This window comes from Piliocolobus tephrosceles, chromosome 5 (genome assembly GCF_002776525.5).
Source record: "Piliocolobus tephrosceles isolate RC106 chromosome 5, ASM277652v3, whole genome shotgun sequence".
Lineage (NCBI taxonomy): Eukaryota > Metazoa > Chordata > Mammalia > Primates > Cercopithecidae > Piliocolobus > Piliocolobus tephrosceles.
Window position 1 is genome coordinate 35,883,958 of NC_045438.1, and position 54,949 is coordinate 35,938,906.

Genomic DNA, 54,949 nt, shown 5'->3' on the forward strand with positions numbered 1-54,949 from the left:
TCTTTCTTTCTTTCTTTCTTTCTTTCTTTCTTTCTTTCTTTCTTTCTCCTTCCTCCCTTCCTTCCTTCTTTCCCTCTTTCTTTCTTTCTCTCTCTCTTTCTTCTTCCTTCCTTTCTTCCTTCCTTCCTTCCTTCCTTCCTTCCTTTTCTTTTCTTTTCCTTTCCTTCCTTCCTTTTTTTTTTAAGAGAAGTCTCACTCTTGTCCCCCAGATTTGAGTGCAATGGCTTTATCTTGGCTCACTGCAATCTCTGCCTCCCAGGTTCAAATGATTCTCCTGCCTCTGCCTCCCAAGTAGCTGAGATTAAGGTGCCTGCCACCCCACCCAGCTAATTTTTGTATTTTTTAGTAGAGATGGGGTTTCACCATGTTGACCAGGCTGGTCTTGAGCTCCTGATCTCAGATGATCCACCCGCTTCGGCCTCCAAAAGTGCTGGGATTACAGACATGAGCCACCGCGTCTGTAAAAGAAGGAAGGTCCCTTCCTTCGTTCTTCTTTCCCTTCCTTCCTTCCTTCCTTCCTTCCTTCCTTCCTTCCTTCCTTCCTTCCTTCCTTCCTTCCTTCTCTCTCTCTCATTTTGGAACTGGCTATTCTAATCCTTTATCATCTTCCTGTTGAGTTTTTGGTAAGTTATAACAATAAATTTTAATGAGAATTTTATAGATGCATAATGCTTTTCCAAATATAGTATTCCTGGGTGTCACTAAATACCAGAGGTGGGCAAACTACAGCTTGGAGGCCAAATCTGCCCTGTAAATGGCGTTTTATTGGAACACAGTCATATTCATTTGTTAACATGTGGTCTATGGCTACTTTTGCGCTACAATGGCTGAACTGAGTGGTTTTGACAAATATTATATGGCCTTGAGCCTAAAATATTTACTCTGTAACCTTTACACAGAAAAAGGTTGCTGATTCTTGCCCCAGATTCCCTGAAAGAATCTCCAGTGTTGTGGGGTGCACACACATATTTTGAAAAAAGCTTCCCAAGTTTCCAAAGTTTGAGAAGTATGTTTGGGAAAAAAGTATCCAAAGTTTGAGAAACATGATTTAGTTAGTAGTAGAATACAGAAAGACATAGTTTCTCATCAGATTCCTTTTCACCTCCACTGCATTTCTTCCCCTTTTCTTTCCACATCTGACCACCCCAAAACCAAAGTTTTAAGAGAAACATCTAGGGGGTTTCCAAGTTAGTATGGCTAGTAATAATCTGTCTTATTACTCAAGCACTGCAAAATCTCTTAGCTGTAGTAAAACTTTATAAACAGTAAAAATTTGGGGCAAAAGCAAAAAATGGACATTTCTTGCATGCTAAAAAAGAAAACACAATTCTTCTCTTTAGAAAATAATATTGATATGCACAGTTGTACATGTGTGTGCCTAGATGTGCATATATTAGCATAATGATGTGTGTGTATGTTTATGCATAACACACATGGAAACATATACATTGGAAGCACTACTTGGGATCAAACTAATGATTCAGAAAGTCCAGTATATTTTTTCTAGTACATGTCCCAAGCCACCCTCAGACCTGCCAAGACCAGCTCGGTTGGGGAGACCCTAACCCAGCGGTGCTAGAAGAATTAAAGACATACACACAGAAATATAGAGGTATGGTGTGGGAAATCAGGGGTCTCAGAGCCTTCAGAGCTGAGAGCCTCAAACAGAGATTTACCCATGTATTTATTAACAGCAAGGCAGTGATAAGCATTGTTTCTATAGGTTATAGATTAAAAGTATTCCTTATGGGAAACAAAGGGGTGGGCTAAAATAAAGGGATGGGTTTGGTTAGTTATCTGCAGCAGGAGCATGTCCTTAAGGCACAGATCGCTCATGCTATTGTTTGTGGATTAAGAATGCTTTTAAGTGGTTTTCCACCCTGGGTGGGTCAGGTGTTCCTTGCCCTCATTCCGGTAAACCCACAACCTTCCAGCATGGGCATCATGGCCATCATGAACATGTCACAGTGCTGCAGAGATATTGCTCATGGCCAGTTTTGGGACCAGTTTATAGCCAGATTTTGGGGGGCCTGTTCCCAACAAAACCTTTCATGAACAAGGAAATATCCAATTAAACATCTGAAGCTTTCATCTCAACATCAATCTCAAAGTTACAGGATGAGTTTGAATGATCCTACTTTCCCTTAGTACTCCATTTGACTCTGTTATTCGTGACTTTATTAGAGCCTCTTTAAAAGGTATTTATATTTTGTCCCTACTCTCATTCCACTCCAACAAAGTGCAATAGGATTCTGATCCTAAGGACAGAAAACACTCCAGGTGATGGCATGCAGTTATTATATAAGTCACTAAAGCAGCATTTATTTTCTGTGTGATTTTCTCTCATTGCAGGAAATGTTTCAATACCACCTGAATGACAGGCAAATGCTCATATAATTTTTTTTTCCTAAATGTAAACAGATTTAATATCCTAAATGAGGAGGAAATTCTGTATATGCTACACTGATAGCCTAGAATCTTCTTATGTGTGAACTAGAATTTCAAACAATTCTGTAACTTAAAAGGTAGAATTGAAGCATACCAAAAACAATGTAGGCATTGCATATGTTCCTTCAGCTTGGAGTTTAGAATTGGTATTTCCTTTCAGATGATGCATTTAGGGCCAAAGGTTCAAGGGACTATGTTTCATTTAATAGGTGTGTTATGTTAGAAACAGTACTCTGGATCATAGAATTAATAGAGTTTTCCAGAAATGGAATTATTATTATTATTCAGAAAAAGAAATTAGGTGCTTCATAAGATTTCTAGGCTCTTAGCAAAGGAATTGTGGAATTTAATGGGCTGACCAGAGCCCCTCTGTTCTGAATATCTTATGGTAAGTTCACTGTGTGGGAATTCTATGTTCATGCCCAGTTTGAGCCATGTGCAGAGCTGTATATGATCCTGCATTAAGATGTCCTTTAAACACAATGCACACACTGAGATGTTTTGACTTAATAAAAGTGAATATTAGTTAATGTGATGGTTAATTTTAGACATCAACCTGAAAGGGCTAAGGGATTCCCAGATAACTGGCACAACATTATTTCTAGGTGTGTCTGTGAGGGTGTTTCGGGAATAGATTAACATTTGAATCAGTGGACTGGGTAAAGAAGATCCACCCTCACCAGTGTGGGCAGGTGTCATTCAATTCGTTGAGGGCGAGGATAGAACAAAAAGGTGGAAGAAGGAGGGGTTTTCCTCTTTCTTGAGCTGGGACACCCATCTCTTCCTGCCCTTGGACATCGGAGCTTTTGGCTCTCAGACCTTCAGACTCTGGGTCCCAGACTAGCAGCCATTGACTGAGTTACACCATTGGCTTTTCTGGCTTTTAGAGTCACACATCATCAGCTTTCCTGGTTCTCCAGCTAGCAGATGGCATATTTTGGGACTTCTCAGTCTCCGTAACTATGTGAGCCAATTCCCATAATGAATCTCCTTTTATATATCTATATATCTATATGTTATTGGATTTGTTTCTCTGAAGAACTAGGACTAATACAGTTACCTTCTTTTTTGAGACGGAGTCTCGCTCTGTCACCCAGGCTGGAGTGCAGTGGTGCGATCTTACCTCACTGCAAGTTCCGCCTCCCGGGTTCACGCCATTCTCCTGCCTCAGCCTCCCAAGTAGCTGGGACTACAGGCACCCACCACCAAGCCGGGCTAATTTTTTGTATTTTTAGTAGAGACAGGGCTTCACCGTGTTAGCCAGGATGGTCTCGATCTCTTGACCTCGTAATCTGCCTACCACAGTCTCTCAAAGTGCTGGGATTACAGGCCTGAGTCACCGCGCCCGGCCCGCAGTTAACATTTTTAAAATCTTCAAGGTTTTAAGATTCATATTCCTTACCCTATTCAATACAGATTTAGTTTACCTGTTCATTTCATCCTTAGGTTTGAATAACTTTTACTTCATCACTGACAACACCTTTTTTTTTTTAAGAAAAAAAGGTGTCTGTCTTCACTCATGTAGATCATGTAGGTCAAAGGCTGGTAAACTATTGAAAGTATAGCAGCAAAAGAAAAAATAAATACATTAGTCTACACCAAAATTAAAAACTTCTGTGCATCAAAAAACACAATCAACAAAGCGAAAAGTCAGTCCACAGAATGGGAGAAAATGTTTGCAAATCCTATATAGAATAAATAGTTAATATTCCAAATATATAGAGAACTACAGCTCAAAAGCAAGAAAACTTGATTAAAAAATGGGCAAAGGACCTGTATAGACATTTCTCCAAAGAAGATAGATAAATGATCAATAAACACATGAAAATATACTCAACATCATTAATCTTTTAGAGGAATGCAAATCAAAACCATATAACACCTTATACCCATTAGGATGGCTACTATTAGAAAAAACCGCAAAGTAACAAGTATCGGTGAGAATGTGGGAAATTGGAGTGAAGCACTGTTGATGGGAATGTAAAATGGTGCAGCCTCTATGGAAAAAAGTATGGCAGTTCCTAAAAAAATTAAAAATACAATTACCATATGACTCAGCAATGCCGTTTCTGGGTATATACCCAAAAGAATTTAAAGCAGGGACTTGAAGAGAGATTTGTTCACCCATGTTCATAGCAGCATTATTTGTAATAGCCAAAAACTGGAAGCAACCCAAGTGTCCATCAACAGGTGAATAATTTGTAATGCATGTTAGTGATTTCTTTCTTTGCTCCTATAAGGCTATTGATCCATCCTGCACAATTCCTTGAGGAATTGTCTGTCTAATCTACTTATCTATTGCTGCATAGCAAATGATCCCTAAAGGTAGCAATTTAAGACAACAAAGATTTGCTTTCTCATATAATTTAGAGTTAGGAATTTGGAACAGATTAGTTGGGTGGTTCTGGTTCATGAAGTTGCATTCAAGCTGAGCTGGGGATACAGCCTTCTTAAGGCTTAACTGAGGTTGGAGGATATAAACAGAAACCCAAGCTCATTCAGGTGGTTGCTGGCAGGAAGCTTCAGTTCATCACATTATGGATTACTCCATAATGTTGCTCATGACATGGCAGCTGGTTTTCCTTAGAGAAGTGATCTGAGAGATAAAGATTGGAGATAGACAAGTATGTATATGTAGATATGCAGTAGTACCCGCTTATCTGAGTTTCACTTTCTGTAATTTCAGTTACCATTGCCAACTGCAGGCCAAAACTCTTAAATGCAAAATTTCAGAAATAAACCTTTCATAAGTCAGTTGCATGCCATTTTGAGTAGCGTAATGAAATCTTGCACTGTCCTGCTTCATCCTGCCTGGAACATGAATCATTCTTTTGTCCAGTGGATTCATGCTGTATGTGCTGCCTGGCCATGAGTCACTTAGTAGCTGGGTCAATTATCAGATGGCAAAAACATGGTATATATAGGGTTCTGTACTATCTGCAGGTTCAGGCATCTACTGAGGGTTTTCCACTGGGGAACAGATCCTCCGTGGATAAACAGGGATGGGGAATACTGTATATAGTGTCTTTTATAACTCAGTCTCAAAAGTGACATGCTCTCACTTCTGCTATAATGGTCAGGTCTGACATAATATTGCGGGGGGACTACACAGGGTGTGAATAGCAGGAGGCAGGGATTTTGGGGCAATCTTGGAATCTGGCTACCACACCTACTGATGCTTTATGACCCCTCAAGCTTCAGCCCTCCGTAGCCTACCCACAACAAGTTCCCCCCTGAGTCCTCCAGCTCCAGTAGCCCTCTTGTATTGAGTTCCTTCAAGACAGCTCATACCCAGCTACCAATTCGTCTCATGAGAAAATTGCTGTCTCTGCCATATTGATTGAGTGGTAGAAGCACAGACTTGTGCTCCTGCCTCAACTCTACCCTTGTGCTGCCATCATGAGCCGCTTTAGAAGAGTCTAGACAATGCCCTTTGTTTGTTTTCTTTAACTATTTTGCTATTATTTCCATACAAGCATCATTTGATACTTGATCAAATAGACATATAATATTACTCTTTTAAGAACATCACATCGGTGTTTTCTCTTGGCGTTTACTTGCCTTTGTTTAATACTATTGATTGACTGCCATTTGTTCAGTCTTTTCAGTTAAATAATTTTATGTGTGCAAGTGATGTGTCATGATCAGTAATTACTTCTTCATTTAATAAAGAATGTGAAGTTGCAGGGATTCTGTCTGAACTAATTAAGCTGTGCATTTGATGATAATATTTTTCTTGCTTATTTTCATTGGTTTCACCAGTAATTAAATTTTTATGAACGATTTTAAAGTCTAGTTTCTCTCATTGTTTTCAGATTTTGAGTTTAAGCTAACCATTTCTTTGAAGATGTTCTTATTATACATCTTTTTCTTTTTACCTCCCCCATCTCCTTCTTTTAAAATTTAAATTTTAAGCTCTGGGGTACATGTGCAAGATGTGCAGGTTTGTTTCATAGGTAAATGTGTGCCACGGTGGTTTGCTGTACCTATCAACCCATCCCCTAGGTATTAAGCCCAGCATGCATTAGCTATTTTTCCTAATGCTCTCCCTCCCTCCCACTACCCCATGTCCCCCAACAGGCCCCAGTGTGTGTCGTTCCCCTCCCTGTGTCCATGTGTTCTCATTGTTCAGCTCCCATCTCCCACCCCTTTGATACATGTTTGATCAAGTTCTATCATTAGGCAGATGAAAAAATTATATAAGATTTGTTTTATTTTATGAAATCCAGATTATTAATTCCTACCATATTCTTGACTTGTAGTTATTCTCAATGATTTAGTTTTAAAAAATACAATTGTGTTCAGACTGGAATCTATATTTATCTACAATTAAAATAAATGTTAAAGTGAAATACAAAAAGTATAATATCATTTTTAAAAAGTTATTTTTCACTAACATATTTGGGATCTCTTGTTAAAATAAAAGGTAAAATAAAACTATAATAAATTATATGTACAATTGATGAGATTTTAGAATCAAGATGATCTAAGCTGAAACAATGTTTTTTAATTTTAATTAAATCTTACTACATATATTAATGAAAATAACACAGTTTATAATTCTAGTGTTCCATCTTGCTTTAGTTGTCTAGATAAGTAATTGAGATACTACATATACACCTATTAGATACAGTTTTAAGAAAAACATAAATTGTTCAGTGTAGAAAAGTATTTTTTAGCTACTAATATGTGCAACTGCTGCACATCTCACACTAATTTGTGAAAGCCTCTAAAACATGTTTTGGAGCATGAACAGAAGCAAGTAAATGGATGCTTCTGGAACATGGTGCTTCATGATGCAAACATTTATTAGTTTAATGCTGTGAGGAAGGAACGATTTGGCAAATATATTTTTCTTTTCTCTTTCTAAGCACTTCTACCTTGCAAGTCCTCCTTGATGTCTTTCTGGCATACTCCATAGCAGAACCCATCACTCTACACCCTACTTTATTTCTAGCCATAGGGTAAGAGGTGTGAACCACAGTTATTCCTGGGGTATAACTGGTATTGGTCAAGAGAGCAGGTGTTTTGAGTTATGGGTTACACATGCCAACACATTGGATGTGGTGTACAATATATGTTCAATGTATTTTTACTGAGTCAAATCATCTATACTAATTAGTTCACCTTAACTGAGACTGGATCTAGTGCTGCTGAGGCCATGAGACTCAAAGCAGAAGGATATTGAAAGATTCTTTAATGTCCTAGGAGCTTTAATGTTTGAAGAAAATATGTTCTTAATGGTTGTAAATTGTTTAATGTTCAATTAAGAAATAATTTTAATTTATTAATCAATTGCCTTTTTTTTTTTGAGACGGAGTCTCGCTCTTGTCACCCAGGCTGGAGTGTAGTGGTGCAATCTCAGCTCACTGCAGCCTCCGCCTCCCAAGTTCAAGCAATTCTCCTGACTCAGTCTTCCGAGTAGCTGGGACTACAGGCATGCGCCACCACGCCTGGCTATTTTTTTGTATTTTTAGTAGAGACGGAGTTTCACCATATTGGCCAGGTTGGTCTCGAATTCCTGACCTCAGGTGATCCACCCACCTTGGCCTTCCATAACGCTGGAATTACAGGCATGAGCCACTGTGCCCGGCCAATCAATTGCCACTTTTAAAAAGGTGACATTTTCCAAAAGGATTACATGACACTTACACAAGTAATAAAAAAAAAAGTCTTATGAGTTTTACCAATTAGATTTTGCCAAATATTTAAACTTTTATTAAACATTTAATTAAAGGCCTTTTACATTTTAATTTAAATGAAGATTCATAAGTAGTTAAAATCCCATAAGAAACACAAATGTATAAAATATTGCAAAGTTTACAAAACCAGTTAAAGATGTCATACCAAAATGATTATGAACAGAAGAGACAAAATATTACTTTTTGTTCTTATCCTGCACCTTCCCAGGGTTTTATTTTTTACATTTTCTAGGGGTTTCAATAATCCTGCCAGCCATTGTTTTATTACTAGCTTATGATTTTTGTAACCCTACCAGACCCAAAGAAAAATGAAGGTTATTGCAGAATAGCTGATATTGCAGGTTCTTGGGTAGAAATCACAAGTTCTTAGGTGGCAACATCCAAGAAATTCAAACCCAAGTGTTGGTAGCAGACTCAGCCTGTTCTATAAAAATGCACTCATTTCATTATGGGACTCACAGGTCCTTGCCTTTTATGAAGATTCTCAGTTTTTGAGACATGTCTTTCTTCAAACGGGGCATCCTTTAAGTTTTTGAGAATAGCTGTACATTTTTGTATATAGATATAGATTGCTGATATTTTAAAAATACAAGTATTTATCAGTATTTTATTAAAATTAGTAGCTATAATTGGTAGAACTTTTCCTTTCCTAGAAAATAGGAGCTTGAGTTTGTCTGGGTAGTTTAACATTTGGTGAATATGCCCTTTTGGAAGCCTCCTGTTGCCTGTCTTTGTAACTGATCTTACTAAGAGAACCCACAGGTGCTGGGCCTCCCTCTCTCTGCCTGTTGTATAAAATCAGCAGAGCTGATCAGATCTTCCTGTTCTTGGCACGGTTCCTACTTTTCTGGGATTGTTTGGTTCACTCACATGTTTTTGTTCACCCTTTCCTGTTTACATAGACAGAAACAAATACAAATATACAGTTTGAAATATATATAGATGCTTAATTGAAGAACAAAATCTCCATAAATAGCACCCTTTCATATATTCATTTCTTCAATATTTTAATATTTGTATTTATATATTTTTTATAAATATTTTTATATTTTATATGTTATATATTTAAAAGTCATTAAAAATTAAAACCAATTATTTTCATTTTTATTATTACAACCAATTTTTTCTGCATGCTATGTTGACTTTTCTCTTTTGAGCTTTGTTTTGAACTCATTCTCAAATTGGCATAACTTGGCTGACAGGAAGTAAGCTGCCTTCTACTTCATCCTTTTAGCTCTGCTCCTAATTTTCTTATGACAAAAATAGTATCATAAGAAACATCTGGGTTTTTTCTTCCATACGGACTCATTGAAGAGTCCTGTATCTTTGAATTGGAGTTTAGTGTTAGAGACCTAAATTTGAGGGTTGGGATGCATCTGAGAATTGTGAAGGGTGAGAGCTATCACTGCTACTATGGATTGAACGAAAGGTAAAGATATTTTTAAGGTTATGGCTTCACATTAATCTTCCAAATTTATCCTAGTGCCATATCTCATTTTAATTATAGTCAATGGTTTTATGACTCACCAAGATATCCTTCAACAGGCCTTCCCTGACTCACACCTGTAATCTCAGCACTTTAGGAGGCCGAGGCGGGCGGATCACCTGAGGTCAGGAGTTTGAGACCAGCCTGGCCAACATGGTGAAACTCTGTCTCTACCAAAAATACAAAAATTAGCCAGGCATGTTGGTGGGCGCCTGTAATCCCAGCTACTCTGGAGGCTAGGCAGGAGAATTGCTTGAACCCAGGAGATGGAGGTTGCAGTGAGCTGAGATGTTGCCACTGCACTCCAGCCTGGGCAACAGAGCGAGACACCATCTCAAAAAAAAAAAAAAAATTAGCTAGGGACTACGTGCCTGTACTCCCAGCTACTTAGGAGGCTGAGGCAGGAGAATTGCTTGAACCTGGGAGGCGGAGGTTGTAGTGAGCTGAGATTGTGCCATTGCACTCCAGGTTGGGCGACAGAGCCCCCCAAAAAAATCTTTCAACAGTGACAAAGCAGAGCTTAGTGAAGAGAGAATGTGCTTTTAGGGGATTAGTGAGATCCTCCAGCTGGGTCATCCAGAGGAAAAGATTTATGTATGTATGTATGTGTGTTTGTATGTGATATGTTGTGTCATGTGGTATGTGGTATGTCAGTAATGTGTGAGTATGTGGTATGTGGTATGTGAGTGCATGGTGTAGTGCATTGTGTGTGGTGGGTATATGTGTATGGTGTGTATGTGGTGTGGTGTGTGGCATGTGTGGTGTATTGTGTGTGTGTGTTTGTGTGTGTGGTGTAGTGTATTGTGTGTGTGTGGGTGTATATGTATGGTGTGTGTAGTGTGGGGTATGATATATGTGTATGATGTATGTGTGTGTTATGTGTGTAGTGTGGTGTAAGTGCGTGGATATGGCACATATGTGGTGTGTGTGTGTAGTGTGTATGTAGTGTGTTTTCTGTGTGTGGTGTGTGGATGTGGTATGTGTGTGTAGTGCATTGTGTGTGGTGGGTGTATATGGATGGTATATGTGGTGTGTCTGTAGCGTGGTGTCTGTGTTTGTATGTGTGTAGTGCATTGTGTGTCGTGGGTGGATATGTATGGTGTGTGTAGTGGGGGTGTGGTGTATGCATATGGCACATATGGTGTATGTGTGTGGTGTGTGCATAGTGTGTTGATGTGTATACTCTATGTGTGTGGATGTAGTGTGTGTGTATGGTGTGCATGTAGTGTGATGTGTGTGGTATACATGTGTGGATGTGTGTGTGTCGTGTGAGTTAGTGTGTATGTAGTGTTGTGTGTGGATGTAGTGTGTGTGGTGTGTGTGAAGTGTGTATGTAGTGTGTTTTCTGTGTGTGGTGTGTGTGTAGTGTGATGTATATGTGGTGTATGGTATGTATGTGGTATGTGTTTGGGGGTTGTGTATGTGTTGTGTGTATGTTGCGTGTGCATGTGTTGGGATAAGAAGAGGGAGATTGGCTGAGACTTAAGCTAAGACGGGTATGGCATGCCCAAACATTCTTGAAATTTTTGATGTAAGGTTTTATTTTTTCCTATCTTTTCATATTGATTGAATTAGGGTAGTGGTTAGTATTGCTTTTGAGTGTGTTGGTTTTAGAAGCATTTTAGCTTGAGTCAAAAGGACAAATGGTATATAAACATCACTCTTTTTTGCCAGCTTTTTTTTTGAAGCAAAAACAAAATTCTAATTCCTTAAGAATGAGCAAAACATGCGCCCACATGGCCACTGCTTTACAAGTCAGGGAGAAAGTCTAGAGGGAGCTCTGGTGACACTAGTTTAAGTGACAATGAAGTTACTTACATACATTCAGAAATTTATACAAAGAGGGCTTTGTGCATGGAGGCAGATGGGCCAGGCACATCCTGGTAGTGCAATAAGCCCTTGGAAATCTGGGCACAGCTTGTCTTTCTACTTTCACATCCTCCTGTATGTAGGGGCTTTTGTCCTTATTCTTGTTGCCTCAGGGCTGAAAGATGCTTTCTGCACCTCACAAGATGCCTTCTGTCAACTCTACTATCAGGAACTAGGGGGAAGAGGTGAGGGTGAAAGTTGTGGCAGTACCTACTTAATAATATAAAGTCTTCTTGAAAGTTCTACCCAGCATAAATGGTGGAAATAGAGGAAAGTGGATGGATTTAAGAAATATTTAGAAGGGAAAATTAATAACACTTGGAAACAATTAGATATGAAGGATGAGAGGGAGGTGCTAAGGATGAGGTCAAGGTTTCTGGTATGGGCACCTGGATTGGTGATGGTGCCATTCACTTAGAAAATTGTGGGAGGCAGGCAAACAGGGTCTGGAGTGGACCTCAAGCAATCTCCAACAGATCTACAGCTGAGGGTCCTGACTATTAGAAGGAAAACTATCAAACAGGAATAACACCTATACCAAAACCCCATCAGTACGTCACCATCATCAAAGACCAAAGGCAGATAAAACCAGAAAGATGGGGAAGAAGCAGGGCAGAAAAGATGGAAATTCAAAAAATAAGAGTGCATCTCCCCCTGCAAAGGAGCGCAGCTCATCGCCAGCAACGGATCAAAGCTGGTCAGAGAATGACTTTGACAAGATGAGAGAAGAAGGCTTCAGTCCATCAAACTTCTCAGAGCTAAAGGAGGAATCACGTACCCCGCGCAAAGAAACTAAAAATCTTGAAAAAAGAGTGGAAGAATTGATAGCTAGAATAATTAATGCAGAGAAGGTCATAAATGAAATGACAGAGATGAAAACCATGACACGAGAAATACGTGACAAATCCACAAGCTTCAGTAACTGACTCGATCAACTGGAAGAAAGAGTATCAGCGATTGAGGATCAAATGAATGAAATGAAGCGAGAAGAGAAACCAAAAGAAAAAAGAAGAAAAAGAAATGAACAAAGCCTGCAAGAAGTATGGGATTGTGTAAAAAGACCAAATCTACATCTGATTGGGGTGCCTGAAAGTGAGGGGGAAAATGGAACCAAGTTGGAAAACACTCTTCAGGATATCATCCAGGAGAACTTCCCCAACCTAGTAGGGCAGGCCAACATTCAAATTCAGGAAATACAGAGAACACCACAAAGTACTCCTTGAGAAGAGCAACTCCAAGACACATAATTGCCAGATTCACCAAAGTTGAAATGAAGGAAAAAATCTTAAGGGCAGCCAGAGAGAAAGGTCGGGTTACCCACAAAGGGAAGCCCATCAGACTAACAGCAGACCTCTCGGCAGAAACTCTACAAGCCAGAAGAGAGTGGGGGCTAATATTCAACATTCTTAAAGAAAAGAATTTTAAACCCAGAATTTCATATCCAGCCAAACTAAGTTTCATAAGTGAAGGAGAAATAAAATCCTTTACAGATAAGCAAATGCTTAGAGATTTTGTCACCACCAGGCCTGCCTTACAAGAGACCCTGAAGGAAGCACTAAACATGGAAAGGAACAACCAGTACCAGCCATTGCAAAAACATGCCAAAATGTAAAGACCATCGAGGCTAGGAAGAAACTGCATCAACTAACGAGCAAAATAACCAGTTAATATCATAATGGCAGGATCAAGTTCACACATAACAATATTAACCTTAAATGTAAATGGACTAAATGCTCCAATTAAAAGACACAGACTGGCAAACTGGATAAAGAGTCAAGACCCATCAGTCTGCTGTCTTCAGGAGACCCATCTCACATGCAGAGACATACACAGGCTCAAAATAAAGGGATGGAGGAAGATCTACCAAGCAAATGGAGAACAAAAAAAAGCAGGGGTTGCAATACTAGTCTCTGATAAAATAGACTTTAAACCATCAAAGATGAAAAGAGACAAAGAAGGCCATTACATAATGGTAAAGGGATCAATTCAACAGGAAGGGCTAACTATCCTAAATATATATGCACCCAATACAGGAGCACCCAGATTCATAAAGCAAGTCCTTAGAGACTTACAAAGAGACTTAGACTCCCATACAATAATAATGGGAGACTTCAACACTCCACTGTCAACATTAGACAGATCAACGAGACAGAAAGTTAACAAGGATATCCAGGAATTGAACTCATCTCTGCACCAAGCGGACCTAATAGACATCTATAGAACTGTCCACCCCAAATCAACAGAATATACATTCTTCTCAGCACCACATCGCACTTATTCCAAAATTGACCACATAATTGGAAGTAAAGCACTCCTCAGCAAATGTAAAAGAACAGAAATTATAACAAACTGTCTCTCAGACCACAGTGCAATCAAACTAGAACTCAGGACTAAGAAACTCAATCAAAACCGCTCAACTACATGGAAACTGAACAAGCTGCTCCTGAATGACTACTGGGTACATAACGAAATGAAAGCAGAAATAAAGATGTTCTTTGAAACCAATGAGAACAAAGATAAAACATACCAGAATCTCTGGGACACATTTAAAGCAGTGTATAGAGGGAAATTTATAGCACTAAATGCCCACAAGAGAAAGCTGGAAAGATCTAAAATTGACACTCTAACATCACAATTAAAAGAACTGGAGAAGCAAGAGCAAATACATTCAAAAGCTAGCAGAAGGCAAGAAATAACTAAGATCAGAGCAGAACTGAAGGAGATAGAGACACAAAAAGCCCTCCAAAAAATCAATGAATCCAGGAATTGGTTTTTTGAAAAAATCAACAAAATTGACAGACCACTAGCAAGACTAATAAAGAAGAAAAGAGAGAAGAATCAAATAGATGCAATAAAAAATGATAAAGGGGATATCACCACCAACCCCACAGAAATACAAACTACCATCAGAGAATACTATAAACACCTCTACGCAAATAAACTAGAAAATCTAGAAGAAATGGATAATTTCCTGGACACTTACACTCTTCCAAGACTAAACCAGGAAGAAGTTGAATCCCTGAATAGACCAATAGCAGGCTCTGAAATTGAGGCAATAATTAATAGCCTACCAACCACAAAAAGTCCAGGACCAGATGGATTCACAGCTGAATTCTACCAGAGGTACAAGGAGGAGCTGGTACTATTCTTTCTGAAACTATTCCAATCAATAGAAAAAGAGGGAATCCTCCCTAACTCATTTTATGAGGCCAACATCATCCTGATACCAAAGCCTGGCAGAGACACAACAAAAAAAGAGAATTTTAGACCAATATCCCTGATGAACATCGATGCAAAAATCCTCAATAAAATACTGGCAAACCGGATTCAGCAGCACATCAAAAAGCTTATCCACCATGATCAAGTGGGCTTCATCCCTGGGATGCAAGGCTGGTTCAACATTCGCAAATCAATCAACATAATCCAGCATATAAACAGAACCAAAGACAAGAACCACATGATTATCTCAATAGATGCAGAAAAGGCTTTTGACAAAATTCAACAGCCCTTCATGCTAAAAACGCTCAATAAATTCGGTATTGATGGAACGTACCTCAAAATAATAAGAGCTCTTCATGACAAACCCACAGCCAATATCATACTGAATAGGCAAAAACTGGAAAAATTCCCTTTGAAAACTGGCACAAGACAGGGATGCCCTCTCTCACCACTCCTATTCAACATAGTGTTGGAAGTTCTGGCTAGGGCAATCAGGCAAGAGAAAGAAATCAAGGGTATTCAGTTAGGAAAAGAAGAAGTCAAATTGTCCCTGTTTGCAGATGACATGATTGTATATTTAGAAAACCCCATTGTCTCAGCCCAAAATCTCCTTAAGCTGATAAGCAACTTCAGCAAAGTCTCAGGATACAAAATTAATGTGCAAAAATCACAAGCATTCTTATACACCAGTAACAGACAAACAGAGAGCCAAATCATGAATGAACTCCCATTCAAAATAGCTTCAAAGAGAATGAAACACCTAGGAATCCAACTTACAAGGGATGTAAAGGACCTCTTCAAGGAGAACTACAAACCACTGCTCAGTGAAATAAAAGAGGACACAAACAAATGGAAGAACATACCATGCTCATGGATAGGAAGAATCAATATTGTGAAAATGGCCATACTGCCCAAGGTTATTTATAGATTCAATGCCATCCCCATCAAGCTACCAAAGAGTTTCTTCACAGAATTGGAAAAAACTGCTTTAAACTTCATATGGAACCAAAAAAGAGCCCGCATTGCCAAGACAATCCTAAGTCAAAAGGACAAAGCTGGAGGCATCACGCTACCTGACTTCAAACTATACTACAAGGCTACAGTAACCAAAACAGCAAGGTACTGGTACCAAAACAGAGATATAGACCAATGGAACAGAACAGAATCCTCAGAAATAATACCACACATCTACAGCCATCTGATCTTTGACAAACCTGAGAGAAACAAGAAATGGGGAAAGGATTCCCTATTTAATAAATGGTGCTGGGAAAATTGGCTAGCCATAAGTAGAAAGCTGAAACTGGATCCTTTCCTTACTCCTTATACGAAGATTAATTCAAGATGGATTAGAGACTTAAATGTTAGACCTAATACCATAAAAACCCTAGAAGAAAACCTAGGTAGTACCATTCAGGACATAGGCATGGGCAAGGACTTCATGTCTAAAACACCAAAAGCAACGGCAACAAAAGCCAAAATTGACAAATGGTATCTAATTAAACTAAAGAGCTTCTGCACAGCAAAAGAAACTACCATCAGAGTGAACAGGCAACCTACAGAATGGGAGAAAATTTTTGCAACCTACTCATGTGACAAAGGACTAATATCCAGAACCTACGAAGAACCCAAACAAATTTACAAGAAAAAAACAACCCCATCAAAAAGTGGGCAAAGGATATGAACAGACATTTCTCAAAAGAAGACATTCATACAGCCAACAGACACATGAACAAATGCTCATCATCACTGGCCATCAGAGAAATGCAAATCAAAACCACAATGAGATACCATCTCACACCAGGTAGAATGGCAATGATTAAGTCAGGAAACAACAAGTGCTGGAGAGGATGTGGAGAAATAGGAACACTTTTACACTGTTGGTGGGATTGTAAACTAGTTCAACCATTATGGAAAACAGTATGGCGATTCCTCAAGGATCTAGAACTAGATGTACCATATGACCCAGGCATCCCACTACTGGGTATATACCCAAAGGATTATAAATCATGCTGTTATAAAGACACATGCACACATATGTTTATTGCGTCACTATTCACAATAGCAAAGACTTGGAATCAACCCAAATGTCCATCTGTGACAGACTGGATTAAGAAAACGTGGCACATATACACCATGGAATATTATGCAGCCATAAAAAAGGATGAGTTTGCATCCTTTGTAGGGACATGGATGCAGCTGGAAACTATCATTCTTAGCAAACTACCACAAGAACAGAAAACCAAACACCACATGTTCTCACTTATAGGTGGGAACTGAACAATGACATCACTTGGACTCGGGAAGGGGAACATCACACATCGGGGCCTATCATGTGGAGGGGGAGGGGGGAGGGATTGCATTGGGAGTTATACCTGATATAAATGACGAATTGATGGGTGCTGACGAGTTGATGGGTGCAACACACCAACATGGCACAAATATACATATGTAACAAACCTGCACGTTATGCACATGTACCCTAGAACTTAAAGTATAATAAAAAAAAAAAAAAAAAAGAAAGAAAATTGTGGGAGGGAATTGAGTTTTGGGAGAAGATCATGTGTTTTGTTACGTTGAGCATGAGGTGCCTCCAAAACATCCAAAAGGAGATATCCAGTTGAAAATTAGATATAGTTCCTCTACTTCTTCCTTGCAATGAGAGTTCTTTTATTAGAAACAGTGTTGCGTGGTAAAGCATGATGGCCAATAAGATGCTCAATAAGTCCACAGGTGCTGGCCCAGACAGAAACACGATGAGCTAGGATGGTAAACCCAAATCTGGATGTGTCTATCCCACTGGGGATAGATCACTGCCCCCTCTCCAATATGCTAACATCCAAGATGTTCACAGGCTGCTTCCTGCCATTGGTTGACGGGACGCTTGGGCCTACAGCAGCCCAGGTCAGCCTCAGTGAGAGGATGCCTGTGCTTCTGAGCCATGTGGGACCCCTGTCCCTACTGCATGGACATTTGCTCATGAGCACATTGAGAAAACACCAGGGTGTCTGGGAAAGAGACTGAGTAGATCACATGTCCACAGAGCAGGTCACCTTGTCCATTGATCCTTGACATCCTGCAGTTTTATTTGTGCTGTAAGATTGGATCCAGTCTTGCTATGCTCCTCTTGCCTCATGGCTTGATGGTCCAGAGAAGACCCATTCACGATGAGAAGTATGGGCCACATGGTCCCAGGGGACCCCCGGGTCAGGCTTTCAGCCTCTCTCAGGGTGAGTAATAAGCCAATAGACGTTTTCCAGAATGAGACTAGTTATTTGCTGAAGAGGGTGGGATTTTAGTCCAAAACCTTGGACACCATGGCTGTGTGTCCACTGTCAGGGTTTGCCACTGACTTCCTGCCTGGTCTCCTCTCTAGTGTTACCTCCTCCATCTAACTTTCAGATTACAGCCAGAGTGATATTTCTAAAACTGAAATCTGGCCCTGGCTAAAATCTGATTATTATTTTATTCAATCACAATCCTTCAACACATCCACCTATGTTGTTTCAGTTTTGCCCTCCCAAGATCATATCTTAGATTCATAAATTTTTTTTTCTTAAAAACGTTTTGCACCTAAACAAACTGTGTGGTTCCTCTGAGGTTCTTCCCAGATTAAAAATTGATTTGTTTGTTTATTTAACTTTATAAAAAGTGGGGGGCTAAACATAATTAACTTTGGGGTTGTCTGTTTTTCTTAACTCATTCAATGCTGTCGTAAGAGCAGCATGGAAAAGGTTAAATAAATGAGGCTCAGCTTTTCCTAGGTTAGTTCTGTGCTGGTAAAGTCTTACTGATAAGTCTGTTTCAGAGCTTGTTACAACTTGGCAGGATGGATTGGAAAGCCCTGGATATTTGTTAAAAACTCTGTTTGTAGACTATTCTTATCTTCAGGGGAAACATTGATCAAATCCTCAGAAAGAAATTATGTATTATACTCTAGTAGAAAATTTTACTGGCCATCATTCTGATTTTGTTAGTCATTACAATAACTGCAGCCAGTCTGTCTTCTTATAAACCAGTGGTCTCAGCCCTTCTCTTACACTTGCCTGAAGGCTGTGCTATAAGCTACAATTCTAGAAATGGATTGTTATCAAAAAAGGATAGTTTCAGAAATTTAGCAGAAAGAACTCTTCCAGAAACTTCTACACCTATTGTTACTTGCAAGACTGGACTCACACAAACATGGTTTCTGAGTGGACATTACTTAGACGACTGTCAGACTGTTCCATGGGACTAAGATTTCCAGAACTTTTTCCAGTCCAGAAAGACATGAACTCTTGAAACTAGACTGCTCCTCAATATCCAGTGAGGCAAGAATTAATTAAGACAAATGATGGGCCAGGCACAGTGGCTCATACCTGTAATCCCAGCACTTTGGGAGGCAAAGGTGGGTTTATCATGACGTCCAGAGTTCGAAATCAGCCTGGCCAAGATGATGAAACCCCATCTCTACTAAAAATTCAAAAATTAGCCGGGTGTGGTGGCGGGTGCCTGTAATCCAAACTACTTAGGAGGCTGAGGCAGGAGAATTGCTTGAACCCGGGAGGCATAGGTTGCAGTGAGCTGAGATCATGCCACTGCACTCTAGCCTGGGCAACAGAGCAAGACTCTGTCTCAAGAAAAATAAGAAAAAGAGAAAAATGATGAACTGATGAGAATACAAAACTATGATTTTTTATTGGAGTAATGTTAGCATTAGTTTGATATTATATCTTTTTCTTCTTTTTTAGTTCCCTGCAAGTGTTGCATATCAATGTTATATTTTTGATAGGTATATGATGGATATTGCTACTTAATCTATTCTTAACTCTTTTATCTCTAATCTTATTTTAGTAGAACATTCAACATACTAAAACCTGTGAAATGCAGCCAAAGCAGTTCTAGGGGAGAAGCTTACAGCAATAAGTACCTGTGTTAAAAAGTAAGAAAAATCCCAAATAAGCAGCTTAACATTGTGCCTCAAGGAACTAGAAAAACGAACAAACTAAACCCAAATTTAGCAGAAAGAAGGAAATAATAAAGACGACAATAGAGATAAATCAAATAGAGAATAGAAAAGTGGTTAAAATTTTTCTGAAAAAAAATTTTAACAAACCCATAGGCAGACTAAGAAAAAAAGAAAGAAGACAAATATGTAAAGTCAGAAATGAAAGTGGAAACATTACGACAGATGCCTCAGAAATAAAAAGGATCATAAGGGACTATTGTGATCAATTATATGCCAGCAAATTTGATAACCTGTAGGAAATGAATACATTCTTAGACAAATACAACCTACCAAGGTTGAATCAGGAAGAAATAGAAAGTCTGAATATAATAATAAACAAAGAGATTAAGGTAGTTATTAAAAATGTCCCAACAAAGCAAACCCAGGACCAGTTGATGGCTTTTAAAGCTGAATTCTACCAAACTCTCAAAGAAAAATGAACCCCAATATTTCTTAAACTCTTTCAAAAATAGAGCTGAAAGGAATACTCCCTAACACATTTTATGAAGCCAACATCATATCGATCGATACCTAAGCCAGGCAAAGATACCACATAAAAAGAAAAGTACAGGTCAATAGCACTGATGCATATTGATGCAAAAATCCTTAATGAAATATTAGCAAATCAAATTTAACAACGCACCAAACATGTTATACCTCATGATCAAGTGGGATTTATCCCGGGCATGGGAGGCTGGTTGAGCATAGGTAAGTCAATCAGTGTGATATGTAACATTAACAGGTAGAAAGACCCAATCCACATGATCATATCAATAGATACAGGGAAAGCATTTAACAAAGTTCAACATCCTTTTTCGATAAAATCTCTTAACAGTTTAGGTATAAGAAATTTCCTCAACATAATAAAGGCTATTTATGAAAAATCCACAGCTAATATCATAATCAACGTGAAGAAACTCAAAGCTTTTTTTCTAAGATCTGGTAAAGGCAAGGATGCCCACTTTTTTATTCTACATAGTACCGAAAGTACTCTCAAGAAATAAAAAACATTCAATCCAGAAAGAAAGAAGTAAAATTATCTCCATCTGCAGATGGCTTGATCTTGTAAGTAGAGAACCCCAAAGATGCCACCAAAAAACTATTAGATCTAATACACGAATTCAATAAAGTTGCAGGATATAAAGTCAACATGCAAAAGTCCATGGCATTTCCTTACACAAATAGTGACCCAGCTGAAAAAGAAATCAAGAAAACAATCCCATTTATGATAGTATCAAAAAAATACTTAGGAACAAATTTAACCAAGGTGGTAAAATACCTCTACATTGAAAATGATAAAACATTAATGAATGCAATTGGAGAGGACACAAATAAATGGAAAGATAGTCCATGCACATGGATGAGAAGAATGAATATTGTTTAAAATGTCCTATGCTATTTAAAGCAATATATAGTTGCAGTGCAATCTTGATGAAAGTCTCAATGTCATTCTTGACAGAAATAGACAAAACAAATCCTAAAATTTGTATAAAACCAAAAAAGATCCTAAATAGTCAGAACAATCCTGAGAGGAAAAACTAAGTTGGAAATATCACACTTTTTAATTTCAAATTATATTACAAAGCTATACTGATCAAAATAAAATGGTACTGGGAACAAATGGACACATAGACCAGTGTAGGAACAGAGTAGGAAGCCCATAAATAAATCCAAACATGTATGGTCAACTAATTTTTGACAAGGACATGAAAAAGAAACAATGGAGGAAAGGACAGTCTCTTCAGTAAGTGGTGCTGGGAAAACTGGATTTCCATATGCAAAATAATAAAACTGGACTCTTACCCCATACCCAAAACAATTCAAAATGGATAAAAGGCCTAAACACTAGACCTTAAAGCAAAAAACTCTTAGGAAAAAACTTAGAGGAAAAACTCCTTTACAGTGGCCTTGGCAATGATTTCTTTTGTGTTTTGGATATCACGTCAAAAACCCAGGCTACAACAGCAAAAATAAATGAGTGGGTCTATGTCACACTAAAAAGCTCCTGCACAATAAATGAGACAATCAACAAATAGAAAAGACAACTTACAGACTGGGGAAAAATATTTGCACGCTTTATATCAAATAAGGAGTTGATATCTAAGATATATAGAGAACTCATACAAATCAATAACAAGAAAACATATAACCCAGTAAAAAATGGACACATGACTTGAATAGACATTTCTATAAAATGGCATAAGAATGGACAGCAGATACTTTGGAAGTATTAGTTGAAAAAGTGTCCAACATTACTAATTATCAGAGAAATGAAATCAAAACCACTATGAGATACTACCTCTTAGCTGTTAGGATAGCTGTTATCAAAAGATAAAAGATAACAATGTTAATGAGGGGGAAAAGGAAGCCTTGTTGCTATTGATGGGAATGGAGATTGATGCAGCCATTACGTAAAATAATATGGAAGTTCCTAAAGAAATTAAAAATAGAACTACTATATGCAATTAATCTTCTGGGTATGTACCCAAAGTAAATAAAATTATTACCTCATGAAGATATCTGTACTCCTATGTTAACTGCAGCATTATTCACTATAGCCAAGATATGGAAACAACCTAGATGTCCTTCAATGGATAAACTATGGTATATACATACAATGGAATATTATTCAGCCTTTAAAAAGAGGAAAATGAGGAAATCTTGCCATTTTCCACAACATGGATTGACCTGGAGGACATTATACTAGGAGAAATAAGGCAGAGACAAAAAGAAAACTATTGTATAATTTCACTTATATGTAGCATTCTCCCCAAAAGATCAAATATATAGAGAGAATGAAACAGGGTTACCAGTGCTGAAGTCTGGGAGGGGAGAATGGGGATATCTAGGTAAAATGTTACAAAGTAGCAAATATATAGAATAAACAGGTCAAAAAATGTGATGTACAACAACATGCGGATTAAAATTAATAATAGTGTTATATACAGGATTTTTTTCTAAACTAAGTAGATTATAGTTGCTTGCCACAAGGGGAAACATGGTATATTAGCTCATTTTGCATTGCTATAAAGGAATACCTGAGGCTAGGTGATTTATAAAGAAAAGAGATTGATTTGGCTCACCATTCTACAAACTGTACAAGAGGCTCATGGTTCCACACATGGCAGCCTCTGCTTCTGATGAAATCTTCAGGAAGCTTTCAGTCATGGTGGAAGGTGAAGGGTAGCAGATGTGTCGCATGATAAAGGTGGGAGCAAGAGAGCAAGGGGTAAGTTCCCAGGCTGTTTAAGAATCAGCTTTCATGTGAACAAACAGAGAAAGAACCCATTCATTACTGCAAAGAGGACACCAAGCCATTCATGAAAGATCTGCCCCCAGGACCTAAACACCTCTGACCAAGCCTCACCTCCAGCACTGGGGATCACATTTCAACGTGAGGTTTGGAGGGGACAAATTATATCAAATGGTAACTGAGAAGATGAATACATTGATTTGTTCCACTATAGTAACCATTTTACTACACACATGCATCTTATAACATCACATTTTATACCTTAAATATACGCAATACAATCTTTTTTTTTTTTAAAAGCTAGTTAGATATGGAACTTAGCAATGAGTGAATGTTTGCCGGTAATTGTGTAGACTTCAGAGCTCTTTCTAGTGAGTACAGATGGCCTCCAACTTACTATGGTTCGACTTAAGATTTTTTGACTTACGATGGATTCATCAGGATGTAACTTCATTGTAAGTTGAGGAGCATCCATATGTACCTCCATTCATGTTGGATAAATAGATTCTTTGCCTTTTTTTTTTTTGAGACAGAGTCGTGCTCTGTCACCAGGCTGGAGTGCAGTGGTGCGATCTTGGCTCTTTGCACCCTCTGCCTTCCAGGTTCAAGCAATTCTCCTGCCTCAGCCTCCTGAGTAGCTGGGACTAGAGTTGCGTGCCACCACACCCAGTTAATTTTTGTACTTTTAGTAAAGACAGGGTTTCACCATGTTGGCCCGGATGGTCTCAATCTCTTAACCTCGTAATCCACCTGCCTCAGCCTCCCAAGTGCTGGGATTACAGGCATGAGCCACTGCACCTGGCCAACAAATAGGCTCTTTAAGGCACTGCTCTTCTTTGTCCCTGAGAGCAGATAGCCACCCACGACCTGACCAGCTGCCTTATCAGATCTCCCTGTCCCATGCTCTCTTATCTAACACTCACCCTTCAACATACGGGAAGAAGAGTCCCGGAGTTCAACAGGGCAAAACTGACATTTTAAAAAGAAATTTTAATTAAGAGACTAAAGGGAAATCTCTATGTACAAAGGCTGAGAGGAAGTTCTAAAGGGTCTGATAGAAAGAGAATAAGCTGTGGAATTAGACAGATAGGTTTCCAGACCTTGGCAAATCACTCAACCCATCAGAGGCTCACCTGTAAAGTAGAAACAATCATGACTACCTTGTCGGCAGTATGAAGAAATAGAAAACAGTGTACGTGCAAGTGTCACCTTGGGCAGGCCAAAGCCTAAACTTGCTGAGAAATATGCCAGAGGAAACGACCGTCACTATATCCTCTCTCACAGCCAGTTTGCAGGATTGGGGTGAGACTATTTGTCACCATTTGCTTGCTCCTGTGAGCAGGCAGACCTTTAGCCAGACCCCTCAAAAGACAGGTGAGGGAGAACCCAGGGGCTTCAAATCCCTGTGAGGATGGCAAAGAGGGCCTCTCACCTGCCAGAGCATTATTCCAAGCAACTGGCAGTAGCCACAGCCCTGTCTTCACAGGGGAATGTAGGCACTGGGGGTGCTTAATCCTCACTAGGAGCTGTGTGTTCCCTGTTGAACTATTTCTCCAAATTTCCGTATTACATCTTGTGTGTCTATTGGAATCTTTCCTTCAGTCTCATTGGCACAAAAGAAGTTAGCTCTCTTCTGTTGCCCCCTCCCTCAAACAACTTTGATCTAACCCCCGGTGAAATAGGCTCATCTGCCTATCGGGTGTATTAGTCAGGGTTTCTTGAGGGACAGGACTGATAGGATAGATGCATACATGAAAGGGAGTTTATTAAGGAGTATTAACTCACACAGTCTCAAAATGAAGTCCCACAATAGGCCGTGTGCAAGCTGAGGAGCAGGGAAGCCAGTCGGAGTCTCAAAACCTCAGAAGTGACAGTGCAGCCTTCAGTCTGTGGCTGAAGGCCTGAGAGCCCGTCGCAAGCCACTGGTTTAAGTCCAGGAGTCCAAAAGCTGAAGAACTTGGAGTCTGATGTTCAAGGGTGGGGAGCATCCAGCACGGGAGAAAGGTGGAGGCCAGAAGACTCAGCAAGTCTGTTCTTTCCATCTTCTACCTGCTTTACTCTAGCTGCGCTGGCTGCTGCTCAGATGGTGCCCACCTAGATTGAGGGTGGGTTTGCCTCTCCCAGTCACTGACTCAAATGTTAATCTCTATTGGCAATACCCTCGTAAACACATCCAGGAATAATACTTCAATCCAATCAAGTTGACACTCAATATTAACCCTCACATAGGGCATCCTGGTTTTTCATGGTTTTATCTACTTGCCTCAACCTTTTTAGAGAAGACTCTAAAATTCTTTTTTGTCAATATGGATATGTATTTTTTCCATACCCAATTTTACTCCCTCTCTTCTTTTGAAGAAAATCTGGGACAGGACTTCTGGACTTAAGCACCAGCCAGGGAGAAGAAACAATACCTAGGAAGTGACACTCAGTTGGAGGAAGAACGATTATTCTAGAATTGCTCTCTGCTGTGGCACCAGAACTGCACGAGATCTGGTCTCTGCACATGTTGGTGTCTGCATCCCAGTAAAAAATGGCTCACTTTCCCACCCTTACCCACAGAGGAAGATGAGGCAGCCAGTTGTAAGAAATTACAAGAAAAGCCTCCCTCCTGATCTCCTGACCCACCCCTCTCATGCTCTCAGTGCTTCTACTCTTGCTTCATTAATTTATCCAGCAAATACTAATTGTCTACTAGGTACCAAGTTCTGTTATAGATAATGAAGATATGGCTGTGGAAAAAGAACTAGAAACCTGCCTTTACATTCTAGTGGAAGAGTAGGAAGATAAACAATAAACAAGGTCAACAAGCAAACTATAGCATGTCAGGTGATTTAAGTGCCAGGAAGGAAACTGAGTGGTACAGATCATTGCAGAGGGTAGGCTGCAATTTTAAATTGAATAGTGAAGTTAGCCTCGCTGATAAGGCAGTCTTCCAGCAAAGATCTGACAGAGGTGAGGAAGTCAATCTATGGAAACCTGGGGATACAGCCTTCCAGCAAATAGCAGGTGCAAAAACCCAGAAGCCTAGGGTATTTGTATTTGAGGGCAAACAAGGGGTCTGTGTGCTGGAGCAGAGTGAGCAAGGTGAGAATTAGAGAGTGAGGACGGGGAGATTATGAGGAAAGGAAACAGGTCATACAGCATCTTGGAGGCCATTATAAAGACTTTGGTTTTTACCTTTATGAGATGGGAAGCCATTGGTGGTTTTAGAGCAGGAAAGTGACATGATCTGATTTATGTTCCAAGGCTCATGCCGGCCGCCCTGTTAAGACAAAACTGGAGGTAGACAAGCAAAGTGGGGACACCAGTGAGGTAGCCATAGTGACCATCCAGAGATTTCTGGATGGCGGCCTGGAATAGGTAGTTCTGAGAAGTGTAGTATTTTGGAGGTAGATCAATAGAATTTATTGGTGTACTGAATATATGTGATGTGAAAAAAAGCGGGGAGACAAAGATAACCTGAACACTTTTGGCCTGAGCAGCTGTAAGACTGGGATTGCATTTGATCACAGGGCAAGCTCAGTTGGGCTCAACACTGTTTGCTCCTTCCTAGTTGGAACTTCGTGTGGGCCTAAGATGTTTAACTGGAATTTCATCTGGCAGACGTAAACATTGTATTCTTCTTTTAAAAGCTCAAATAACAAATATTCCAAAATGCAAAGCAAAAAATTAAAGGATTTATTGAAATCGTGTGACAATATATCCCTAACACAATGAAGAAGATGACAATTTTGATTTTCACAGAGTATTTTGCACTTGCCTAAGCACAAAAGCAAAACCAGAGCAAGGCGAACAACATACAAAATTCGATGCTATCTAATAACTTTCATGAAACAACCATAAATGAATTTTGTTTTATTGAATCAGGCTTCAGGACTACTGAATTGCATTCACTAAAATGCTGTTTGAAATTTTACTTACTCCCCACCCACCCCACTACTCTTAATTCATCGCCCTCCCCACAAGAGGACAAAAGGCAAAAAAGTTAGTAAGCAAGATATAAATAATAATTCAAAAACAGAGATCAAAGTAAATTTTTTTTTCATTCTCTGCGTCTATGCTCAAATCAATGTTTTCTGAGCATACAGGGAAGCAAGGAAACCATTTCTCTAGCTCTTGCTCTGCCTCTTATTCTCCTCCAGCCCCCAATACATTTCTGAATATTTTTTGATCCATTTATCACTGAGTACTTGTATATAACCAGAAGCACTGACCATATTGTTAATCATACTTTGGAGCAATTTTAATGGGGAATTGTACAAATGTTCTCTGATACGTATTTCCTCACTAGAAAGACAGCCTTAAACATAATAAAGACTTAGCCTGAAGTGAAGAAGGCAACTTTCTGTTGACCACAGTGAGCCTTAGGTCACCAGATTTCTACTCAGGAGAGGCAGTGGGCAGGAGGGGCCAGTTTGGAGGGCTTTGTTTAGCTCTATAATCTCTGTAGGCACCCAGCAACACCAGTCCTTCTCCTACTACCCACTGTGTGCTTCCAGCTTCAAGCTGAGTTCTCTGCATGGACCCCAGCAGTTCCCAATAAACCATCATTCATGGGATCCTCCTGTATAGAGATGAGGAAGGTGCTACAAGCAAGACATGCTTGGCCAGAAGGGTTGAGTAATGAGGTCTCTTTTCTTCTTTGTCACTAAAAAAATTACGTTTAATTTTGAGGATAAAGATAAATTATTCTAAGACAGGATTAAAAACTAAACAAAACAAAAACAAACGTAGAAAAGAAAATCTTAATACATCTTTTAAATGAGGGACAGTTGTATAGAGTAGACTTCCTTGTTGTTGATAGTTTTAATTCAGATATCAATCTAGAAATCATAAGTTTTTTCCCCAACACCTGTTCTTATTTACATAAAGTAGAATTTAAAACAAAATTTTGATTCATTAAGTAGAAATATTTAATAATAATAAATACATAAAAAGTATATTCATATAAAATAGAAATGCATGAAAAATATTCATCCATATAGAAATTTTAAATTGTCATAGCAATGTCAATTTAACTGGCTCAGTAAGAGGGTGAAAACCGATTGCTTCAGGATTGCTTCAGTCTGTAACGCTGTTTAAAAAAAATTATTTCAACATTTTCTTAAATACTCTTCATTGGTTGTTAAATTTGTATTTTGCTGTCTTAGAATGAATGTTGTTATTAGCGATGTTACATTCAGAAATAAAGTGTCGAATTTCATAGAACCTTTTATTCTCTGCCTCGTCTTTACATTTCAATTTTTTTGGGGGAATGTCGTTCAAATATAGTTTACAAATGAAATATAAAGGATGAAAGAATGGGTAAACAAAGAAGTCCCCAAGGTGTAACAGTGAATATTGCTTTAAGAAAATACAAAAACAACTTTAAATAAGATCCTTCAAACACGAGTCATCCCATTCTGAGGGAGCTTCAGAATTTCTACATTGCTGAGTGCCAAATTCCACAAGTCATGGAATTTCCACACATTTCTCTTCACTTCTCTGACTTCTTCTGTCTAACATGGGCTGATACATTTCAGCCACTACACAGTAGCTGGAATGTGGTGTTAGAGCTTCAATTTCAACAACTCTGCGAGCCCCTTCATAAACCTTTTGCTCCTACACACAAGAGAGAAAAGAATCAGTTGGTAAATGGCTGTCATTAAGTCACAGTTGTATTTTTGTTTAAATTAACAAGTTCTACATGGTCACAGCAGTAGATGGGTTGTGGGGTTTCTTCCCAGGCACACCCTTCTTTCCTAGAGTCCTAGGCCATAGCCTAGGTAAAGGTAAAGGGACAAGGCAAGTAGCCGTGTAGGTGCAACTTGACTTCTCCTTGAGGGCTGCTGGCTGGTTGACCCTGTGGTCAGAGTCTTCTTTTTAAGAATTTTGTTTGTTTTATGAGACACAGTTTCACTCTATCGCCCAGCCTGGAGTGCAGTGGCACTATCTCAGCTCACAGCAACCTCTGCCTCTCAGGTTCAAGGGATTCTCATGCCTCAGCCTACCAAGTAGCTGGGATTGCAGGCGCACACCACCACACCAGGCTAATTTTTGTACTTTCAGTAGAGACGGAGTTTCACCATGTTGGCCAGGCAGGTCTTGAACTCCTGACCTAGAACGATCTGCCTGCCTCAGCCTCCCAAAGTGCTGGGATTACAGGCATGAGCCACCCCACTTGGCCTTCTTTTTAAGAATTTGAAGTGTGCAGCGAGAATGGTGTGCAGCGAGATGAGCAGAGATAACTGCAGGCATGCAACTGTGGCCACAGAGAGACAGAAAGTCCAAGAGACAAAGCAGGATCCTTTAGAACTCACTTCTATTTCCCTTCCCAGTCACCACTAATCCTGCCGGCACTCCACGTCCTGCCTCTGTCCCTGAGATTGCTTGCCTATCTCCTAATAATCCGTCCCTCCTTTGTTTCTAAACAAGTTGGACTGTGGTTTCTGCTCCTTACAACAAAAACCCCTAATCTTAGATGACACCAAAAAAGGAACAAATTCAATTATCCCTCAAGTCCAGACAGAAGCACCGATGGTAGATTAGAATACCACAGCAAGGCCGGGCATGGTGGCTCATGTTTGTAATGCCAGCAGTTTGGGAAGCCAAGGCAGGCGGATCAGTTGAGCTCAGGAATTTAAGACCAGCCCAGGCAACACGGCTAGAGCCTGTCCCTACTAAAAGTACAAAAAACAATAGTTGGGTATGGTGGCATGCACCTGTAGTCCCAGCTACTTGGGAGGCTGAGGTGGGAGGTCATTTGAGCCCAGGATATTGAGGCTGCTGTGAGCTGTGATTGCATTGCTACACTCCAGCCTGGATGACAGAGACAGACAGACCCTGTGTCAAAAAAAAAAAAAAAAAAAAAAAACATAGCAAAACTGGTGCAAAAATAATCATGTGATTCAAAAGCTATTTTAAAATAAGGTGTGAGGCTGGGCATAGTGGCTCATGCCTGCAATCCCAGTACTTTGGGAGGCCAAGGCAGAAGGATTGGTTGAGGCCAGGAGTTTGAGACCAGCCTGGGCAACATAGTGAGATCTCACCTCTACAAGAAAAAAAAAAAAAAAAAGCTGGATGTGATGGTGCATGCTTGTAGTCCCAGCTCCTCAGGAGGCTGAAGCAGGAGGATGACTTAAGCCCATATGTTAGAGGCTACAGTGAGCTATGATCACCACTGTACTCCAGCCTGGGTGACAGAGTGAGACCTGGTCTAAGAATAAATAAATAAATAAATAAATAAATAAATAAATAAATAAATAAATACATAAGGTGTGCAAAGCCCATAAAAATGATTATTTGTGGCAGTCACATGGAATTAAATACTGTTAATACCAATCTTTAGATATGCAGGGAAAACTGTGGAGACAAACTGAAGGATGGAAAGGGCACACACACATTCTGATGGTGATGCCAGCACCAATGGTGGATTAATACTGGTTCAGAGTAAGAAGAAATTAAAGATAAGGAAAAATAAGAGGAGGCAGAGTAGCAGAAGAGAACATCTCATATGACCAAAATATTGGTTAAATAAACAAAAGAAAAAACACTAAATATATCTATTCATCTGAACTTACCTTTTCTAGTGAATTGTTAATTACAAAAACTCGGTATACTAGTTCATAGTAATCTTCTATAGATATATTTTTTTCCTTTTGGCATCCATATGGTAAATTTGGAGCATGGAGAATTACCAACAAAGATCCATTGACTTGGGTTATATTCATGACTGGAGGATCTATTTTTGCTGGAGAAAAAAACGTAAAAATTTGACAAATCATCAAATTAATGTATTATATACAGACACATTATGTATAATGACAAATCAGCTTGGTGGGAGGATCACCTGAGCCCAGGGAGGCTGAGGTTGCAGTGAGCTATGATCATGCCACTGCACTACAGCCCATGCGGCATAGTGAGACCCACATCAAAAAACAAAAACAAAAAGAAAAAAGAAAATTGCACATGTATTTGAATCTCAAACCTTTATAAATTTAGGGGGTGTTAGATTCTTAGCAGAGTAAAGACGGAAACATACAAATTACTTTCCTCTGTTTATTGGAAGGGCTTTCTTAGTCCGCCTTTTGGTTGGTTGGTTGGTTGGTTGCTTTTGGGTTTTTGTTGAGACAGGATCTCATTATGTTGCCCAGGCTGGTCTCTAACTCCTGTACTCAAGTGATTCTCCTTCAACTTCCTGAGTAGCTGAGATTACAGGTGTATGCCACCACACCCAGGCTAGTCTGACTTTTTATTGACAGTGTAGCCCTTGGAGGTTCTAAGATTTTTGTGGGGGTATTAGTTATAACTCCCTGCCTTGTGCTGGCCTAAAACCTTGTCTTTTGTCCTGGGAGTGGCTGTTACCACTGAGGGTCTAGTTACCACATCCAGCAAATGCCCTCAGGGCAGCTGGGTCACTATGTTGATCCTCTGGTTCCCCTTTGATTTCCATGTACTTTGTTTTGGCCCCCCCGAGGATTCCCTTTATTTTCATTGTTGCCCCTCTGTGGAGTTTGGAGAATGTGTTTTATTTTATCCAGAATTTCTAAGTGTTTTAGAAGAAGAGAGTTTCCTACTCCCAGGCTACTTAATTTGGAACCAAAAGTTTTTAAACCACTGTCCAACTATATTGGAATAATGTGATAGTTAACTTTAAATACACATGTCCCTTTTGTAGTCAGGCACACATTTCAGGCATTGGCCTATCAGTGAGTCAGCTGCTGACATCACAGGGCTCCTGACTTATGATCTGTGATGCTAGATTTCTTGACCCATTCACTGATTGTGATTGTATTACAAGACCAAGTCAAGATTATTTGACCTCATAGCACTTTACTCGTTAACAGCTCTCTCCTTGAAATATTACCTTCCCACACTATTCATGAATGTATCAGCCCACAGATTTCCTCCTACCTCTTTGGCTATTCCTTCTTAGTCTTCTTTTAAGATTTTTCTTACTCAGGCATCAATATCTGGTCTTACTCAGCCCTCAATGTCTGGTCTTACTCAAAACTGCCTCTCACTCACTACTCTCTCCCTAGGCAATCCTATCAATGCCCACTGTACTGTATGCATGAAATGACTCACAAATTTTTGTCTCTAATAGACTTTATCTTTGAGTCTTGGATCTGAAGAGATTGTCCCTTGGATCTCTCAAAAGCATCTTAAACTTAACATATTCAAAACCAAACTCATAATCTCTATTACCTTGCATCCCACCAAACTGGTCTTTTTCATCAAACCCCATCAAAAACATCTCACCCATTCAGCTAATTATGCATGCAAGAAAATTAGAGGTAGTCTTTGACATGTTCTCTTCACCATCATATCCAATCTATCACCTGGTCCTGCCAATTTTTGTTACTAAATGTCCCTCCAGGAATAAATTTTCTCTAGTCCTTTTCATCAGCCAAATTCTGTCTCCTGTGGACTATTATTAGTAACCTACTACTTCACTTATCCTCATCCAACCTGTTCCCCCAAATATAGTCAAAATGACCTTTCCTATACACAAGTCTGATCATATGGCTCCTGAGTAAAATTACTTTTTTTCTGGAGGAAGTCACAACTCTTTAAAAAATTATTGTACCTGCCCTACCTTTCCAGTCCCACCTCATTATGGACCCCTTCCTGCATGCTCTTCTTCAATATACTGCTTGTCTTTCAGTCTCTTGCATTTGCTATGCCAGAGGGCCTTTGCAAACGCTGTTCCCTTGCTTGGAATGCTCTGTTCTTTGCCTCAAGTGATCCTCCCACCTCGGCCTCCCAAAGCGCTGGGATTACAGGCATGGAGCCAACGCACCTGGCTTTCACATCTATTTTTAATCCAAGCAATTCTAGGGTCAAATAATACTGAAATCTCACTAAGTATCAAATGCTGCTTTTAACTGAAGAAAGTTTATTTTGTTTTATTTTATTTTTAAAATATTGCTTTGTCTCTAGATAGAAACCATAAATCATAACTTCTTAATCTAAGATAACATCCTGCTGCTCAAAAACAGGTGTCAGAGGAGCCAATGCATGCAGCTGGCTCATTAGTCTACATCACAGATGCCAGGAACATGCTGTCCTGAGGACCTAGAAACGTGTTTTTTGAAATATGTCCTTCAGAAGTTCTTAGGAGCTGGGGTAAGAGAGTGCAAAGCTGGGGGTGAGGAGGCAGCTGAATGGGTGATTCTCTCACTACTGCATCAACAAGAGTAGTAGCTATAGACTGGGTTTCTTACTCTTCTACTGAGAGGCCTGAAATCAAATGACTTTTTAAAGGACCCAGTCTAAAGCTTTTTTCTTTTCTTTTCTTTTCTGATTTTTTTTTAGGGAGAATGGTCATACAGAAAACACACAAACCCTTCTTAATTCAATACTATCCCAATTTAAATAGAATTGAGCTAAAGCTGTGTCAGTCAACGTCTTTGGCTATTCTTACCTGACTGGCCTAATGGCTTAGATTGAAGGAAGCTCTGTTTGATAAGTTAATTTGAATGTGACCCTATTTCTAGGCTTGAATATAATAATCAAACTGATATGTGAATTCCCTTCACTGCTGTTCATCAGTTTAGTCATGAAATCTCCTATTCCTCAACTAGAGAATTGCTGGTTGAGTGTATTGGCCTTGAATTTCAATGTATCCAAGAAACAATGTGAGAGTTACCATGAATTACTTTGCTCAACTCTATTCCACCCTCTTGCTAATTAGAGAGTTGGGGGGAAATGCATCTAGCATTTTGGACATGATCCAATTAATTTGGATCTAATTGGACCTTGCACCAGTTAGAAGAGGTGTATGGATGGATCCCTAAGTACTAAGATACAGAATGTGAATATTTCTGTGGCCATATGGATGCAAAGGAAAAGGCTCATACTGAAAGGCAGTCTTAAAAAATCTAGGTGGTTAGAGAATTGTAAGGAACCCGTAATAGTCAAAACAATCTTGAAAAAGACATACAAAGAGGAGGGCTCACCCTTCCCAATTTCAAAGCTTACTACAAAGCAACAATAATCAAAATAGTGTGGTATGGGCACAATGATAAATGTATAGATCAATAGAATAGAATTGAAAGTCTGGAAATAAACCACACTTCTATGGTCTATTGATTTTCAACAAGTGTGCCAAGAACACTCAATGGGGATAATTTTCAACAAAATGTGCTGGGACAACTGGATAGTCATATGTCAAAGAATAATATTGGACCCTTACCTCACACCATATACAAAAATTAACTCAAAATGAATCAGACTTAAATGTAAGACATAAAACTATAAAACTCTTAGAAGAAAATATAAGGTAAATCTTCATGATTTTGGATTTGGCAAAGGATTCTTAGATATGACACCAAAAGCACAAGCAGCAAAAGAAGAAATAGATAAATTGGATTCCATCAAAGTTTAAAACTTGGTATCAAGTGATACCATCAAGAAAGTAAAAAAGACAATGCACAAAATGGGAGGAGCTAGCTGAGAATCATATATCTGATAAGACATTGGTATGCAGAATATATAAAAACTCTTACAGCTCAAAAATCAAAAGATACGATTAAATTTTTAAATGGGCAAAGGATCTCAATGTACAATTCTCTAGAGAAGGTACAAAATAGCCAATACACATAAAAAAGAAGCTCAACATCATTAATTAGCAGGTAAATGCAAATACAAACCACATGAGATACCATTTTATACCCATTAGGATGGCTATAGTCAAAAAAGATTGGTAAAAATGTGGAAAAATCAAAACTCTCATATATTGCTGATGGGAATGTAAAATACTGCAGATGCTTGGAAAATAGTCTGGCATTTCCTCAAGTGATTAAACATAGAGTTACTCTGAGACCCAGCAATTCCACTCCTAGGTATATATCGAAGAGAAATATGTATGCCCAGCTGTGCATGGTGGCACATGCTTGATAGTCCTTGCTACTTGGGAGGCTGAGGTGGAAGGATTGCTGGAACCCAGGGGTTCAAGACTAAAGTGAGCTATGATTGTGCCACTGCACTCCAGCCTAGGTGACAGAGTAGGATCCTGTCTCTCAAAAAAAACAAACAAGAAAAAAAAAACAAAAAAACTCCCACACAAAAATTTTTACATGACTGTTTATAGCAGCATTATTCATAATGGCCAAAAAGTAGAAACTACCCAAATGTCTATCAACTGAGGAATAGATAAATAATATGTGGTATATCCATATAATGTACTATTATTTGGCCACAAAAAGGAATGAAGTACTGATACATACTACAATCTGAATGAACTTTGAAAACATGTTAAGTGAAAGAAGCTGGTCAAAAAAAAATCATGTATTTTATGAGTCTGTCCAGAACAGGGAACTCTGTAGAGACAGAAAGAGTAATAGTTGCCAGGGCGGAGGGCTAGGGGAATGGCAAGACTGGAAGGTGATAGCCAAAGGGTATGGAGTTGCTTTTTGAGGTGATAAAAATGTTCTAAAATTGACTGTGAATGATGGTGGTACATATTTGTGAATATAGTAAAAACCATTAAACTGCATCCTATATGCTTAAAGTATAAGCTGTGTGTATTATACCTCAATAAGGCTGTTTAAAAAAATCTAAGTGGAAGCCGGGCACGGTGGCTCAAGCCTGTAATCCCAGCACTTTGGGAGGCCAAGATGGGCGGATCACGAGGTCAGGAGATCGAGACCATCCTGGCTAACACGGTGAAACCCCGTCTCTACTAAAAAATACAAAAATCTAGCCGGGCGAGGTGGCGGGCGTCTGTAGTCCCAGCTACTCAGGAGGCTGAGGCAGGAGAATGGCGGGAACCCGGGAGGCGGAGCTTGCAGTGAGCTGAGATCCGGCCACTGCACTCCAGCCCCCAGGATAGAGCGAGACTCCGTCTCAAAAAAAAAAAAAAAAAAAATCTAAGTGGATGCAGTGACAATCTATTTCCCCAGTGTCCTATAGTTGCTCCCCAGTGTCCTATAGTTGCTCTATGGGCTCTTGAACAAAATAATTACATGATGGAGGATATATATAGACTTAACAATATGGATCTCCTCTTATCAAATTTGGTCTGACCTTCAGAGTGTCATTGCAGAGTGATCTTCCTTTCCAGGAAGGATGATCAATGTTGAACCCCTAGTATAGTGCCATATTCCAGGGGCTCTCACCTTCCATCTCGTTGCAGGTAGGTTTTTTTTGTTCCCTTCCAAAACGGAGGGGGCAAGAGACACTGGTTATAGTTTTTTTTTACTGCTGGGTATAGATTCTGGTAACAGATTCTGTTTATAGATTTTTATTTACTGCTTCAATGCTTTTATCAGCAGACCCCTCACCACTCCTGGGACCACACATACACCCATAGATGTAGTCAATGCCTTATTCATGAGCATAGTACTCCACAATATATTGCTTATGACAAAGAACTTAAGTTAATGTGAAAGGAGTGAAGTAAGGTCTCAAGACCCACAGGACAAATATATGTCATATAATGTCATATATTTGTCACTCAGAAATCCATGACTCTATAGGAAGGTGAAATAGATAATTGAAAACTCAATTTGAGAGATGTCTTGTGAATTGGCATATGAATTGGTAAATGCTCCAATTGGTAAATGCTTCGCTAAGCCTGGGGCTAATATATGGTGCTATTTCTTCCATAGACAGAATTCACTGGTCTAGGATACAAGAAGTGGAAGTGAGAGGGGCAACTCTGACTGTTACCCATAGAGAACAACTCATGACATGTTTTTGTATCCCATATGCTTGGCCTTGAATTCTTCTGGTTTATAACAAAAATGGTTTCCAAAAATTGGAAGTTGAGGCTCTTGCCTGACCATTTGGAGCTCCTTGTGCCATTTAGCTAACAAAAAGAAAATGAGGTTCTTATATTGTCTGGGGTGATTCATTCTGATTTTCAAGGCATAATACAGTAATAAGTACATTGGGGTCAGGTGGAAGAATTCTTGGTAGCCTCTGGTGTGCCTCTTAGAGCTTCTCTATTCAGCAATAAAAAATAATGTAAGGTTAGGTCAAGCTGAGATAGGAAACACCAAAAGGACTGAAACTCCTCATGGATAAAAAGCTGAAGTGCTTAAAAGAAGGTGAATGTTGAGTTTATAATGAGAGAAGAAGTCATAAATATTAACTACAGCTTCATGACTAGTTGCAATTATGAGGACTGTGGTAAATATCTTTATTTTCTTTCCTGTTCTATTTATGCACATCTTTATATCTATACATTAAACCCCTTCTCTCTCTCTCTTTCTTTTCCCTACTATTTTAGCCAATGTCTGTTGGTAATGGTTCATTTTATCACCTATATCTTAGATTATATTATTCTATGATTGTGACTAAACTAAAAGAGGAATAAATATCATTCAGGATGGATATTGAGAAAGCACTTTTGGTCTGCCTTTTTGGGGAGGTGAGACTAAAAGTCTAATTTCCTCAACAGAAAATTCTTCTAATGAGTATTTTCATGAACTTAACCCTCATGTTTGGGGAAGGACTAGGGCACTATGACAAATTCTGCTGTCTAAAAATACTTTTCTGGGGTCTGGGCATGGTGACTCACACCCGTAATCCCAGCACTTTGGGAGGCCAAGATGGGTGGATCACCTGAGGTCAGGAGTTTGAGACCAGCCTGGCCAACATGGTGAAACCTCGTCTCTACTAAAAATACAAAAATTAGCCAGGGATATTGGCACATGCTTGTAATCCTAGCTACTTGGGAAACTGAGGTCGGAGAATTGCTTGAACCCAGGAGGCAGACGTTGCAGTGAGCCAAGATCGTGCCACTACACTCCAGCCTGGGTGACAAAGCAAGACCCTGTCTCACACACACACACACACACACACACACACAGAGGCTGTGCAGTCAGATGCAATAAATGTGAACTCTGACTTGTATAATACAGGTCATGAGACTGGACCAATGACTAAAGCCTCTACATCTTGATGTTCTGGGCTAGAAAATTAGGATAATAAAAGCTATCTCCTAGAGATGTTCTGAGAATTAGACCAAATGAGATAACTATGTAGAGCCCTCAGCAAAGCACAAGGCCTAGTCACTAGCCGTGCTCTGGGAGGGCTGTCCAAAAGCAGGAAGAACAAGGGCAAAGAAACTCCATGGAACTCACTTTCCCACCAGGGAGTGAACCGCGGCGTCATGCTCCAGTCTGAGTAGCTCCCAGCCGAGGCCGCCCTCACTCTCCCGTAATAAGGTTCCTGTATGTCTGAGGTTTCACTGGTAAGGTCACAAAAGAGTTCTTGAGTACCCCAACAGTCTTCTTTATTTTTCCATTGTCTCTGTCCATATCTGTAGCAGGGAAAAGGCAAAGATCTGAGTTTCTTTTCTCCACTCAAGGAGTCTTTAATATTTTCAGACTGATAATTCTTTATACCTGATTCTAGTATCAATATCACCATGATAGCTTATGGCTACTTTTCAGAATCTTTAAAAAAATTCCTTCGTATTAACTAAGTCCATTTTCTGTTGCTGTAACTGAATACCCGAGACTGGGTAATTTATAAAGAAAAGGAATTTACTTCTTACAGTTTTGGAGGCTAGGAAGTCTAATGTCTAAGAGTCACATCTGGTGAGGGCCTTCTTGCTGGTGGGGACTCTCTGCAGAGATTTAAGGTGGCAGAGGATGTCATAGGGATTCAAGAGAGATGGCTTTTACATATATATATATATATATATATATATAAAACAGACCAACTTTTCTTATAACTAGCCCACTTCCTCAATAACACTTTAATTTGTTAATCCATCAATGGATGAATCCATTCATGGGGGCAGAATCCTCATGACCCAGTCATCTCCCCAAAGTCCCACCTCTCAACATTGCTGCATTAGGATCAAGTTTCCAGCACATGAGCTTTTGGGGGACACATAGAAGCCACAGCATTACCTAAAGTGCTGTCTTGCTGGAAGATAAACATCCCTGACACTTTCTGTATCACTAACATAAGGGTTTTAACTTATTTTTTAATACTTGGCATAAGGTTCTTTCAGGTGTGTGGACTGACTTCCATTTTTGAATACTCACTCTCCACATCCTTAATGCTCTGTGGTTTTGAATGTTTGTGGTTTTTCTTCACTTCTCATCAGCTCGCTATTGAGTAATGTGGCTGCTTCTGAGAAGTTGCTACCACTTTTCATCTCAGGTGCTGCTTACCCAACATACATGATTAATCTCTTTATTGAAAACTGACGGGAAGTTTTAGTGAGGACTATATATGGAGCCCTGTAATTAGGGGTTGGGAGAGGGGGAGTGAAACCCATGAAAAAAGGTAGTGAGGCAAGAGGCAGAGAGGTTGACTCAGCCTGAGGCCACAGGATGGAGTAATAGTCAAAGGGAAGATTCACGCTTTGTTTCCTTACCTGCCATAAATCAGACCAATGCAACAAAGTGATTGTGGGGAACAGAGAAGGAATTGGAGTCTGGGGAGAAAGGTTTCCTAAATTATTTATTGAAAGACTTGAAATCTAACTTTCTAGACACATAATAAGGAAGATTGACAGTATCTGTACTCAGTAATCTACATGGTGATAGCAATTTCATTCTATCACAATTAAAGCAGTACCACAACATGTATTGAGTGTACTTTGACGTTTTAAAATTATTATTTATTTATAATAAGCCTTTAACTTAGCTGTAATGACTGACTTCTCTTTTAACATAATATCTCATTGTTTATCCCATTCTAAATGTGAGCGATATAACAGTACTATAGTCCATGAACTGGATACACCAAAGTGAAAGTTTTCAAAATTATAAATTTGTCCTGTGCTGTTGAAAATCCCTTAGAGACAGGAATGGATTCAGGTATTCTGGGGTCTGAAATTTATATAATCTTTTTAATCCATTTAGTGTTTCTATAACCGAGCACGTGAAGCTAGGTAATTGATAAGGAAAAGAGGTTTATTTAGCCCATGTTCTGCAGCCTGGGAAGTTACAAGAAGTGTGCTGCCAGCATCCACTTGGCTTCTGGTGAGAGCTTTTCATGTTGCATAAGAACATGGTGGAGAAGGTCCATGGGGAAAACAGATCGCGTGAAGAGGCCAAACTCAAGGGGCATCCTGGCTTTACAACAACCACTCTGATAGAAACATTTCCATGACAAATTGAGTCTTGCAAGAGTGAGAACTCACTCAACTGCAGCAATGATGGTACCAAGCCATTCATGAGCACCCCATCCCCATGATCCAAACACCTCCTACGAGGCCCCACTTCCAACATCACCACACTAGGGATCAAATTTCAACATGAATTTTCGTGGAGACAAACTCAAACCATAGCAGCTTGGGAGTCCTCTTTAAGAAAAGATTTATAAATATAAAATCCTTGCATGAGGTCCTGAAGTTTAATATTCATTAGATTCATGGTAAACCAGTTTCTAATCTTCTTAGTACTTTAGTCCACAAATAGGTTCACTTTTGACCTATTTATACTGCTCAAGGGGAAGTATAAAAAGAGTACCAATCTTTACTTCCTACATGCTGAAAGTATCTCCAGCTATGCACAAATCTACTTTTGTAATGAAGAAACGAGCATTGTAAAGATTTGCAAATTTTACAATCGTTACATAAGATATGTAGAGAGAAGTAGCAGTGGTTAAAGATGGAAATGCTTCTGGGGATATTCCTTCTGAAATTAATTAGAGGGAAAATCTGACCTAGGACTTACCCCATGCTGGAGAGACATGGATGAATTTATGGGATAAAAATTGCTATTTTGGCCATAGCTGCATTTGATTTTCTGAATTTCTAGTGAACAACCATGAAAGTTAAACTGTAATATCTCCTGTCTCACTGTCAGGAGACAGGATTGAGCCTCAACCCCTCTTGCCCCCCAAAAATATATGAGTGGAAAAACCTGACATTTTCAAATCAGGAGTATTTGTTTCCAAGCCTTGAGCCAGGAAAGGTGTAGATTATATCTGAGTTTTGGCAATGATCCAGTAGGAGTAGCCTGAGGATCACACGAGAGGAACATGCAGCAACGTGTTCCAGTTTGTGTTCATGCTTACGAGACTCATTAGTTTTTGAAAAGAATTTTCTAAATAGTAAATCCACTCTGAAAGTGACTTTTAAATTAAAAACTTATTTTACACACTCACCTCCATGTTTGCCACAACTTCTTTTTCAACTATCAATAGTTTCATTCACTGAGTACTTGTTATGTGCTAAATAAGTTGCTTCCAACATTCACTTGACAAACCTGTATTGAGAATCCACCATGTACCAGGCTCTACTATGGAGGCGAAGGCTGAGCCTATGAGGTCTTGGTGCAGGTCTAGGGCTGAAGTATCTGCCCAATGCACTGCATACCATCATGCAGTTTGAGTCCCCAGGCAGCCTTCAGGGGAGACAAGTCACTGCTATCCTGACCTTGGTTTCTTCTCAACCCCTCTGAAATGAAGAAAAAGCTCGGATACTAACACTCCATTGCATTCTAGAACATGTTATCCCAGTGCCATCTCTGTCAGCTGAAGGAGGCTCAATTTACTTACATTTTGTACTGCACAAAATAGACACTGCTGTTGCCAGTAAGTGCCCTCCCAGGCTGCCATTGCAAAATGTTGTGAAAATTTCGGGACTGAAATTGTACCCTCTGAGGCTTCAGAGACTCACGTGCTGGCTGAGTTCCTAAGATAATAAGAGAAGGAAGAACATTGAACGTTGCTAGAGCACTGTTGTTCCCAGCAGTAGTTTTCAATGGAATACCTGCATCAGGATTCCCTAAAGTAGTTGCTCTATGTGCAGATAGTAGAGGTGGAGCCCAGAAATCAACATTTTGAATCTTCAATGCAATGATTTTGATACACGCTAAAGTCTCAGAATGATGAGTTCCAGATCATAAACATGTACATGCTATCTTCCCACCCTATTTCCCAGGCTGTGGGGGAAGTAAATTGCAGTAAAAAAAAAAAAAAAAAAAAAAAAAATTGCTATTATTTTATCCCCAAATAGTGATGGAATATAATGACTGAGATGAAGGACCACACTGAGACCAACAACCATCTTCTTAGGAACCACTATATTGGTACTACTCAAGCAAAATTTGCTAGGGACCAATTCTGGCTCCAGGATCTCAGCCCAGCACTCAGTCCCTCCTTTCACAGGTTCTTGCTCAATCTCTGGGTCCTGTTTCCAAGTAGGTCTGCCTTTGCTGTCCCACTCTTGAATGGCTGTATTTACCTGCCTACATCCTGGCTCCAAGTATCCAAGCATAATCCCTCAGATGAAATGGCCATGCTAATGAGGAAAACAGACCAAGACCCTGCTGGGGGGCTAGTGTTTCTGAGACTAATCATGGCAGGGGATGGGATAATTTTGCACTGGCATGACTTGTGCTTTCTTCCTCGAATCATGCAACATAGGTGCTACAACCTCACTTGCCTTTAGTCACATGGATGCAAGAGAACTTTGGCAAAATTTTGTTTAGGGTTCAAGGTTTCTTATAAGGGATAAGAAGTTGGGCAGAAGGAGGAGGAGTCAGGAAGCATATCTTTTTCTTTTTAGACGGAGTTTCACTCATCGCCCTGGCTGGAGTGCAGTGGCGTGATCTCAGTTCACTGCAACCTCTGCCTCCTGGATTCAAGTGATTCTCCTGCCTCAGCCTCCCGAGTAGCTAGGATTACAGGTGCCCACCACCACGCCCGGCTAATTTTTTTGTATTTTTAGTAGAGACGGGGTTTCGCCGTGTTGGGCAGGCTAGTCTTGAACTGCTGACCTCAAGTGATCCCAAAGTGCTGGGATTACAGGTGTGAGCCACTGCACCCGGCCAGGGAGCATATCTTCTGTTTTCTCCCTGACCTCATCTTCTGTCACCCCAACCCCTGTGTTTGCAGCGTTGACTCCTTCACTTGCTCCACCATGACCCTGATGACTCTGCCTTAGGGCCTCTGCACTGGCCCTTCCCTTTTCCTGGTCTACCTTCCCCTGGATTTCACATGGTTCATTTCTCCACCTCCTTCAAGTCTTTGCTCGTTTGTATCACATTATTGAGATGGTTAAAAAAATACTCCCAAGCCCATGGTCTCAGCTCTGAACTTTCAAGATTTGTTATTTTCAAATGAACAAGACTGTTTCCTCAGGCCTTTCTTCTTACCAACCAAATAGTGTGAATACTTTATTTGCTTTTTAATTTGTTTTCACTTTTATTGTTTGGACTACCATCAGTGCATCAAAGGGTGTTGTGTTCTTGGAAAGAGTCTACAGCCACAATTGATTTTGCTCACAAAAATCACTGCCTGATCAATCATTTTTAGAACATAAAATTTCCAGGAGTTTTCAGGAGATGATAGGCACAATTTCCTGAAGGCCTGCCTAGAATTGATTTGCTAACATGAAGATAGATGGCTTAATGCCCTTTATCTCTCTGTCTATGGATTTCTTCTCTCATTTTTGTAACATCAGTGCTACCACCACCAACAGTAATAACACTGGCCTAGGCACTGAGGGACTTTTACCTGCATTCACTCATTTAATTTACCCAGCTCTTCCATGAGGAAAGTACTGTGCATTATGGTCTTCTTCTTACAGACTGAAAAAATGAAGCCTTGGAGACCCGAAGGAGCTTGCCAGGCAGCAAATGGTGAAGCTGATTTTGTACCCAGACAGTCTGACTGTAGAGCCTGCCTTTTCCCTCCAGCAGAAAGCTAAGAGCAAAGCCATGGGAGAGAGGAGCTAATGAAAGAGACAGACCAATTAGAAGCTGAGGGTATACTTTATCTTCTTCCTTCTTCCCTCCTCCTCCTCCTTCTGGCTGGTATTCATCAAACATTGAACATATATGAACATTAACTTATATTAGGCACTATGTTCAAAGCTTTACAACTTACTTAATTCCCACAGCCACCAAATAAGATAAATATTTTTATTATCGCATTCTACAGATGAGGAAGCTGAGGCTTTAAAAAGTTGCATCTCATACTCAAGGTTACAGGCTTGGTAAGACGCAGAGCCAGGAACATTTTGGTAGCATTTGAATTCCTGCCATATTTTGCTAAATGTGCCCTTGCTGTTACCAAGGACCAGAGTCTTCTGAAATCCAAACATTTCTGCAAGATTAAGGCTTGAATTGCTTTTATGTATTAGTCACTAGACAACTGGCAAGTTACTTGAATCACTTACACTGAGGGGTACCCATCTGTAAACTTGGATTCTTACAGGCTTGCTCGGAAGTATGCGGTGGTGATAAGATGCTCTACACTCCTGCAGTGTCCTCCACGAATACCAGAAGCAAATTCTCACCTGCTGTTTGTGGTCCCTATCCTGTGCCAGGCACTTCTCTAAGCATTTGGCATATATTAACTTATGTAATCTTCACAGTGACCTAGAATCTCCCTTCTACTAATGAGGAAATTGAGGCAGTTAAGTAAAGCCCCCAGGTTTTCCTACATGGTAAATGGCAGATCTGAAATCCAGACTATGACAGTTTGGCTTAGGAGCCTGTGCTGGTAACCACCATGATACAGTGTTCCTTCAAGGTAAAAGACATTCTAAGGTGAGTGAGAGCCAGAGAGAAAGAGAGGGAGAGGGGGTGGGGGAGAGAGAGAGAGAGAGAGAGAGAAATGGATGTGCATTTGTTCTGTATGAAGTCTCTGTACCCTCTAGAGAGCCTTTTCTTTAGTGGGTACTCATTAGGTATATGTGTGGTTATTCAAGCTGCAGATAGACACTAACCCCATGCCTGCTCTGGTCATTTAGTGACATCAAAAGCTGCAGTCTTTATAAAGTCCAAAAAAGCACCAGTGCTATTTCTAACAGATCCTTGATTGGACTCAGATGACAAAGCTATGAGCAATTAAAAAGAAACAAAGCACTTACCTGCTATACGAGTAAGGAAGAAACTGATGAGGAAGCCTAGAAAGCAATGTTTAGGCATCATGGTTGCAAGTGTGACTGTTCAGGCAACCAGTGTTCCCTTTAACCAGCTCAGGACCAAAGAGGAAACTAAAATCCACAAACAGACCATCACTCCTGGGTTTAAGGCAGATGGTTCCTTGAAGCAACTACAGTTTTATTTAGATACGGCGTTATATTATTTTATTTTAGGCAAGTTATGAAAGTATAAAAATCACTTCAAAAAGCATTTGCTGTCACTTTTATGTGGAAGCTTGTTTTTATTGGGAAGCTCATTTTTTGTTGGGGCTTTGTTAGCTGTGGAAAGGCAAAACACTGAGGATGGGCAGACCCAAAGGGCAGGGCAGTGCAGGGATTGTGCAAGTGGCAAGCAGGTGAGTGAATGAAACGACTTGTGGGGCCTTAAGGGAATCTGGCCCCAGGAGGCGGAGAGGCTGCCAAAGACTAGGACTTGGCAGCCAGTGTGATTTTGAGTAATATGCTTGGCAGTTGCAGCTATCAGGCCCACTGGTAGTGGTTCAAAGCAAGAGGGGTCTCTCGTTGATTCACTCTTTTCCTCCCCTTTTGGTAGCTCCCCAGTTAATCTCCCTGCTATGCCCCATACCCTCCCGCTGCCTCTAGCTCTCCACAGGGCTCCCTGCCATACTCCTCAGCCTTCTCCACTCCGTAGTGGTCCTGGGCTCCGTTTATCTAATGCCTATTCCTCTTCCATTTTCACATGCAGTCTCCAGCGAGCTGGAAAAAGATTTTGAGCCCGTCAAACTGCACGATTCCTTTAAAAGATGAATGGGGAAGACACTCCTTTTGAGCTACATTAGATTTTTTCACATTGTCTTTCAAATCTGATTGAACCAGCTCATCTGTTCTCTCTGATTCATTATATCATTCTTCTTACCATTTTTTTTTTACTCCATGTGTTTAGAGGTACTAAAATTACACATGAAAGAACAAAAAAGTCATGTTCCATAGTGAGCAAATCTGTGCAAACCTACCCTTAAAGTCCAAGGAAGCTGAGAGGCCAAAGAAAAAGGCTGACATATCCAGTTTCTCAGAAAGAAGCATTTAATAGGGACTTATGAACAGAGCCATATGTATGTCCTGGACAGTGGCAAGACAAGATGGTGGACCCTCATGCCATCGCCCTGTAGACCTGAAGAAGGAATTAAGGAAATCAACTATAACCTAATAGTGGTAGTAATAGAAATGTTAAAATTCTCTTAAAGTTACTGCAAAGTGTGACCCCTGCCTCCACTGTTACACTGAAGTTAAAAGGGAATATTAACAGCCTGTCTCTCTCCGTGAACAGTGGACCTTAACTATACCCCCCAACTCCACATTCCTCAAAGTTTATTACAGGCCCAGCAAGTTCCTGCACGACTGCAGGGTCACAAGACCGATAAGTTTAGGTTACAAGACATGTCTTTCTCAAAATGTAAGAAATGTTGTAATGCTGCCTTTGTTTCTTGCTTCTGTAACTCACTTCCCATCTCATGTAGTTCCCATCTTAAGATGTTTAAAAGTAGGAAAAGCTCTTTGTTCATGGCTCAGACTTTCTGGACGTATGTCCTACTGAACCGGTGATCACCTTAATAAGCTCTCCTGAACCTTTTTCTGTCTCTCCAGTCTTTGATTGTCCCACAACATTTCTGGGGGCCAGTCCGGGATTAGAGATGGCAGATTTTCTGTCTGCTTTGCCTGTGGGCTAGAGTCCCAGGATGTGGGAGATCTGGGGTCCTTGGTCCTGCTGGGAGAATTTTAGCCCAGAAGGAGAACAGCCGTTCCACATTCCAGAGCCTTCCCCCAACGGCACAACTGGAACCAGTGGAAAGGGTTGCAGGACAGTCACAGGAACAGTGTGCAGACATATGAACCACGGTAAGGTTTGGGCCCTAAGGCAAGACCTGTCCCATAAGGATGGAAGGGGAGCCTGGTCACCTCCCAGGGCGTGACAACTAGTCCAATCCAAGGGGGTTGGAACAATGGGAGAGGTCCATTGATTCAGATGAAACTCACACTGTAACTGACACCAGACGCAGGTGGGGCTTGTGAGTCGGTCAGAAAGGAAAATCATTTTGGGGATGGGGGAGGTGTGTGAAAGTGTGTGAAAGAGATGGTCTCAGGAGAGACCAAGACAGGGTTGATGTGGGGAGGCACAGATCTCTTAGTGTGGACTGTGTGCTCCGAGGTGAGTGTGGGAAAAACCAGACCTAGGACACTGCATACGGCCCATAGGACCAGCTCCATGGCTGCAGGTAGCTGTGACACGAATTAAGGCATGCTTCTGGCTAAGCAGGGTCCAAACCTCCTATAATAGGACCTGGTCTGGGGGATCCAAGAGTGAAAGCATGTCGTGAGGGAGGAAATGGGAAGAAAAGCATCAAAGCCTACTCCGCTGGAGTGCATGCTGAAAAACTTTTTAAAAAGATTTTAATGGTGATTATGGGGTTAAGCTAACTCCACAGAAACTGAGAGCCTTTTTTGAGATAAAATAGCCATATTTTAATGTAGGGTGGCCAGCCAAGGGGATAATAGACAGGGAGACAACTGGCTGAGTGTTTCAGGTGGTTACCAGGCTTGGAGAACAGCCTGGGTACCTGGATCAGTTTCCATATATTGACTCCTGGCTAAATGTAGTTCAGACCCGTCCTAAGTGGCTGCAGGCCTGCTTTGAGACCTACTGTAAGACTCTAATGGCCAAGACAAAACCAGAAACAATAGAAAGAAACTGCAAGGCATTAGGAAAAGAAAAGGAGTCACAGAAAAAGCAAAAACAAAACAAAACAAAACAAAACAAAAAAACCTGTCCTACAGGCCCCACCTGAAGAGTTAGAAATTCCACCGCACTATGCACCAATTTATCCTCCCTTGGCCCCTGGCAAAGCTTAGATAGGAGGCTGTCCTGGCGACCTCCGGAGACGCAGACTCAGAAGGAAGCACCCCTCAGGCAACACCACGCAGAGAGGAGCCACAGCCCTTGCCTGAAAAGCCAGGGGAGGAACTCCAGGGGGATATGGTCAGCTGCCTTAGGTCAGTTCGCGTGCAAGCAATGCAGATGCCACTCTGAGAAACCTGGGGACAAATTTATCTGAATGCACAGAATGAAGTCCAAGGGGGAGAATAGCGCTTCATTTATCGGTCCTTCTCTACTACTGATCTCTTAAATTGGAGACAACATACTCCATCCTATACAGAGAAGTCTCAGGCTCTTACAGATCTAATGCAGTCCATTTTCCTAACTCACAATCCTACCTGGGCTGATTGCAAACAACTTCTTCTGTCATTATTTAATATGGAAGAGCACTGTAGAGTTATACAAGCCACTCTCCAGTGGCTGGAGAACAATGCGCCCGCAGGCACAAGAGTATCAGGCAGTATGTACAACAAGCACTCCAAATTGGGGCTGATGCAGGCTGGGACCCTAATCATGCTCAAGGGCTACAGAGTTTGCCACGGTATCAAGAGGCACCCCTAAATGGAATAAAGGCTGGAGGGAAAAAGTCCACCAATATCGGAAAGCTCTCAGAGGTCCACCAGAAGCCAGATAAAAGTCCCAGTGAATTTTATGAGAGGCTCTGCGAGACTTACTGGCTTTACATGCCACTGGACCAAGAGGCTGCAGGTAATCAGTGTATGGTTAATGTGGCATTTGTAAGCCAGGCACAAGAAGACATAAAGCAAAAGCTTCAGAAGTTAGAAGGGTTTGAAGGCATGAATATTACCCAACTTAGGTGGCTACTAAGGTGTTTGTAAATCAGAATGAGGAGACCAAGAGTAAAGCTAGATGCAGAACTAAGGAAAAGGCAGACTTGCTGGCGGCAGCCTTAGTTGGAAGAGAAACTTGTTTTGTGAGAGGATGTGGTCATGGTTGCGGTCATGATAGAGGACAAACTAGGCAAAACCGGGAAGCTAAGCCAGGACAAGAGAGAGATCAGGGAAGCTAAGCTAGGTTTGAGAGAGATCAACGTGTGAGATGCAAGCAGATGGGACACTAGAAGAATGAATGCCAAATTGTCCAGTGCCCTTGTTAGGAAGAGACTTGCTCCAGAAATTGCAAGCACAAATCTCCTTTGCACCAGAAGGGGACATGACTCTAAATCTAGGTCAAAGAAAAGCCATGATAATGACCATTACTGTCCCAACAACAGAGGAATGGTAATAATTTGGGTGCCCCAAACAGCTGTTACCCTGATGGAGCAGAGGGGGCATCGCTGGCTTTCTAACCCTAGAATGTTAAGATATCAAGGACTTTTGTGTGAAAACCCCTACATAACCTTGGAGACTGTGAATACTGTAAATCCAGCCACACTGATGCCAATAGAATGGGCGGAGCATGGAAAGCCCCTGTTGTGTGACCCAGGGTATCATTCTTGTGTGGAAACTGTGGATGAGGTTTTCTCAAGCTGAAAAGGCTTAAAGGACTAGCCCTTAAAAGACCCACATGTTAAATAGTTTACTGATGGAAGCAGCTTCATATCTAAAGGTGTCAGATGGGCTGGATATGCAATGGTAACACTGAATTCAATAGCCGAAGCCTGCCCTCTGCCGGTTGGAACTTTGGCCCAAAGAGCTGAGCTAATAGCTCTTACTAGGGTGTTGCTTTTGGCCAAAGGAAAATCAGTGAACATCTATACTGACTCAAGGTATGCCTTTGCCACTTTGCATGCCCATGGAGCCATATATAAGGAAAGAGGATTGTTAACTACTGAAGGAAAGGAAATCAAAAATAAAAAGTAAGTAGAGCAGCTCTTAGAAGCTGTATGGGCTCCAAAAGAAGTAGCCACCATCAATTACAAAGGGCATCAAACAGGAGGAGGTGATGAGGCTGGAGGAAACAGAATGGCGGACAGAGAAGCCAAAAGAGCTGCAATGACAGAGGTAACTAAGAAGGAAGAGGAAACCTTTGCCATGCCCTTATTGGAGCTTCCCCTTAAGGAACCCCCTAACTACTCCTCTAATGAAAAGGCTTGGTTTGAGCAGGAAAGTGGAAGTTACCAGAAAGGAAGTTGGTGGAAGTTCTCAAACGAGAGGCTCAACAGCCATCCTAGAAACAAGAGCCCCCGGTTCATAAAACAGTTTCATCAAGGAACACATATGGGAAAAACTGCATTAGAGACTCTTGTAGGATGGCATTTCTATTGCTGCGCCTAACTGCCATCACTCGAGCCATTTGTGAGTAACGTTTAACTTGTGCCCCAAACAATCCATAGCAGGGGCCAACATGGCCCTCAGGGATTCAGGAAACTGGAGCTACACTCTGTGAAAACCTGCATGTGAACTTTACTGAGCTGCCTCAGGCCGGAGGCTACCAGTACATGCTAGTGTTTGTCTGCACTTTCTCAGGTTGGGTCAAGGGATTTCCCATCAGGACAAAGAAAGCTCAGGAAGTAACCAGATTCTTATTAAAGGACATTATTCCTAGATTCGGACTGCCTCTAACTTTAGGATCAGACAATGGCCCAGCATTTGTGGCAGAAATAATACAACAGCTAATGCAGAGGTTAAAAATCCAATGAAAACTGCATACAGCTTATCACCCACAGAGTTCTGGAAAGTTGAAAGAATAAACTGGACACTCAAACAGCTTTTTAAAAAGTTCTACCATGAAACTCATCTAAGGTGGGATCAAGTGTTGCCCATGGTCCTTCTCTGAGTCAGGTGCACTCCTACTAAATTAACTGGGTATTCACCCTGTAAGATAGTGTTTGGCTGACACCCCATCATAACTCAGATAAAAGGAGATTTTAAAAATTGGGGAATTAACCTTAAGAAGGCAAATGCAAGCCTTAGGTGAGGCCATGCAGGAAATACAGGGTGAGTAAAAGAAAGAATACCTGTTAGCCTCACAGATGCAGTACATCCCTTCCAACCTGGAGACTCTGTCTGGGTCAAACGATGAGAACCCAACCACTTTAGGGCCTTTATGGGATGGCCCCCATATTGTGATCTTGTCTACCCCCACTGCTGTTAGAGTTGCAAGTATCACACCTTGACTTCATCACAGCCGGCTGAAACCAGCAACAGCCACCGCCCAGGACCAGTGGACCAGTCAACAAAACCCAGACCACCCGACATGGTTGATCCTGTGGTGAAATCAAGCCACTGCTGACAAGGACAACTGCCCTGCTCTGACCACACCGGAGGCTGGTCAGTCCACGCATGACTGAAGCTTGAGGAAACATTGAGCCCTGCTCTAGTCACACAAACGGAAGCTGACTAGTCTATGCATGGCTGAAGCCTGAGGGAAGTCAATGATACATAAGTAAATGTGGCTTAAATTTACAAACATAGTTATACTCTTACTTGTAGTAATTATTTTGCAGTCCTGTTATCTCTGCAAATGCTGCCAAGCTTGTTGCCTAGAAAGGTGCCCATGCATAGTATAAGTTTAATCATATTAGTAATACTGAAGCCACAGACACTTTCACCTATGGTTATAAAAGGGGACCAGGATGACCATCATCACTGTATGATAGAAGCCTGATCCGGAAAACGTGTGACTAAAACTCTGTTGTACCAGACCTACTGTGAGTGTACAGGGACTCATACAGGAACTTGTGTTTATAACCAGACTAGTTACTTGGTCTGTGATCCTGGAAACGGGCAGCCCCAAGTATGTTGTGACCCAGAGTTCTTGTTCTATGACTTCTTCTTTGAAGTCCAAATTGGTCAACCCCTAATGCCCCTAAGACCCGGTGAATTCCTGCGTGGCTGCAGGGTCACAAGAGTGATAAGTTTAGGTTGCAAGACATTTCTTTCTCAAAATGTAAGAAATGTTGTAATGCTGCCTTTGTTTCTTGCTTCTGTAATTTGCTTTCTGCCTCACGTGGTTCCCACCTTAAGATATTTAAAAGTAGGAAAAACCCTTTGTTTGGGGCTCAGACTAGCTGAGCCAGTGATCACCTTAATTTAATAAACTTTCCTGAACTTTTTTCAGTTGCTCCAGTCTTTGATTGTCCCGCAACAGACCCAGGGCTTACATACCACTGGGAAGGGGCCTGCGTGATTCAGAAGGAATGTATATGACAACTGAAGTATGATAACATCAAGGTGCTTTTGACGTACAGGCAGGACTTATGACAAGTATGTGTTCTCATACAAGGAACAATAGATAAACCAGATATCTTAGAAGGCTCCCTGGAAAAGGATTAATCAGAAGTCAACATGGCAGATTAGCATCTAAGATGAAGTTGCTTCGGCCTCCACAACTCATAAAGGTTTTGTTGTTGTTAAAAAGAGAGGCTCTTTAGATCAAAAGGGGAAATGTATACTGGTTTCTACTTTCTCTTGTATACTCTCTTTCAAGTTCTTGGTAGAGTAACTCCTTTAGTAAGGAATAATGATGGCTTCTAAGCAGTATCCATCCGTCCACCTCTCCAATAACATTTCACAAATATTTGCTGTCCCACCATAAACTAGGAATTAGTCTTAGCAGCAAGGATGCAGCAGCAGATAAGACAGACATTGCCCCTGCCTTCCTTAAGCTTGCTTCTCAAGGGAAAAGTAGACAATAAGGAGCTATGGCAGGGTTACGACTTCTATTCATCTAGCCTTCTCTGTGTCTTTCTTCTCCTTCTTAAATGGGAGATGAAAAGTCAGAAGCCTGCTTGTAAAGCCACTTTGCCTCCCACCCTCCATCACAACCATTAACCAAGACTAGAATGTGGGAGGGGAAGAGAGTAAAATTAAAGTGCTGAAAGGAGAGGACTGGGTGCTGCTGAAGTGGAGGAGGCAGAGTCTTCAAAGAGAAAGGGAAGGATGGCCTTCCGCATACAGACAGGAGCAGAGGAGGTGTTCTCAAGTGTAGACCCTCCATCCCAACCCCATGACCCAGCACCTGTGAACATTTCTAGACACTTGGGTGCCTGAGACTGTGAGGCCTTGGGTGGAGCTGGGGCCACGCAGGGAAAACCTTATTCCTGATCAAAGGGTCTTAGAAGAGAGCCTATCAGAAATTTCTTCAGAAACCAGATCCCAGTGGACCAGGCCACTATCATTTGTCATTTAACAAATTTCAGTTATTGGAGGGCAGTTGCGACGCATGCTTTCTAAGGCCAGCCCTATATGGAAAGGTTTGTGAGGATAACATCAGGTTTCCCAGTGCCTCTGTTCTATGTCAGTCTTCTGAATCCAGGCTTGTATCTCCTCCAACTGAAGTTTTTGGTGATTATAAGGTAGCTTCTGCTTTGAAAGAAGAAACATGCAGCACATCTTATGTTCCCTTTTCACCTCCTCATGCTCCTTAGCTTGCAACCTTCTCAGCATTGTTATTCAATTCCCTGCTAATGTTGCCCACTGAGCTCTAGACTTCACATTGACTTTGGTATTTAAATGGGGGATAATCTGGGTTTGAACTATTGATGTTCAACAGCTTCAATATCAATAGATCTCATTATGAAGTAATCAAACTGCTCCAAGTTCCAGCTAAGAATAAAAGGAAAATATTTAAATTTGAGGTTTTATGATGAGAGCAGCAGTGAATGATATTGAGGTTTCCACTGGGTTGCTTTGTCAAACAAATGAGGGGAAATTAGGGGAAGTGGGATAAGCAAAACGTATTTAATAATTGAATTCTCCCCAAAACATGAGCTTTCATGCTCTGTTAAATTTCACAAACCAGACCAGTTCTGTCACTGTTCAATTAGCTCTAATTGTGTAATAGAACCTGCATAAAAACCAACACTGTCAACAAGGCCTCAAGGTAGATGCAAAGATAAAATTAAATTCTAATTTCCCATCAATCTGGAAGCAGAAGAATTTGTACAGAATTGTTTCAAATGAAATGCTGTTTTGTTTGGGAAGTAAGAAAGTTTTAATCACTAGGGGATCTCCGCTCTGACTCCTTTCAGGCATGAAATGCTGGCTTCATTCCCTGCCCTTCCCCCACCTCAGCCCCACTCCGCAGCAGGGAGAGTCCACCTTGATGGTGACAATGGGTATGTCCATCATCGTGTTGACTCTGGAGAGAACTTGCTTAAGCCCCTGTCTTGAACAGACTTGATTCTCTTCTTCCTTTCTTCTTGTGGCTTTCAGTAGACCAACCATTTATCTAATTAAGGAATCATTATTCATTATTTTTAGGTGTGATATGGAATTTTGGGTTTTATTTTTATTATTTTTTTAGAGCTACCTATTGTAGTACTACAGATGAAATGGCATCATGTCTGGGATTTGCTTAAAAATAATACAAAGGCCTGGGAAAGGGGGTGACCATCCATGAGCTGATAATTGTTGAAACTGGTTGTCAGGTTTATTACACTCTACTTTTGTATATACTTAACATTGTTCATAACAAAGAAAAAAGATTTTTAAAGTTTATCTACAAGATGTGGCCGGACACGGTGGCTCACACCTGTAATCCCAGCACTTTGGGAGGTGGAGGTGGGTGGATCATTTGAGGTGAGGAGTTCTAGACCAGCCTGGCCAACATGGTGAAACCCCGTCTATACTAAAAATACAAAAATTAGCTGGGTATGGTGGTGTGCACCTGTAATCCCAGTTACTCGGTGGGGCTGAGGCAGGAGAATTGCTTGAGTCAAGGAGGTAGGGTTTGCAGTGAGCCGAGACTGCACCACTGTGCTCCAGCCTGGGCAGCGATAGAGCGAAAGTCCATCTCAAATAAATAAATAAATAAATAAATAAATAAATAAATAAATAAATGTTACCTACAAGATGCTGTCTTCCTTTTGGTAACTTTAATGCCACTGTAGTGTCAATAATAAGATCTCATAATTATGGGACACCATGTTACGTTTTCCCCGTATTTTGTCTTTGTTAATCCTCTTAAGAAGCCTAGGAGGTTGGTACTATTATTCGTTTGATGTTACAGATGAAGAAACTGAGACATAGATAGAGAGGTGGAGAGAACTTGACCAGGGCTCTATAGTGAGTAGTGATAAAGTGAGGACTGAAATCAGGTCTGGTTAGCCTCAGGGCCTGAGGAGTATTATAAAACCGCTATTGTGTTATTCTTCACTTGTAATAGACATTCCATAAAGGGATAGAATGATGTGAAAGAAGATTTGTCCATTGGCTTCTCGAATTGTTTATTCACTCAAACAAATGTTTACTGAGCATCTGTTACATGCCAGGCACTGTGCTAGACATCAGGGATGCAGAAATGAACAAGACGGCAGAGCCAGCCTTCAGGGAACCAACAGCATTTTCTTCAACCAGG

The 54,949-nt window shown here is 40.5% G+C and overlaps 1 protein-coding gene across 2 annotated transcripts; it reads right to left on the reverse strand.

The window, feature by feature from the left end:
- Positions 1-26,622: 26,622 nt before the first annotated feature.
- IL22RA2 (interleukin 22 receptor subunit alpha 2) lies at positions 26,623-54,677 on the reverse strand. Of its 2 annotated transcripts, XM_023190996.2 has the most exons (6): positions 54,442-54,677; positions 44,740-44,865; positions 41,418-41,553; positions 38,036-38,214; positions 30,524-30,693; positions 27,752-28,565 (listed from the first exon to the last, which is right to left on the reverse strand). In XM_023190996.2, exons 2-6 carry the CDS (start codon positions 44,798-44,800, stop codon positions 28,416-28,418), a joined length of 696 nt encoding a protein of 231 aa, XP_023046764.1. In that variant the 5' UTR covers positions 44,801-44,865; positions 54,442-54,677; the 3' UTR covers positions 27,752-28,415. The 2 variants fall into 2 exon arrangements, with proteins under 2 accessions (XP_023046765.1, XP_023046764.1); XM_023190997.2 differs by lacking the exon at positions 30,524-30,693 and having other exon boundaries at positions 26,623-28,565; positions 54,442-54,673.
- Positions 54,678-54,949: the final 272 nt, after the last annotated feature.

Coding starts and splice junctions, on each gene's coding strand:
- IL22RA2 (XM_023190996.2), bottom strand. CDS start 44,800: ATGATGCCTAAACATTGCTTTCTAGGCTTCCTCATCAGTTTCTTCCTT. Junction 41,554..44,739: donor CTTCCTTACTCGTATAGCAG/GTAAGTGCTTTG, acceptor TTATTATCTTAG/GAACTCAGCCAGCACGTGAG. Junction 30,694..38,035: donor GTTCACTCCCTGGTGGGAAA/GTGAGTTCCATG, acceptor TTTTTTCTCCAG/CAAAAATAGATCCTCCAGTC.